We start from the raw sequence: 72,089 nt of genomic DNA on the forward strand, positions 1-72,089 counted from the left end.
TAAAAGAAAATTATTCTTAAAGGTTCCTCCACGTTGTTTAAAAGTTTCTTCAGAAGTTTTAAAAGTTTCTCCAGGAGTTTTAAAAAAGGTTTCCCAAATTATTTAAAATTTTCTCCAGAGTTTTTAAAAGTTTCCCCAAGTTGTTTAAAAGTTTCTCTTGAAGTTTTAAAAGTTTTCCCAAGTTGATTAAAAGTTTAAAATGAAAGTCAGTAGTAACCTACCTGCCTTCGTACTGTTCCATGTGTGCTGCCATCCCACTGCAGCTGCACAAAGCCCTGGCTAGACCACACCTGGAGAACTGCGGGGAAGTAGAGGCTCAGTCATCTCTGAAGGGGGCCCGAATGCCTGGACGCCATGTACATTCCCAGGGTCAGAATCCCCATGTACAATCCCAGGGTTAGAATCCCTGTGTACATTCGCAGTGTCAGAATCCGCATGTACAATGCCAGCGTTAGAATCCCCATGTACAGTCCCAGGGTTAGATTCCCCATGTACTCTCCCAGGGTTAGAATGCCCACATACTCACCCAGGGATATAATCCCCATGTACAGTCCCAGGGTTAGAATCCCCATTTACAGTGCCTAGGTTAGAACCCCCATGTATTGTCCCGGGGTTAGAATCCCCATGTACTCTCCCAGTGTTAGAATGCCCAAGTACTCTCCCAGGGTTAGAATCCCCATGTGCAGTCCCAGGATTGGAATCCCAATGTACAGTCTCAGGTTTTGAGATTGAGGCCTTGAAGCTGAGTTGGGGAAAAATCATAGAAACATGATTCAATTTCTATCCTAAACTATTTGAAATCAAATCAAATGAATTGTTGCAATTAACACATTACTTTCATGCCAAATAGGAAACAAGTGATGTGTGGGCTGTGCAGGAGTGTTTGCGCCCGGTTACACAGCATGTCCTGGCTCTCCACTCTAAATGCACTTTTTTAGGTTCACAGTCTCATTGACACATCCAAGTGACGTGATGGACCTCGCCCTTTAAACCCCATCAGAGAAATATCAGCATTTGATGTTTAATTTGCTAAACCTTTATAAAACACTGGTTAAGCCTCAGCTGGAGAATTGTGTTCAAGTTTGGGCTCCAAACTTTCGTAATGATGGCAAGCTTTTAGAGAAGGTGCAGAAGGAATGGTGCCAGGGAGATGAGACTTCCGTGATGTGGAGAGCATGGTGAAGTTTTCTCCAGAGAGCAGGAAATGGTAAAAGGAGATTTGATGGAGATGTACAAAATTATGAACGATTTAGATAGAGTAAATATGGAGAAGGTGTTTCCAGTGGCATTAGGGTAGGTAACCAAAGGAGTCAGACTTCCGACGATTGGCAAAATAACGAGAGGTGAGATGTGGGATCATTTGTTACTCAGCGAATTGTTATGATCCAGATTGCACTGTCTGAAATGGTGGTGGAAGCAGATTGAATTGTAACTTTTAAAAGGGAATTGTATAAATACTTGCTGGGAAAAATATATCTAGCAATGGGTAAAGAGCAGAGGAGTGAGACTCATTGAACAGCCCAAAAAGAGCCGGTACAACAGGATGGGCTGCATGGCCTCCTGTGCCGTCCTCTCGGGGACAATGGCGGATGATCTTACCCAGAGTGCTCCGCCCGTCTGAATACGCCCTATCTCCATCAGCAGGGGGGCAACTTGGGTAGAGCTGGTCCCTGGAGAGGACGCCCCTGTGCGGAGAGGCTCCCGGGAACTGATTGGAGCGAGCACGGCATTAGCATCACCAAGTGTGGCTCTTAGGCGGCAGGCAACACCGAGTGTGACTCTCAGTCCCGGGCAGCACCGAGTGTGGCTCCCAGGCCCCATGCACCAGGCCCCATGCATCACTGAGTGCGGCTCTCAGGCCCCGGTCAACACCGAGAGTGGCTCTCAGGCCCCGGGCAACACCGAGTGCGGATCTCAGGCCCCGGGCAACACCGAGTGTGGCTCTCAGGTCCCGGGCAACACCGAATGCGGCTCTCAGCCTGCGTGTCAAAGCCTCCGAGCCTGGCACCAGCAAACCCCGGGAGCAGTGCCTCCCCCACACCACGAAAACAAATACTTGCGTTTATACAGCATGTCCAGCAATTCCCAGCTGCTCCGTATCAGGGTGGGCACTGAATGCGGAAGTCACTTCCTGGCCTCCTGTACAGTATAGAATTAGCCAGTCCCTTAAATCGATGATGACCCACTTCCACACCAAAACGGATGAGTTCACAGATGTTTCACGATGAGACCTGATATTCCCGGTCCCGAACTACATATTAAAGTGTGGAAGAAGCTTGTGTGTGGATTCTTTTAACGTGGGTAACCGTTGCACACCAGCCACCACACGGGCTGAACAGAGTGAGGTCTTGGTCCAGTGGCAAAGGTTAACCAAGATGACTGGAGACCAAGCTCAGCTGCACAGACGTGGTGCACATATTTGCAATGCCCATAGATCGCAGTGCGGTCTGGCCCATGCTGTCCCTGGACCCTTGCCGATTCTGGGCCCCGAACTCACACCTCTTGTGTCCCCAATCTCTCCGCCCCAAAACTCTCATCTCTCGTGGGGCCCAATCTCTCCGCCCCGAACTCTCGCCTTTCGTGGGCCCCAATCTCTCAGCCCGAAGTCTCGCCTCTCATGGGGCCCAATGTCGCCACCCAGAACTCTCGCCGCTTGTGGGCCCCAATCTCTATGCCCTGAACTCTAGCCTCTCCTTGGCCCCAATCTCTCCTCCCCAAACTGTCGCCTCTGCTTGGCTCCAATCACTCCTCCCCAAATTCTCGCCTCTCCTTGGCCCCAATCTCTCCATTCTGAACTCTTGCCTCTCCTTGGCCCCAAACTCTCAGCCCTGAACTCTCGCCTCTTGTAGGCCGCAATCTCTCAGGCCCGATCTCCCGGCGCTACTCCACCCCGACTTCACCACTCCTCTGCTGCTTGCCGCATCGCCTGCTGTACCTGGGCCGTTCCGATGGTCCTGCGCATGCTCCAATCGCTGACCTGGATTCCAGTACAAAGCAAAATCATTGAGGACGAAATAAGCGGGATATCTAGACAGGAATAGTGCAATCAAGCAGACGCAGCATGGATTCATGAAGGGGAAATCATGTTTAACTAATTTATTAGAATTCTTTGAGGATATAACGAGCATGGTGGATAGAGGTGTACCGATGGATGTGGTGTATTTAGATTTCCAAATGGCATTCGATAAGGTGCCACACAAAAGGTTACTGCACAAGATAGAGGTACGTGACATCAAAGGAAATGTATTAGCATGAATAGAGAATTGGCTGGCGAACAGAACGCAGAGAGTCGGGATAAATGGGTCCTTTTCGGGTTGGAAATCGGTGGTTAGTGGTGTGCCACAGGGATCGGTGCTGGGACCACAACTGTTTACAATATACATAGATGACCTGGAAGAGGGAACAGAGTGTAGTGCAACAAAATTTGCAGATGACACTAAGATTAGTGGGAAAGCGGGTTGTGTAGAGGACTCAGAGAAGCTGCAAAGAAATTTGGATAGGTTAAGCAAATGGGCTAAGGTTTGACAGATGGAATACAATGTCGGAAAGTGTGAGGTCATCCACCTTGGGAAAAAAAACAGCAAAGGGGAATATTATTTAAATGGGGAGAAATTACAACATGCTAAGGTGCAGAGGGTCCTGGGGGTCCTTGTGCATGAATCCCAAAAAGTTAGTTTGCAGGTGCAGCAGGTAATCAGGAAGGCGAATGGAATGTTGGCCTTCATTGCGAGATGGATGGAGTACAAAAGCAGGGAGGTCCTGCTGCAACTGTATAGGGTATTGGTAAGGCTGCACCTGGAGTACTGCGTGCAGTTTTGGTCACCTTACTTAAGGAAGGATATACTGGCTTTGAAGGGGGTACAGAGACGATTCACTCGGCTGATTCCGGAGAAGAGGAGGTTACCTTATGATGATAGATTGAGTAGACTGGGTCTTTACTCGTTGGAGTTCAGAATGATGAGGGGTGATCTTATAGAAACATTTAAAATCAAGGAAGGGATAGACAAGATAGAGGCAGAGGGGTTGTTTCCACTGGTAGGGGAGACTAGAACTCGGGGGCAAAGCCTCAAAATACGGGGGAGACAATTTAAAACTGAGTTGAGAAGGAATTTCTTCTCCCAGAGGGTTGTGAATCTATGGAATTCTCTGCCCAAGGAAGCAGTTGAGGCTAGCTCATTGAATGTATTCAAGTCACAGATAGATAGATTTTTAACCAATAAGGGAATTAAGGGATACGGTGAGAGGGTGGGTAAGTGTAGATGAGTCCACGGCCGGATCAGCCATGATCTTATTGAATGGCGGAGCAGGCTCGAGGGGCTAGATGGCCTACTCCTGTTCCTAATTCTTATGTTCTTATGTTCTTATGTAAAATCTAGAATCTGAAGTCTACAAATCTCGGACAAATTAGAATAACTCGCCTCTCAACTATGCTGCAAATGTTAGAAAGACGCTTTGGATACCTGGCCTCCAGTGTGGGTCTGTTTGTTGCATCTGTTTGAGCTGGAGTGGAGATGGAGGAGAAGCTGCTGGGTTTCACCCCCAGTATTTCTGGGCCCAGTGGGACCAACAATTCCCCATGTGGGGCTGTCAATGGAGGTGGTTTCCATTTCCTGAAGGACATTGATAAACCAGTTGGGTTTTACCACAAACTGGCAGTTTTCATGGTTACTATTTCGAGTGCTGGCCCCACAAATTACCAAGTTCATTAAGCTGAATTTCTCAAAGTGCCTTTGTGTTTTTGTGGATTCTCTCTCATCCACCCTTTTTCTTGACTGAAATTCACTTTTCAGGGTATTAAAATGGGAGGATTTATCCACCGGAGGCTCAAACCAAACATCAGATTAACATCTGACGAAATCACTCGATTCATCGGGAATGGATTATCATCCAGCAACTATGGATACTAAAAGCACTGTTCACAGCGGGGAGAAAGTGCACACGTGCTCTGTGTGTGGACAAGGTTTCAGCCGATCATCCAACCTGGAGAGACACAAGCGCAGTCACACTGGGGAGAAACTGTGTAAATGTGGGGACTGTGGGAAACGTTTCAACTACCCGTCCCAGCTGGAAACACACCAGCGAGTTCACAGTGGGGAGAGGCCGTTCACCCGCTCCGAGTGTCAGGAGGGATTCACTCAGTCATCCAACCCACTGATACATCAGCGAATTCACACTGGGGATAGGCCGTTCACCTATTCCGTGTGTGGGAAGCGATTCACTCAGTCATCCACCCTGCTGACACACCAGCGAATTCACACCGGGGAGAGGCCGTTCACCTGCTCTGATTGCGGGAAGTGATTCATTCAGCCATCCCACCTGTTGAGGCACGAGCGAGCTCACACTGGGGAGAGGCCATTCACCTGCTCTGAGTGTGGGAAGGGATTCACTCGGTCATCCCATCTGTTGAGGCACCAGCGAATTCACACTTTGCAGAGGCCGTTCACCTGCTCTGAGTGTGGGATAGGATTCACTCAGTCATCCCACCTGTTGAGGCACCAGCGAGTTCACAAATGATTGTCGGGGTTGGATTATGCTGTTATTGCTGCTGTTAATCACAACCCGACTGAACCATGTTCATTCTGACAGTTGCGGTTTGTTTCCGCTGATGAAAACTCCTGTAACTGGACTGGAGTTTAATATTTGGGATGGAGACAAATAAATTCGTGTTGCTTTCAACACATTGCTGTAGATTTTTCTCTTTCCTACCCGAGTGTTTAGCATCACCTGGCTGGAGCTCAGAGAGGACAAGCTGGGGGGAGGATCATATGGGGGAAGAACTTCAGCATGGACACAGCTCTTCAGGGTCATACTGAGAGGGGCAAATGGCACTTTGATCTTTCTCATCTCTCTTCACTGACAGCAACCCGTGCGGGTTAATCTTGACAGTGTAAGGTGTGGATGATATCCACGCAAGGGTGCTAAAAGAGATGGGATGGGTGCTCTGCCAGCCACTTGCCCATATCGCCAACAGCTCAGTAGATTCATGGGTTGTTCCCTGAGATTGGAAGGTAGCCAATGTAGATCCCATTTTTCAATTGTGCACAAGTCAGAGCTCGGGTACTGAAGGCCCATCAACGTGACCTCCATCACTGGGAAGGTGCTTGAAGGGATCCTGAGAGATGCTGTTTTCCATCATGGGGAAAGTGAAGGGGCCATTAGAGATACTGAACATGGATTCCAGAAAATAAGGTCATGTCTTACAAACTAGCTTGAGTTTGTAAAGAAGTTGTCAGGATGTGGATGGGGGAATCCGGTTGACATTGTCTACCTCAGGATGTCAAACCCATTTTCTCGGGTGGGCCTGATCCAATATCCTGGCACTTGGCATGGGACACATTCAGCAGAAGCCATTAAAATAGGAATAAATGAAGATAAACTACATCGGAATTTGCATTTAGATTTTATTTACTGCCGCTGCTCCCAATGCCTGGCACCTCTTAGCTTGAGCATTCATGAACTAACCCTGCTCACACCATAAGCACAAAGATATCGGTGCATGGTTCTGCCTCTGACCACAAGGCTGTGTCACTGCCACACACAGATACCGTTTCCTTGTTTCACATCTCAATACAAAGATCATCTGTTCACACATCCCCTTTCTGCACAATTGCAGCAGACATGAGCAAGGACGTGAGGCTGATTAAAAGACACATTTCATTACAGCAATGGTTACACTGGGAGAAATGTTCAGTTATTTTCCATTTGTGACAGAAGGAAAGCTGGTCACAGCAAACAAACAGTTTACCGGCCTGTCCAGGGCCCACTCTGAGCCCCACCTTCTCTCTCTCACTATTGATGGACACTGCTGCAGTAATTGCTCCTCTGACCTTTCCTCTCTTGTCCCTCCCACACACCTAATACACAGCCCGACACAATCTCTCTCGCCCTGCATCCTCACTGTGCTGGAATCCACACCAGTCTCCCCATCTGCTCCTTGTTCTCTCCCTGGATCCTGAAACTACAGAACTCGCTGATCCCTCCTGAAGTCTACAGGCTCTAAAACTGAAGCTTGGTGGCCCTCAGTCTCCACTCCTTGATTTACGTCCCCTTTTCTCCTCCTCTTTCCCCCTTGGTTGTGTTCCACACTCTGGGCCTTGGGCCTTCCCCGGGGATTCTCAGTATGAACAGGGGGATGTGTGTTGAGACAGGATATCCCAGCTCTCCTCCTCTTTCCCCCTTGGTTGTGTTCCACACTATGGGCCTTGGGCCTTTCCCGGGGATTCTCAGTATGAACAGAGGGATGTGTGTTGAGACAGGATGTCCCAGTTCTCCTCCTTTAAAGGAACATGGAGAGGACTAGCTGGGCTGATGGCCCTGCTTTATGACATCACTAAAGTGCCTAACATCCAACCTCCCTGAGCCCTGATCATTTTGGTCTGTGTTGAGCTCAGTGTTGTTACAGGAAGGGAAGCAGGAGCAGTATTTGACCCGTGTGAAGCTCAGGATTAATGGGGAGAGGTACAGGATCAATTTATACCTTATTGAGTGCGAAATGTCATTGTCCCAGACACTCCCTGTCCCTCAGTATCTGTGTCGGGGTGCGACCGATGGGTTCACTCTGTATCTAACCCGCGCTGTGCCCGACTGGAGAGTGTTTGATGCTAGCACGAGGTGCTCAGCTCAATGATCACAATATTTAATCCAAAGATGATCAGATAAACCCATCAGCTTCACCCCTGGACACAGGTCCTGAAGGACAGGGAGTGTCTCTAATAATTTGGCTGGTATCCTTGATCAAATTTAAACACCTCACATCTCTTTTTAAAAATTCGTTCATGGGATGTGGGCCTCGCCTCTCATCTCTCATTCTTCTGTACGAGAGCGAATATAGGCCTAGTCTACTCAATCTCGCATAGGACAATCCCCTCATCCCAGAAATCAGTCTGGCGAACCTTCATTGCACTCCCTCTATAGCAATTTTATCTTTCCTTACGTAAGGAGACCAAAACTGCACACAATACTCCAGGTGTGGTCTCACCAGAGCCCTTTATAATTGCAGTAAGATGTCTTTACTCTTACACTCAAATCTTTTTGTAATAAAGGCCATTTGCTTTCTTAATTGCTTGCATATAATCTTTTAGCGATTTGTATACAAGAACACCCAGGTCCCTCTGAACACCAACATTTCCCAATCACTCACCATTTAAAATAATTACTCTGCCTTTCTATTTTTACTGTCAGTATCTAACTTAACATTTCTTCACATTATATTCCATTTACCATGTTCTTGCCCACTCACTGAGCCTGTTTCTATCCCTTTGAAACCTCTTTTCATCCTCCTCACACTTACATTCCCAACTAGCTTTATATCCTCAGCAAACTTCGATATATTACATTTGGTCCCCTCATCCAAATTATTGATATAGATTGTGAATAGCTGGGGCCCAAGCACCAATCCTTGCAGCACCCCACCAGTTACAGCCTGCCAACCCGAAAATCACCCGTTTATTCCTATTCTGTTTTCTGACTGTGAACCAATCCTTGTTCATATATTACCCCGAATCTCACGAGCGATAATTTTGTTTAATAATCCCTTTTGTGGCACCTCATTGATAGCCTTTTGTAAATCTAAATAAACCACATCAAGTGGTTCGCCCTTTTCTATCCTGCGAGTGGCAAACTCAAGAAATGCTAACAGATTTGTCAAGTACAATTTCCCTCTCATAAATCCGTGTTCATTCTGCCCAATCGTGTTATTACTTACTACGTGCTTAATAATAGATTTTAGCATTTTCACTACTACTGATATCAGAACTACCAGTATTGCACGGGTTAGATACAGAGTAAATCTCACTCCATCCTGTCCCAAACACTATCAGGGTTGATACAGAGTAAATCTCAGACTACAATATCCCAAATACTCCCAAGGCACGTACAACATGGTTTAGATACAGCGTAAAGCTCCCTCTACACTTTGCCATTAACCAGTCCCAGGGCAGGTGCAGTATAGGTTAGACATGGAGTATATCTTCCTCAACCCTGCCACAAAACATTCTCAGGGCAGGTACAGCACGGGTTAGATACAGAGTCAAGCTCCCTCTGCCCTGTCCCATCAAATACTCCCAGGGCAGGTACAGCACGTGGTTAGATGCAGAGTAAAGCTCCCTCAACACTGTCCCATCAAACACTCCCAGTGCAGGTACAGCATGTATTTAGATACAGAGTAAAGCTCCCTCTACACTGTTCCATCAAACACTCGCAGGGCAGGTACAGCAGCGTCAGATACGGAGTAGAACTCACTCTACACTGCCCCATCAAACACTCCCAGGACAGGTACAGCACAGGTTACACGGAGTACATCTCCTTCTACCCTGACCCAGCCATTCCGTTGCAGATACAGCATTTGTTACATATAAAGTAAATCTCCCTCTACACTGTTCGATCAAACACTCCCAGAGCAGGTACTGCATTGGTTATACACTAAGTAAAGCTCCCTCTACACTGTCGAAATAAACACTCCAAGGACAGCTACAGCACAATGTAGATACAGTGTAATTCTCTCTCTAATCTCTCTAGAATTGTGCACAGTTTTGGTCGCCTTATCTGAGGAAGGATATATTTGCCTTGCTTAGAAACAGAGTAAAGCTCCCTCAACACTCTCCCACCAGACATTGCAAGGGCAGGTACAAAGCAGGTAAGATACAGAGTATATCTTCCTCAACCCTGCCCCAAGCATTCCAGAGCAGATACTGCATTGGTTAGATACAGATTGGAGCTTCTTCTACACTGTCCCATCAAACACTCCCAGGGCAGGTACAGCATGGGTTAGATACAGAGTAAAGCTCCCTCGATAATGTCGCGTCAAATACTCCCACAGCAAGTACAGCACGGGTTAGATATGGAGTAAAGCCCCCCCTAGACTGTCCCGTCCAATGTTATTGAATAGGGAGCAGGCTCCGGGGGCCGGGTGGCCCCCTGCTGCTCTTATTTCTCATGGTCTTATGTACCCAGCATGCCCCGTGGGGGAGAATGTGCCGCACGCAGAGTCCAGGAGCTCAGTGCGCCGGTGCTGGTCATGGCTTTGTTTGGAGTATGCGCGGTTCGTGTAATAGTGGAGGAGACACATTTCGGGCAGGCTCCACAGAAGTATCCTTTTCAGTGGGACGAAGGGGAATAATGGATCACCAGGGAGTAAGGGAGGCTTCATCAACAACCGGTACCCGCCACAAGCCCGGAATAGTAACCAGAATATCGGCGATTGCAGCTTCGGGTCTTTTTCCCAATCACAGGCCCAGGCTAACAGCGGGCATCTTGGTGCAGGAAGGCAGGTTCAGCGCTCCGCCATCTTGATTCAGTTAGTCGCACAGTGCAATGTGCGGCCATCTTGGTGCAGGTACAAAGTGAATGATATCAGTGTCTGGAACTGAACCCAGCTCGAGTAAGCAACTTCAGGGGAGGGGAACCAGTGATTGTAGAACTGAACCCAGCCACATTCAACACATTCAGGGGAGGGGAACCAGTGAGTGTAGAACTGAACCCAGCCAGAGTCAGCACCTTTAGGAGAAGGAAGTGTACCTGTGAGTGTAGAACTGAACCCAGCCAGTGTCAGCACATTCTGGAAAGGAGAAGTAGGGGAACCAGTGAGTGTAAACCTGAACCCAACCAAAATTGGTAGTGAAAACTGGGAGCGGAGGATAAACTGTCTCGAAATTTGTGTTGATTTGGATTTCAGCACAGCAGGTGGGCCAACGTGTGGGAGAGGGATTTATAGCTTTGGAAGGACAAGGGAGATAAGCATGTTCCATGGAAACTAGATGAGTATATCCTGAATTTCTGTCCTGTACTGACAGCGATGAGTTTTGTTATCCCATTTTACAGCGTATTAGAAGGGGAGATTTTGAGACAGGAAACACAAACCAAACATCATGTCAAGATCTGACAGAGTCACTCGATGCATCAGGACCTGAATATCATCGGCCTTTGAAAGTGAAAGGAGAAATGTTTGTCTCTCTTGCCTGTGGGAAAAGATTTCAAACATCAGTTTGACTGGAAAGGCACCGAGACACACACTCCCGAGTGAGTGTTCCAGTGCACGGACTGTGGAAAGAGCTTTAACCAGTTACACAGCCTGAAGAAAACATCGCAGCATACAAAGCACCGAGAAACTGTAAACGTTTTGTGCACATGGGTTAGGCTTCAACTGATCGACCAACCGTGGAGATTCACAAGGACACCCACACCACGGAGAAACCGTGGAAATGTGGTGACTGTGGGAATGGACTCAGATCGCCGTCAGAACTGGAAATTCATCGACGTAGTCACATTGGGGAGAGGCCATTCACTTGCTCTCAGTGTGGAAAGGGATTCACTGCATCATCCCACCAGCTGAAATACCAGCGAGTTCACACATGGGAGAACAAGTTCACCTGCTCTGAGTGTGGGAAGCGATTCACTCGGTCATCCCACCTGCTGACACACCAGTGAGTTCACACTGGGGAGAGGTTGTTCACCTGCTCTGAGTGTGGGAAGGGATTCACTCAGTCATCCGACTTGCTGCCACACCAGCGAGTTCACAAGTAACACAAGGGGTTAGAATCTGCTATTATTGCTGCTGTTAATCACATCCCGACTGAACCATGTTCATTCTCACAGATGGGGTTTGTTTCTGCTGATAATAACCCTGAAACTGGGCTGGACCTTAATATTCTGGATATATTGCTGATTGTGTTCTCGGGGCTGCAGTGTCCATTTAAAAACTCTGTGTGTTATCTTTCCCCTTAATTCAGCAACTCTCAAAAATAAAATTATGAACTTTTACTTTAATCCTACCTTGACCTTTGGTACACAATCTACAATAATGTAAACGTTTGTACTGAATATAATCTCCAATTAGATAGAGCTGGCTGACAATTCTTACTGACTTGCACATTACACACAGCGGCCCCTCCATTATCCACCAGAAAGAAGGGGAATGGGAATTGGTGGGGAATCAGTATCCCCAAATGGTGTCCGCCATCTGGTGTAGCAAAACCCCTGGCACGGCAATGGAGTCAAGTCCAAACCAAAACAGTGTGCAGTGTGGTCTTACCAACGCCCTGTACATTTATAGCAGGACTTCCCTACTTTTATACTCCATCTCCCTTGCAATAAAGGCCAGCATACCATTTGCTTTCCTGATTATTGCTGTACCTGCATGCTAAATATTTGCATTTCATGTACAAGAACCGCCAGATCCCTCCGTGCTGCAGCATTTTGTAATCGTCCCCATTTAAAGAATAATTTGCTTTTTTATTTGTACTACCAAAGGGGATAAGCTAACATTTTAACACATTACAGTCCATCTGCCAGATTTTGCCCACTCACTGAGCCTGGCTATATCCTTTCGTAGATTATTTGCGTCCTCCTCACAGCTTGTTTTCCCAACTATCTTTGTATCATCAGCAAATTTGATTATGTTACACTCGGTCCCTTCATCCAAGTCATTAATATAAATGGTAAATAGTTGAGGCCCCAGCACTGATCCCTGTGGCACTCCACTAGTTACAGTTTGCCAACCTGAAAATGATCCATTTATCCCGACTCTCTGTTTTCTGTTAGTTTGCCAATCCTCCATCCACGGTGATACATTAACCCCAACCCCATGAGCTCTTAGCTTTTGCATTAGCCTTTTGTGTAGCACCATATGGAATGCTTTATGGAAATCCAAATACACAGCATCAACTGGATCTCCTGTATCCACTTCGCTCGTTACATCCTCGAACAACTCCAGGAAATTTGTCAACATGATTTCTCTTTCATAAAATCATGCTGACTCTGCTTGACTGCAATATGATTTTCTAAATGTCTTGCTACTTTTCCTTAATGATGGACTCCAGTATTTTCCCACTGACAGATGGTAGGCTAACTGGTCTATAGGTTCCTGCTCTCTGTCTCACTCCTTTTTTAATTAGGGGTGTTACATTTGCGGTATTCCTGTCCACTGGGACCTCGCCAGAATTTAGGGAATTTTGTTAGATTACAACCGATGCACCCTCTATCTCTGCAGCCACTTTTTTCAGAACCTAGAATGCATGTAATCAAGTCCAGGGGACTTGTCCGTCTTTAGTCCCATTAGTTTGATTAGTACTTGATCTCTACTGATAGTGATTGCTCCCCCGCTCCCCCGCCCCCCGCAATAGCTCCTTGGTTATCAACTATTAGGAAGTTTTTAGGTGCCCTCTACCATGAAGACCGATTCAAAATTATTTTTTAAAGTCTCTGCCATTTCCGTGTTTCCCATTATTAATTCTCCAGTTTCATCTTCTAAGGGACCTCAGCTGCTCGTTTCCGTTTTATATCCCTGTAGAAGCTCTTATTTTCTGTTTCCATATTCCTTGCTAATTTGCTTTCATCTGCTATCTTCACTGTCTTTATCATTTTTTCGTCGTCCTTTGCTGGTTTCTAAAAATTTCCCAATCCTCAGGCATTCCACTGTCGTTCGCAACATTATATGCCTTTTTTCAATTTGATACCATCCTTTACTTCCTTAGTTAGGCAGGGATGGTTCATCCTTCTCTGAGCATCTTTATTTCTCACTTGAATAAACCTTTGCTGAGAGTTATGAAATATCTCCTTAAATGTTTGCCATTGCATTTCTACAGTCTTATCCTCTAACATATTTTCCCAGTCCACTTGTTGTCAGTGACAAGGGTTGGTTTATATCACATGGGAGGAACTTGGTGTCAGTGACTGAGGCTTTGGTTCAACATTCTTTGACATGACGAAGGCCTTTGACAAGGTCAACCATGAGGCGTTATGGAGTGTACTCTACAATTTCTGCTGTCCATATTCCCAATACAAGCCTCCTAAAGCAAGTGCTCCATTCGGAGTTTCGACACGGCAGGGACATTGGGTGGGCGGGGCTTCAGGGTGTCTGTCAGTTTTATTGGACATCATGTTTGTGCCCAGATCAGTGACCCCTGAAAGGGAACCTTGTTGTTCTGGTGATTGTTGTCTGGTGACTCTGGGCCAAACTGGCTCACCCTATTGGGCCAGCCTGTGATCACCCTATTGGGCTAGCCCAGGCTCACCTGGCCCAGGCCATCCCAAGCTCACCTCATTGGGCCAGCCCGGGCTCACCTATTGGGCCAGCCTGGCCACGCCCTACTAGGCCAGCCCTGCTCACACTATTGGGCCAGCCTGGACTCACCTATTGGGCCAGCCTGGGCTCACCCTATTCGGCCAGCCCTTCTCACCCTATTGGGCCAGCACATAAGACCCATTGTCCAGCGGAGAGAATCGGCAGCTCATTGATTTTATTCTCACTCTGCGCACAGCGGTTGCAGAACTGAACCCAACCTTGTAAGCTGAAAATGCATAGTCACAGTCACACTGGAGAGAGCCCGTGCAGCTGCTCTGAGTGTGGGAATGGATTCACTCAGTCATCCCACCTGCTGACACACCAGCGAATTCACACTGGGGAGAGGCCGTTCCCTGTTCTGAGTGTGGGAAGGGATTCACTCAGTCATCCCACCTGCTGAGACACCAGCGAGTTCACAAGTGACTGCAGGGGTTGGATTCTATTGTTTTTGCTGCTGTTAATCGCATCCTGATTGAATCATGTTTGTTGTATCACTTGGGGTTTGTTTCTGTTGATGTGAATAACCTATAACTGGGCTAGAGCTTAATGTTTTCATATTTCAAATAACACAGTGTGTCGATATTTGATATCTCCAAGACCAGAGGGGACTAACTGATGTCCTTACTGACTGCACCAATTTGGGCCTTTTCTCCTTTCTAATTCTGGATTATTACAGTTCTCATACCATCAGTTACTCTCCGGGACAAGTTCCCAGTCTGGTAATCACTTTCAGATACTGGACTTAGCATGTGCCCCACAGCATCTCTCTCACCTTCGATGTGTGAATGGAGCACCCCGCCTGCAAACCTGGGTTCAATTTAAATTTGAATCCACTCAGCAAATGCATTTTTTAAAATATGTACATGTAAACTGATCACATGAAATAATTGGCAAAGGTTTAGAGTCACCAAGATGAATAAGTGAACACATCACGGACTAATAACCCAGCTCTATATTCACAGGAGAAAGTTTGTTATCTAGCTGCTCGAATGTCAGTTGGTGAGATGAACGACTGAATCTCTTTCCACGCACACCAGCATCCATTCCCGCTGTCCCCACATTTACAGTGTTGAGTCAGGTGGGTGCACGAGTCTCACAGGCTGAACGATTGTTTGGAGGAGCATCCACACACAGAACATGTGTCCTGTTTCTCCCCGCTGTGATTGGTGTTTTTACAAAGGCTGATGATAAGATGATCCTGATCAATCTGGGGAATCTGTCAAATCTTAACGCGATGTCTGGATTGCGTTTCCCAATTGCAGATCCTCCCCTTCTAATACCCTGCAAATAAATGGTGGTTACAAACGTTGTTACTTTAAGTACAGGATATAAATTAACAATAGACAATTCTAGATTCTATGGAACATTCTGTCCCCTCCTGTCCCTCCTAAATTCCTTATTCTAGACATTTACTGTCTAAAATCAACATTCATTTCATCGCCTGAGCTTTATTATCTCCAGAAAGTGCTGAATCTGGCTCGGTGCAATTCCACAGACATAAGTTAACCTCGAGTGCCTCACGGTCAGTCGATTCAGTGAGTGCCAGCAGGATTTCCACTGTGGTAGTCATCACAGCCTCAACTCCTGTCCTCAAATGACATCCACACACTTCCCAGTTGTACAGAGGACAATTATAACCTGTGAACTGCTGCCTTGGCTGAGCTCAACTAACAGCCCAGATCAAGGATCGAACTTGTGACCGTCCCAGTCAGTACTGCAGTGTTCTAAAAATTGGGGGTGGGGGGTGCGCGGGGGAGGGGGGGGGAGGTTGGGGAAAGTGGCAACAGAATATTTTGAAACAAATTTGACTCCACCTGTGAAGGAAAACTTCGTCACAATGCACAATTCTGAATTCTTTCCAAATTAGACAAGCAAGTGAAATGCATCATCAAAAACAGTGAGACATTTTAGAATGGCTCAAGTCACTGAATTAGCTTTTCAATCATTGCACAGCACAGAAGGGAGCGACTGGTAATGGCAGCTCGGTTCGGAAAGTCCCCCAACACAAGATATTGTTCTGGAACTTTTTAATATGCATCTCTTCCAAGAAACAGAAGTAAAATTCGACATCTTGAAACAACTGCCTCCCCATCGGGGAATTGAACCGCGGTCTCCCGCGTGACAGGCGGGTATACTCACCACTATACTAACGAGGAACTGACGGGTCCCAGTTCTGTCAGAGCAGGAATCGAGTCACTGTGAACAGAACTGGACACCAGGAGAAGTCGACAGACACATTGAGAGAGAGAGACAAACTGACAAACAGGGAGAGACAGACAGCGAGATAGAGACAACGAGAGACAGCTTGTGTGAGACTGACAAGGACAGGCAGACTGAGTGCGAAAAAGAATCAAATATATACATATACAGAGATGTGTGTGTGTGATCTATTAAGAGAGAAAGGGAAAGAGTGAGAGAGATAGAGAGAGAGTGATAGAGACTAAAACAGAAAATGATGGAAACGCTTCTCAGCTTACAAGCAGGGACTAAAAGTGACAGGCAAATACATGGACAGACCGAAATGATGGGAAAGAGAGAGCCAGTCAGACAAAGAGTCTGAGAGATTCACATTGGAACAGACGTGGCACCGTGAGAAAGAGACAGATTGAGTGACAGAGACAAACAGAGAAACAGGGACAGACAGAGTGAGTCAGACTGAGAGAGACAAAGACTCAAACATACAAAACTCTCTGAAGAGAGAGAGAGAGGCAGAAACCGAGCGACACAGATACATTTCACAATTTCATTTCATTATCGGTTCACAGTGTCACATTGTTACAGAAAATTGCTGATTCAACCGATGAAAATCCGGTCTCACTGATCAGAATGGGAGGAAATCCGTGTTAAATTAAAGAGATACCAGGAGTGGGGGACGAACCCACGCGGGACAAACCCATTGAGTTTTAAGGCCAACGCCTCAACCACTCGGCTATTCTGGTCCTGTGAGAACCTGGATTCTGTCTCTGTGAGAATCTGGGCTTTTTCCCAACACCACATACAAACACATGCACATCTACTTTCAGTGAGCATTTACGAACATTTTTAGTAATATTGCCACGGGGGCAACTCTCCTATTCTTTTTCGAGTAATGCACTGGGAACTTTCATATCCACCCGAGGGTGCAGACGGAGCTTCAATTTAACATTTCATCCGAAAGTCAACAGCTTCAACATTGCAAAATTCCCCAAGTGCTGCACTTGAGTGTTAGCCAAGATGATATGTTCAAGTCTCAGGAGTGCGACTTGAACACACAAACTCCCGATTCAGTCGAGAATGCGGCCACTGAACCAAAGCCGATACAAAAGTTCACAACCGTATTATTTTCCCCAAGTCGTTTTTATAAGTTCTAGGACATACCAAATTCATGGTGATGATTTCCACAGACAGTTGCACATACACAGAGACATATAAAGAGATAGACAGACACAGAGACCCACACACACATAACCAAAAATTTGCACGCACCAACGGGCATGCACAGATGCCTCAGACCTCTCGAGGGTTAGACAGGCTGAATCACTGTCGCAACTTTGACTGATGTTTGCAATTTTTGAAACGGATGTATCGTGAATATTGCAGATTAATAAAAATGAGAAAAAAATGTCAAAGTTGAAAGGTGTGGGACGTTATTCCATCCATCTCAGGATCAGTTTGGCACAGAACCAGTTAAATTGTGAAATGGAATGAAAAATGCTGAGAATCGTAGTCGGCAGGATTCGAACCTGCACGGCATTATCCAATGGATTTCTTGTCCATCGCCTTAACCACTCGGCCACGACTGCTGTGTCGCTGCCTTTTTAAACGTTACTCAGAAAAAACTCAGTCATCCATCTATGTGCAGCAGACGGCCAAAGACTCCTGAAAAATTCTCCGTTTGCTAAAAATCTGGACGAGGCAATCTCATCTACCTGTATTTTTACAGTTCTATATTGCTCTGGAACTTTTTAATATGCATCTCTTACAAGAAACAGAAGTAAAATTCGACATCTTGAGACAACTGCCTCCCCGTCGGGGAATTGAACCCCGGTCTCCGGCATGACAGGCAGGGATACTCACCACTATACTAACGAGGAACTGATGGGTACCAGTTCTGTCAGAGCATGAATCGAGTCACTGTGAACAGAACTGGACACCATGAGAAGTCGACAGAGACATTGAGAGACAGAGACAATCCGACAAACAGGGAGAGACAGACAGCGAGATAGAGACAACGAGAGACAGAAAGTGTGAGACTGAGAAGGAGAGGCAGAATGAGTGAGAAAAAGACTCAAATATGTACATATACAGAGATGTGTGTGTTGTGATATATTAAAAGAGAGAGGGAAAGAGTGAGAGAAAGACAATGATAAAGACAGTGACAAGGAGAGAGACAGATTGAGAGAGAGCGACAGAGACTAAAACAGAAAATGATGGAAATACTTCTCAGCTTACAGGCAGGGACTAACAGAGACAGGCAAAGACATGGACAGACCGAAATGATGGGAAAGAGAGAGCCAGTCAGACAAAGAATCTGAGAGAATCCCATTGGAACAGACGTGGCACCGTGAGAAAGAGACAGATAGAAGCAGAGAAACAGGGACAGACAGAGTGAGTCAGACTGAGAGAGACAAAGACTCAAACACATACACAACTCTCTGAAGAGAGAGAGAGAGGCAGAGACCGAGCGACACAGATATATTTCACAATTTCATTTCATTATCGGTTCAGAGTGTCACATTGTTACAGAAAATTGCTGATTCAACCGATGAAAATCCGGCCTTACTGATCAGAATGGGATGAAATCCGTGTTAAATTTAAGAGAGACCATGAATGGGGTACGAACACACGCGGGAAAAAGCCATTGAGTTTTAAGGCCAACGCCTCAACCACTCGGCTATCTTGGTCCTGTGAGAATCTGGAATCTGTCTCTGTGAGAATCTGGACTTCAACCCCAACCCCACATACAAGCACATACACATCGGCTTTCAGTGAGCATTTACGAACATTTTTAGTAATATTGAGACGGGGGTAACTCTCCTATTCTTTTTCGAGTAATGTACTGGAACTTTCATATCCACCCGAGGGTGCAGACAGAGCTTCAATTTAACATTTCATCCGAAAGTCAGCAGCTTCAACATTGCAAAATTCCCCAAGAGCTGCACTTGAGTGTTAGCCAAGATGATAATGCTCAAGTCTCAGAAGTGCGACTTGAACACACAAACTCCCGATTCAGTCGAGAATGCTGCCACTGAACCAAAGCCGATACAAAAGTTCATAATCTTATTATTTCCAGCAAGTCTTTTTTATAAGTTCCAGGACATACCAAATTCATGGTGATGATTTCCACAGACAGTTGCACATACACAGAGACATATATAGAGATAGACAGACACAGAGACACGCAAACACATAAACAAAAATTTACATGCACCAACGGGCATGCACAGATGCCTTCGTCATCTCGAGGGATAGACAGGCTGAATCACTGTCGCAACTTTGACTGATGTTTGCGATTTTTGAAATGGATGTATCGTGAATATTGCAGATTAGTAAAAATGAGGAAAAAATGTCAGTGTTGAAAGGTGTGGGACGTTATTCCATCTATCTCATGATCAGTTTGGCAGAGAACCGGTTAAATTGTGAAATAGAATGAAAAATGCTGAGAATCGTAGTCGGCAGGATTCGAACATGCGCGGCAAAACCCAATGCATTTTTAGTCCATCGCATTAACCACTCGGCCACGACTACTGCGACGCTGCCTTCTTAAACATTACTCAGAAAAAACTCAGTCATCCATCTCTGTGCAGCAGACGGCCAAAGACTCCTGAAAAATTCTCCGTTTGCTAAAAATCTGGATGAGGCAATCTCCTCCACCTGTATTTTTACAGTTCGATATTGCTCTGCAATTTTTTAATATGAATCTTTTCCAAGAAACAGAAGTCAAATTCCACAATTTGAAACAACTGCCTCCCCGTCGGTGAATTGAAACCCGGTCTCCCGCGTGACAAGCAGGGATACTCACCACTATACTAACGAGGAACTGACGTGTGCCAGTTCTGTCAGAGCAGCAATCGAGCCACTGTGAACAGAACTGGACACCAGGAGAAGTCGACAGACACATTGAGAGACAGAGACAAACCGACAAACAGGGAGAGACAGACAGCGAGATAGAGACAACGAGAGACAGAAAGTGTGAGTCTGAGAAGAAGAGGCAGACTGAGTGAGAAAAAGACTCAAACATATACATATACAGAGATGTGTGTGTGTGATCTATTAAGAGAGAGAGGGAAAGAGTGATAGAAAGACAATGATATAGACAGTGACAAGGAGACAGATGGAGAGAGAGCGATAGAGACTAAAACAGAAAATGATGGAAATACTTCTCAGCTTACAGGCAAGGACGAACAGAGACAGGCAAAGACATGGACAGACCGAAATGATGGGAAAGAGAGAGCCAGTCAGACAAAGGGTCTGATAGAATCCAATTGGAACAGACGTGGCACCGTGAGAAAGAGACAGATTGAGAGACAGAGACAAACAGAGAAACAGGGACAGACAGAGTGAGTCAGACTGAGAGAGACAAAGACTCAAACATACAAACACATACACAACTCTCTGAAGAAAGAGAGAGAGGTAGAGACCGAGCGACGCAGATACATTTCACAATTTCATTTCATGATCGGTTCAGAGTGTCACAATTTTCCAGAAAATTGCTGATTCAACCGATGAAAATCCGGTCTCACTGATCAGAATGGGAGGAAATCCGTGTTAAATTAAAGAGATACCAGGAGTGGGGTACGAACCCACGCGGGAAAAAAAACCATTAAAATTTAAGGCCAACGCATCAACCACTCGGCTATCCTGGTCCTGTGAGAACCTGCAGTCTGTCTCTATGAGAATCTGGGCTTCAACCCCAACCGCACATACAAACACATACACATCGGCTTTCAGTGAGCATTTACGAACATTTTTAGTAATATTGAGACGGGGGCAACTCTCCTATTCTTTTTCGAGTAATGAACTGGAACTTTCATATCCACCCGAGGGTGCAGACGGAGCTTCAATTTAACATTTCATCCGAAAGCCAACAGCTTCAACATTGCAAAATTCCCCAAGAGCTGCACTTGAGTGTTAGCCAAGATGATAATGCTCAATTTTCATAAGTGCGACTTGAACACACAAACTCCCGATTCAGTCGAGAATGCTGCCACTGAACCAAAGCCGATACAAAAGTTCACAACCTTATTATTTCCCCCAAATCTTTTTTATAAGTTCCAGGACATACCAAATTCATGGTGATGATTTCCACAGACAGTTGCACATACACAGAGACATATATAGAGATAGACAGACACAGAGACACGCACACACATAACCAAAAATTTGCACGCACCAACGGGAATGCACAGATGCCTTCGTCATCTCGAGCGATAGACAGGCTGAATCACTGTCGCAACTTTGACTGATGTTTGCGATTTTTGAAACGGATGTATCGTGAATATTGCAGATTAGTAAAAATGAGAAAAAAATGTCAGTGTTGAAAGGTGTGGGACGTTATTCCATCCATCTCAGGATCAGTTTGGCAGAGAACCGGTTCAATTCTGAAATGGAATGAAAAATGCTGAGAATCGTAGTCGATAGAATTCGAACATGCGCGGGATAACCCAATGGATTTCTAGTCCATCGCCTTAACCACTCGGCCACGACTACTGTGTCGCTGCTTTTTTAAACGTTACTCAGAAGAAACTCAGTCAGCCATCTCTGTGCAGCAGACGGCCAAAGACTCCTGAAAAATTCTCCGTTTGCTAAAAATCGTGACGAGGCAATCTCCTCTACCTGTATTTTTACAGTTCGATATTGCTCTGCAATTTTTTAATATGAATCTCTCCCAAGAAACAGAAGTTAAATTCTACAATTTGAAACAACTGCCTCCCCGTCGGGGAATTGAACCCCGGTCTCCCGCGTGACAGGCGGGGATACTTCCCACTATACTAACGAGGAACTGACGTGCACCAGTTCTGTCAGAGCAGGAATCGAGCCACTGTGAACAGAACTGGACACCATGAGAAGTCGACAGACACATTGAGAGACAGAGACAAACCGACAAACAGGGAGAGACAGACAGCGAGATAGAGACAACGAGAGACAGAAAGTGTGAGTCTGAGAAGGAGAGGCAGACTGAGTGAGAAAAAGACTCAAACATATACATATACACAGATGTGTGTGTGTGATCTATTAAGAGAGAGAGGGAAAGAGTGATAGAAAGACAATGATAAAGACAGTGACAAGGAGACAGATGGAGAGAGAGCGATAGAGACTAAAACAGAAAATGATGGAAATACTTCTCAGCTTACAGGCAGGGACTAACAGAGACAGGCAAAGACATGGACAGACCGAAATGATGGGAAAGAGAGAGCCAGTCAGACAAAGAGTCTGAGAGAATCCAATTGGAACAGACGTGGCACCGTGAGAAAGAGGCAGATTGAGAGACAGAGACAAACAGAGAAACAGGGACAGACAGAGTGAGTCAGACTGAGAGAGACAAAGACTCAAACATACAAACACATACACAACACTCTGAAGAGAGAGAGAGAGGTAGAGACCGAGCGACGCAGATACATTTCACAATTTCATTTCATTATCGGTTCAGAGTGTCACATTGTTACAGAAAATTGCTGATTCAACCGATGAAAATCCGGTCTCACTGATCACAATGGGAGGAAATCCGTGTTAAATTAAAGAGATAGCAGGATTGGGGTACAAACCCACGCGGGAAAAAACCATTAAAATTTAAGGCCAACGCCTCAACCACTCGGCTATCCTGGTCCTGTGAGAACCTGCATTCTGTCTCTGTGAGAATCTGTGCTTCAACCCCAACCCCACATACAAACACATGCACATCGGCTTTCATGAGCATTTACGAGCATTTACGAACATTTTAATAATATTGAGACGGGGGCAACTCTCCTATTCTTTTTCGAGTAATGTACTGGAACTTTCATATCCACCCGAGGGTGCAGACAGAGCTTCCATTTAACATTTCATCCGAAAGTCAACAGCTTCAACATTGCAAAATTCCCCAAGAGCTGCACTTGAGTGTTAGCCAAGATGATATGCTCAAGTCTCAGATGTGCGACTTGAACACACAAACTCCCGATTCAGTCGAGAATGCTGCCACTGAACCAAAGCCGATAAAAAAGTTCACAACCTTATTATTTCCCCCAAATCTTTTTTATAAGTTCCGGGACATACCAAATTCATGGTGATGATTTCCACAGACAGTTGCACATACACAGAGACATATATAGTGATAGACAGACACAGAGACACGCACACACATAACCAAAAATTTGCACGCATCAACGGGAATGCACAGATGCCTTCGTCATCTCGAGGGATAGACAGGCTGAATTACTGTCGCAACTTTGACTGATGTTTGCGCATTTTGAAACGGATGTATCGTGAATATTGCAGATCAGTAAAAATGAGAAAAAAATGTCAGTGTTGAAAGCAATGGGACGTTATTCCATCCAACTCAGCTTCAGTTTGGCAGGCAACCGATTAAATTGTGAAATAGAATGAAAAATGCTGAGAATTGTAGTCGGCAGGATTCGAACATGCGCGGCAAAACCCAATGGATTTCTAGTCCATCGCATTAACCACTCGGCCACGACTACTGTGACGCTGCCTTTTTAAACGTTACTCAGAAAAAACTCAGTCATCCATCTCTGTGCAGCAGACGGCCAAAGACTCCTGAAAAATCCTCCGTTTGCTAAAAATCTGGAGAGGCAATCTCCTCTGCCTGTATTTTTACAGTTCGATATTGCTCTGCAATTTTTTGATATGAATCTCTTCCAAGAAACAGAAGTAAAATTCTACAATTTGAAACAACTACCTCCCCGTCGGTGAATTGAACCCCGGTCTCCCGCGTGACAGGCGGGGATACTCACCACTATACTAACGATGAACTGACGTGCACCAGTTCTGTCAGAGCAGGAATCGAGCCACTGTGAACAGAACTGGACACCATGAGAAGTCGACAGACACATTGAGAGACAGAGACAAACCGACAAACAGGGAGAGACAGACAGCTAGATAGAGACAACGAGAGACAGAAAGTGTGAGTCTGAGAAGGAGAGGCAGACTGAGTGAGAAAAAAACTCAAACATATACATATACACAGATGTGTGTGTGTGATCTATTAAGAGAGAGAGGGAAAGAGTGATAGAAAGACAATGATAAAGACAGTGACAAGGAGACAGATGGAGAGAGAGCGATAGAGACTAAAACAGAAAATGATGGAAATACTTCTCAACTTACAGGCAGGGACTAACAGAGACAGGCAAAGACATGGACAGACCGAAATGATGGGAAAGAGAGAGCCAGTCAGACAAAGAGTCTGAGAGAATCCAATTGGAACAGACGTGGCACCGTTAGAAAGAGACAGATTGAGAGACAGAGACAAACAGAGAAACAGGGACAGACAGAGTGAGTCAGACTGAGAGAGACAAAGACTCAAACATACAAACACATACACAACTCTCTGAAGAGAGAGAGGGAGGTAGAGACCGAGCGACGCAGATACATTTCACAATTTCATTTCATTATCGGTTCAGAGTGTCGCATTGTTACGGAAAATTGCTGATTCAACCGATGAAAATCCGGTCTCACTGATCAGAATGGGAGGAAATCCGTGTTAAATTAAAGAGATACCAGGAGTGGGGTACGAACCCACGTGGGAAAAAAACATTAAAATTTAAGGCCAACGCCTCAACCACTCGGCTATCCTGGTCCTGTGAGAACCTATATTCTATCTCTCTGAGAATCTGGGCTTCAACCCCAACCCCACATACAAACACATGCACATCGGCTTTCATGAGCATTTACGAACATTTTAATAATATCGAGACGGGGGCAACTCTCCTATTCTTTTTCGAGTAACGTACTGGAACTTTCATATCCACCCGAGGGTGCAGACAGAGCTTCAATTTAACATTTCATCCGAAAGTCAACAGCTTCAACATTGCAAAATTCCCCAAGAGCTGCACTTGAGTGTTAACCAAGATGATAATGCTCAAGTCTCAGATGTGCGACTTGAACACACAAAATCCCGATTCAGTCGAGAATGCTGCCACTGAACCAAAGCCGATATAAATGTTCACAACCTTATTATTTCCCCCAAGTCTTTTTTTATAAGTTCCAGGACATACCAAATTCATGGTGATGATTTCCACAGACAGTTGCACATACACAGAGACATATATAGTGATAGACAGACACAGAGACACGCACACACATAACCAAAAATTTGCACGCACCAACGGGAATGCACAGATGGCTTTGTCATCTCGAGGGATGGACAGGCTGAATTACTGTCGCAAATTCGACTGATGTTTGCGATTTTTGAAACGGATGTATCGTGAATATTGCAGATTAGTAAAAATGAGGAAAAAATGTCAGTGTTGAAAGGAATGGGACGTTATTCCATCCATCTCAGGTTCAGTTTGGCAGGCAACCGGTTAAATTGTGAAATAGAATGAAAAATGCTGACAATTGTAGTCGGCAGGATTCGAACATGCGCGGCAAAACCCAATGGATTTCTAGTCCATCGCATTAACCACTCGGCCACGACTACTGTGACGCTGCCTTTTTAAACGTTACTCAGAAAAAACTCAGTCATCCATCTCTGTGCAGCAGACGGCCAAAGACTCCTGAAAAATTCTCCGTTTGCTAAAAATCTGGACGAGGCAATCTCCTCTACCTGTATTTTTACAGTTCGATATTGCTCTGCAATTTTTTAATATGAATCTCTCCCAAGAAACAGAAGTTAAATTCTACAATTTGAAACAACTGCCTCCCCATCGGGGAATTGAACCCCGGTCTCCGGCGTGACAGGCGGGGATACTCACCACTATACTAACGAGGAACTGACGTGCACCAGTTCTGTCAGAGCAGGAATCGAGCCACTGTGAACAGAACTGGACACCATGAGAAGTCGACAGACACATTGAGAGACAGAGACAAACCGACAAACAGGGAGAGACAGACAGCGAGATAGAGACAACGAGAGACAGAAAGAGTGAGTCTGAGAAGGAGAGGCAGACTGAGTGAGAAAAAGACTCAAACATATACATATACACAGATGTGTGTGTGTGATCTATTAAGAGAGAGAGGGAAAGAGTGATAGAAAGACAATGATAAAGCCAGTGACAAGGAGACAGATGGAGAGAGAGCGATGGAGACTAAAACAAAAAATTATGGAAATACTTCTCAGCTTACAGGCAGGGACTAACAGAGACAGGCAAAGACATGGACAGACCGAAATGATGGGAAAGAGAGAGCCATTCAGACAAAGAGTCTGAGAGAATCCAATTGGAACAGACGTGGCACCGTGAGAAAGAGACAGATTGAGAGACAGAGACAAACATAGAAACAGGGACAGACAGAGTGAGTCAGACTGAGAGAGACAAAGACTCAAACATACAAACACATACACAACTCTCTGAAGAGAGGGAGAGGTAGAGACCGAGCGACGCAGATACATTTCACAATTACATTTCATTATCGGTTCAGAGTGTCACATTGTTACAGAAAATTGCTAATTCAACCGATGAAAATCCGGTCTCACTGATCAGAATGGGATGAAATCCGTGTTAATTTAAAGAGATACCAGGAGTGGGGGACAAACCCACGCGGGAAAAAAACCATTAAAATTTAAGGCCAACGCCTCAACCACTCGGCCATCCTGGTCCTGTGAGAACCTGCATTCTGTCTCTGTGAGAATCTGGGCTTCAACCCCAACCCCACATACAAACACATGCACATCGGCTTTCAGTGAGCATTTATGAACATTTTTAGTAATATTGAGACGGGGGCAACTCTCCTATTCTTTTTCGAGTAATGTACTGGAACTTTCATATCCACCCGAGGGTGCAGACGGAGCTTCAATTTAACATTTCATCCGAAAGTCAATAGCATCAACATTGCAAAATTCCCCAAGAGCTGCACTTGAATGTTAGCCAAGATGATAATGCTCAAGTCTGAGAAGTGCGACTTGAACACACAAACTCCCGATTCAGTCGAGAATGCTGCCACTGAACCAAAGCCGATAGAAAAGTTCACAACCTTATTATTTCCCCCAATCTTTTTTATAAGTTCCAGGACCTACCAAATTCATGGTGATGATTTCCACAGACAGTTGCACATACACAGAGACATATATAGAGATAGACAGACACAGAGACACGCACACACATAACCATATATTTGCATGCACCAACGGGAATGCACAGATGCCTTCGTCATCTCGAGGGATAGACAGGCTGAATCAATGTTGCAACTTTGACTGATGTTTGCGATTTTTGAAACGGATGTATCGTGAATATTGCAGATTAGTAAAAATGAGAAAAAAATGTCAGTGTTGAAAGGTGTGGGATGTTATCCCATCCATCTCAGGATCAGTTTGGCAGAGAACCGGTTAAATTGTGAAATAGAATGAAAAATGCTGATAATTTTAGTCGGCAGGATTCGAACATGCGCGGCAAAACCAAATGGATTTCTAATCCATCGCCTTAAACACTCGGCCACGAGTACTGTGTCGCTGCCTTTTTAAACGTTACTCAGAAAAAACTCAGTCATCCATCTCTGTGCAGTAGACGGCCAAAGACTCCTGAAAAATTCTCCGTTTGCTAAACATCTGGACGAGGCAATCTCCTCCACCTGTATTTTTACAGTTCGATATTGCCCTGCAATTTTTTGATATGAATCTCTTCCAAGAAACAGAAGTATAATTCTACAGTTTGAAACAACTGCCTCCGCGTCGGGTAATTGAACCCCGGTCTCCCGCGTGGCAGGCGGGGATACTCACCACTATACTAACGAGGAACTGACGTGCACCAGTTCTGTCAGAGCAGGAATCGAGCCACTGTGAACAGAACTGGACACCATGAGAAGTCGACAGACACATTGAGATACAGAGACAAACCGACAAACAGGGAGAGACAGACAGCGAGATAGAGACAACGAGAGACAGAATGTGTGAGTCTGAGAAGGAGAGGCAGACTGAGTGAGAAAAAGACTCAAACATATACATATACACAGATGTGTGTGTGTGATCTATTAAGAGAAAGAGGGAAAGAGTGATAGAAAGACAATGATACAGACAGTGACAAGGAGACAGATGGAGAGAGAGCGATAGAGACTAAAACAGAAAATGATGGAAATACTTCTCAGCTTACAGGCAGGGACTAACAGAGACAGGCAAAGACATGGACAGACCAAAATGATGGGAAAGAGAGAGCCAGTCAGACAAAGAGTCTGAGATAATCCAATTGGAACAGACGAGGCACCGTGAGAAAGAGGCAGATTGAGAGACAGAGACAATCTGAGAAACAGGGACAGACAGAGTGAGTCAGACTGAGAGAGACAAAGACTCAAACATACAAACACATACACAACTCTCTGAAGAGAGAGAGAGAGGTAGAGACCGAGCGACGCAGATACATTTCACAATTTCATTTCATTATCGGTTCAGAGTGTCGCATTGTTACAGAAAATTGCTGATTCAACCGATGAAAATCCGGTCTCACTGATCAGAATGGGAGGAAATCCGTGTTAAATTAAAGAGATACCAGGAGTGGGGTACGAACCCACGCGGGAAAAAAAACATTAAAATTTAAGGCCAACGCCTCAAACACTCGACTATCCTGGTCCTGTGAGAACCTGCATTCTGTCTCTGTGAGAATCTGGGCTTCAACCCCAATCCCACATACAAACACTTGCACATCGGCTTTCAGTGAGCATTTACGAACATTTTTAGTAATATTGAGACGGGGACAACTCTCCTATTCTTTTTCGAGTAATGTACTGGAACTTTCATATCCACCCGAGGGTGCAGACGGAGCTTCAATTTAACATTTCATCCGAAAGTCAATAGCTTCAACATTGCAAAATTCGCCAAGAGCTGTACTTGAGTGTTAGCCAAGACGATAATGCTCAAGTCTGAGAAGTGCGACTTGAACACACAAACTCCCGATTCAGTCGAGAATGCTGCCACTGAACCAAAGCCGATACAAAAGTTCACAACCTTATTATTTCCCCCAAGTCTTTTTTATAAGTTCCAGGACATACCAAATTCATGGTGATGATTTCCACAGACAGTTGCACATACACAGAGACATATAGAGAGATAGACAGACACAGAGACACGCACACACATAACCAAAAATTTGCACGCACCAACGGGCATGCACAGATGCCTTCGTCATCTCGAGGGATAGACAGGCTGAATCACTGTCGCAACTTTGACTGATGATTGCGATTTTTGAAACGGATGTATCGTGAATATTGCAGATTAGTAAAATTGAGAAAAAAATTTCAGTGTTGAAAGGTGTGGGACGTTATTCCATCCATCTCAGGATCAGTTTGGCTGAGAACCTGTTAAATTGTGAAATGGAATGAAAAATGCTGAGAATCGTAGTCGGCAGGATTCGAACCTGCGCGGGATAACCCAATGGATTTCTATTCCATCCCTTAACCACTCGGCCACGACTACTGTGTCGCTGCTTTCTTTAAACGTTATTCAGAAGAAACTCAGTCATCCATCTCTGTGCAGCAGACGGCCAAAGACTCCTGAAAAATTCTCTGTTTCCTAAAAATCTGGACGAGTCAATCTCCTCTACCTGTATTTTTACAGTTCGATATTGCTCTGCAATTTTTTAATATGAATCTCTTCCAAGAAACAGAAGTAAAATTCTACAATTTCAAACAACTGCCTCCTCGTCGGGGAATTGGAGCGTGACAGGCGGTGATACTCACCACTATACTAACGAGGAACTGACGTGCAGCAGTTCTGTCAGAGCAGGAATCGAGCCACTGTGAACAGAACTGGACACCATGAGAAGTCGACAGACACATTGAGAGACAGAGACAAACCGATAAACAGGGAGAGACAGACAGCGAGATAGAGACAACGAGAGACAGAAAGTGTGAGTCTGAGAAGGAGAGTCAGACTGAGTGAGAAAAAGACTCAAACATATACATATACACAGATGTGTGTGTGTGATCTATTAAGAGAGAGAGGGAAAGAGTGATAGAAAGACAATGATAAAGACAGTGACAAGGAGACAGATGGAGAGAGAGCGATAGAGACTAAAACAGAAAATGATGGAAATACTTCTCAGCTTACAGGCAGGGACTAACAGAGACAGGCAAAGACATGGACAGACCGAAATGATGGGAAAGAGAGAGCCAGTCAGACAAAGAGTCTGAGAGAATCCAATTGGAACAGACGTGGCACCGTGAGAAAGAGACAGATTGAGAGACAGAGACAAACAGAGAAACAGGGACAGACAGAGTGAGTCAGACCGAGAGAGACAAAGACTCAAACATACAAACACATACACAACTCTCTGAAGAGAGAGAGAGAGGTAGAGACCGAGCGACTCAGATACATTTCACAATTTCATTTCATTATCGGTTCAGAGTGTCACATTGTTACAGAAAATTGCTGATTCAACCGATGAAAATCCGGTCTCACTGATCAGAATGGGAGGAAATCCGTGTTAAATTAAAGAGATACCAGGAGTGGGGGACAAACCCACGCGGGAAAAAACCATTAAAATTTAAGGCCAACGCCTCAACCACTCGGCCATCCTGGTCCTGTGAGAACCTGCATTCTGTCTCTGTGAGAATCTGGGCTTCAACCCCAACCCCACATACAAACACATGCACATCGGCTTTCAGTGAGCATTTATGAACATTTTTAGTAATATTGAGACGGGGGCAACTCTCCTATTCTTTTTCGAGTAATGTACTGGAACTTTCATATCCACCCGAGGGTGCAGACGGAGCTTCAATTTAACATTTCATCCGAAAGTCAATAGCATCAACATTGCAAAATTCCCCAAGAGCTGCACTTGAATGTTAGCCAAGATGATAATGCTCAAGTCTGAGAAGTGCGACTTGAACACACAAACTCCCGATTCAGTCGAGAATGCTGCCACTGAACCAAAGCCGATAGAAAAGTTCACAACCTTATTATTTCCCCCAATCTTTTTTATAAGTTCCAGGACCTACCAAATTCATGGTGATGATTTCCACAGACAGTTGCACATACACAGAGACATATATAGAGATAGACAGACACAGAGACACGCACACACATAACCATATATTTGCATGCACCAACGGGAATGCACAGATGCCTTCGTCATCTCGAGGGATAGACAGGCTGAATCAATGTTGCAACTTTGACTGATGTTTGCGATTTTTGAAACGGATGTATCGTGAATATTGCAGATTAGTAAAAATGAGAAAAAAATGTCAGTGTTGAAAGGTGTGGGATGTTATCCCATCCATCTCAGGATCAGTTTGGCAGAGAACCGGTTAAATTGTGAAATAGAATGAAAAATGCTGATAATTTTAGTCGGCAGGATTCGAACATGCGCGGCAAAACCAAATGGATTTCTAATCCATCGCCTTAAACACTCGGCCACGAGTACTGTGTCGCTGCCTTTTTAAACGTTACTCAGAAAAAACTCAGTCATCCATCTCTGTGCAGTAGACGGCCAAAGACTCCTGAAAAATTCTCCGTTTGCTAAACATCTGGACGAGGCAATCTCCTCCACCTGTATTTTTACAGTTCGATATTGCCCTGCAATTTTTTGATATGAATCTCTTCCAAGAAACAGAAGTATAATTCTACAGTTTGAAACAACTGCCTCCGCGTCGGGTAATTGAACCCCGGTCTCCCGCGTGGCAGGCGGGGATACTCACCACTATACTAACGAGGAACTGACGTGCACCAGTTCTGTCAGAGCAGGAATCGAGCCACTGTGAACAGAACTGGACACCATGAGAAGTCGACAGACACATTGAGATACAGAGACAAACCGACAAACAGGGAGAGACAGACAGCGAGATAGAGACAACGAGAGACAGAATGTGTGAGTCTGAGAAGGAGAGGCAGACTGAGTGAGAAAAAGACTCAAACATATACATATACACAGATGTGTGTGTGTGATCTATTAAGAGAAAGAGGGAAAGAGTGATAGAAAGACAATGATACAGACAGTGACAAGGAGACAGATGGAGAGAGAGCGATAGAGACTAAAACAGAAAATGATGGAAATACTTCTCAGCTTACAGGCAGGGACTAACAGAGACAGGCAAAGACATGGACAGACCAAAATGATGGGAAAGAGAGAGCCAGTCAGACAAAGAGTCTGAGATAATCCAATTGGAACAGACGAGGCACCGTGAGAAAGAGGCAGATTGAGAGACAGAGACAATCTGAGAAACAGGGACAGACAGAGTGAGTCAGACTGAGAGAGACAAAGACTCAAACATACAAACACATACACAACTCTCTGAAGAGAGAGAGAGAGGTAGAGACCGAGCGACGCAGATACATTTCACAATTTCATTTCATTATCGGTTCAGAGTGTCGCATTGTTACAGAAAATTGCTGATTCAACCGATGAAAATCCGGTCTCACTGATCAGAATGGGAGGAAATCCGTGTTAAATTAAAGAGATACCAGGAGTGGGGTACGAACCCACGCGGGAAAAAAAACATTAAAATTTAAGGCCAACGCCTCAAACACTCGACTATCCTGGTCCTGTGAGAACCTGCATTCTGTCTCTGTGAGAATCTGGGCTTCAACCCCAATCCCACATACAAACACTTGCACATCGGCTTTCAGTGAGCATTTACGAACATTTTTAGTAATATTGAGACGGGGACAACTCTCCTATTCTTTTTCGAGTAATGTACTGGAACTTTCATATCCACCCGAGGGTGCAGACGGAGCTTCAATTTAACATTTCATCCGAAAGTCAATAGCTTCAACATTGCAAAATTCGCCAAGAGCTGTACTTGAGTGTTAGCCAAGACGATAATGCTCAAGTCTGAGAAGTGCGACTTGAACACACAAACTCCCGATTCAGTCGAGAATGCTGCCACTGAACCAAAGCCGATACAAAAGTTCACAACCTTATTATTTCCCCCAAGTCTTTTTTATAAGTTCCAGGACATACCAAATTCATGGTGATGATTTCCACAGACAGTTGCACATACACAGAGACATATAGAGAGATAGACAGACACAGAGACACGCACACACATAACCAAAAATTTGCACGCACCAACGGGCATGCACAGATGCCTTCGTCATCTCGAGGGATAGACAGGCTGAATCACTGTCGCAACTTTGACTGATGATTGCGATTTTTGAAACGGATGTATCGTGAATATTGCAGATTAGTAAAATTGAGAAAAAAATTTCAGTGTTGAAAGGTGTGGGACGTTATTCCATCCATCTCAGGATCAGTTTGGCTGAGAACCTGTTAAATTGTGAAATGGAATGAAAAATGCTGAGAATCGTAGTCGGCAGGATTCGAACCTGCGCGGGATAACCCAATGGATTTCTATTCCATCCCTTAACCACTCGGCCACGACTACTGTGTCGCTGCTTTCTTTAAACGTTATTCAGAAGAAACTCAGTCATCCATCTCTGTGCAGCAGACGGCCAAAGACTCCTGAAAAATTCTCTGTTTCCTAAAAATCTGGACGAGTCAATCTCCTCTACCTGTATTTTTACAGTTCGATATTGCTCTGCAATTTTTTAATATGAATCTCTTCCAAGAAACAGAAGTAAAATTCTACAATTTCAAACAACTGCCTCCTCGTCGGGGAATTGGAGCGTGACAGGCGGTGATACTCACCACTATACTAACGAGGAACTGACGTGCAGCAGTTCTGTCAGAGCAGGAATCGAGCCACTGTGAACAGAACTGGACACCATGAGAAGTCGACAGACACATTGAGAGACAGAGACAAACCGATAAACAGGGAGAGACAGACAGCGAGATAGAGACAACGAGAGACAGAAAGTGTGAGTCTGAGAAGGAGAGTCAGACTGAGTGAGAAAAAGACTCAAACATATACATATACACAGATGTGTGTGTGTGATCTATTAAGAGAGAGAGGGAAAGAGTGATAGAAAGACAATGATAAAGACAGTGACAAGGAGACAGATGGAGAGAGAGCGATAGAGACTAAAACAGAAAATGATGGAAATACTTCTCAGCTTACAGGCAGGGACTAACAGAGACAGGCAAAGACATGGACAGACCGAAATGATGGGAAAGAGAGAGCCAGTCAGACAAAGAGTCTGAGAGAATCCAATTGGAACAGACGTGGCACCGTGAGAAAGAGACAGATTGAGAGACAGAGACAAACAGAGAAACAGGGACAGACAGAGTGAGTCAGACCGAGAGAGACAAAGACTCAAACATACAAACACATACACAACTCTCTGAAGAGAGAGAGAGAGGTAGAGACCGAGCGACTCAGATACATTTCACAATTTCATTTCATTATCGGTTCAGAGTGTCACATTGTTACAGAAAATTGCTGATTCAACCGATGAAAATCCGGTCTCACTGATCAGAATGGGAGGAAATCCGTGTTAAATTAAAGAGATACCAGGAGTGGGGGACAAACCCACGCGGGAAAAAACCATTAAAATTTAAGGCCAACGCCTCAACCACTCGGCTATCCTGGTCCTGTGAGAACCTGCATTCTGTCTCTGTGAGAATCTGGGCTTCAACCCCAACCCCACATACAAACACATGCACATCGGCTTTCAGTGAGCATTTACGAACATTTTTATAATATTGAGACGGGGGCAACTCTCCTATTCTTTTTCGAGTAATGTACTGGAACTTTCATATCCACCCGAGGGTGCAGACGGAGCTTCAATTTAACATTTCATCCGAAAGTCAATAGCTTCAACATTGCAAAATTCGCCAAGAGCTGTACTTGAGTGTTAGCCAAGATGATAATGCTCAAGTCTGAGAAGTGCGACTTGAACACACAAACTCCCGATTCAGTCGAGAATGCTGCCACTGAACCAAAGCCGATACAAAAGTTCACAACCTTATTATTTCCCCCAAATCTTTTTTATAAGTTCCAGGACATACCAAATTCATGGTGATGATTTCCACAGACAGTTGCACATACACAGAGACATATAGAGAGATAGACAGACACAGAGACACGCACACACATAACCAAAAATTTTCACGCACCAACGGGCATGCACAGATGCCTTCGTCATCTCGAGGGATAGACAGGCTGAATCACTGTCGCAACTTTGACTGATGATTGCGATTTTTGAAACGGATGTATCGTGAATATTGCAGATTAGTAAAATTGAGAAAAAAATGTCAGTGTTGAAAGGTGTGGGACGTTATTCCATCCATCTCAGGATCAGTTTGGCTGAGAACCTGTTAAATTGTGAAATGGAATGAAAAATGCTGAGAATACGTAGTCGGCAGGATTCAAACCTGCGCGGGATAACCCAATAGATTTCTAGTCCATCGCCTTAACCACTCGGCCACGACTACTGTGTCGCTGCTTCCTTTAAACGTTACTCAGAAGAAACTCAGTCATCCATCTCTGTGCAGCAGACGGCCAAAGACTCCTGAAAAATTCTCCGTTTGCTAAAAATCTGGACGAGTCAATCTCCTCTACCTGTATTTTTACAGTTCGATATTGCTCTGGAACTTGTTAATATGAATCTCTTCCAAGAAACAGAAGTAAAATTCTACAATTTGAAACAACTGCCTCCTCGTCGGGGAATTGAACCACGGTCTCCCGCGTGACAGGCGGGGATACTCACCACTATACTAACGAGGAACTGACGTGCATCAGTTCTGTCAGAGCAGGAATCGAGCCACTGTGAACAGAACTGGACACCATGAGAAGTCGACAGACACATTGAGAGACAGAGACAAACCGACAAACAGGGAGAGACAGACAGCGAGATAGAGACAACGAGAGACAGAAAGTGTGAGTCTGAGAAGGAGAGGCAGACTGAGTGAGAAAAAGACTCAAACATCTCCATATACAGAGATGTGTGTGTGTGATCTATTAAGAGAGAGAGGGAAAGAGTGATAGAAACACAATGATAAAGACAGTTACAAGGAGAGAGACAGATAGAGAGAGAGCGATAGAGACTAAAACAGAAAATGATGGAAATACTTCTCAGCTTACAGGCAGGGACTAACAGAGACAGGCAAAGACATGGACAGACCGAAATGATGGGAAAGAGAGAGCCAGTCAGACAAAGAGTCTGAGAGAATCCCATTGGAACAGACGTGGCAACGTGAGAAAGAGACAGATTGAGAGACAGAGACAAACAGAGAAACAGGGACAGACAGAGTGAGTCAGACTGAGAGAGACAAAGACTCAAACATACAAACACATACACAACTCTCTGAAGAGAGAGAGAGGTAGAGACCGAGCGACGCAGATACATTTCACAATTTCATTTCATTATCGGTTCAGAGTGTCGCATTGTTACAGAAAATTGCTGATTCAACCGATGAAAATCCGGTCTCACTGATCAGAATGGGAGGAAATCCGTGTTAATTTAAAGAGATACCAGGAGTGGGGGACAAACCCACGCGGGAAAAAACATTAAAATTTAAGGCCAACGCCTCAACCACTCGGCTATCCTGGTCCTGTGAGAACCTGCATTCTGTCTCTGTGAGAATCTGGGCTTCAACCCCAACCCCACATACAAACACATGCACTTCGGCTTTCAGTGAGCATTTACGAACGTTTATAGTAATATTGAGACGGGGGCAACTCTCCTTTTCTTTTTCGAGTGTTGTACTGGAACTTTCATATCCAGCCGAGGGTGCAGACGGAGCTTCAATTTAACATTTCATCCGAAAGTCAATAGCTTCAACATTGCAAAATTCCCCAAGAGCTGTACTTGAGTGTTAGCCAAGATGATAATGCTCAAGTCTGAGAACTGCGACTTGAACACACAAACTCCCGATTCAGTCGAGAATGCTGCCACTGAACCAAAGCCGATACAAAAGTTCACAACCTTATTATTTCCCACAAGTCTTTTTTATAAGTTGCAGGACATACCAATTCATGGTGATGATTTCCACAGACAGTTGCACATACACAGAGACATATATAGAGATAGACAGACACAGAGACACACACACACATAACCAAAAATTTGCACGCACCAACGGGCATGCACAGATGCCTTCGTCATCTCGAGGGATAGACAGGCTGAATCACTGTCGCAACTTTGACTGATGATTGCGATTTTTGAAACGGATGTATCGTGAATATTGCAGATTAGTAAAAATGAGAAAAAAATGTCAGTGTTGAAAGGTGTGGGACGTTATTCCATCCATCTCAGGATCAGTTTGGCAGAGTACCGGTTCAATTGTGAAATGGAATGAAAAATGCTGAGAAACGTAGTCGGCAGGATTCGAACATGCGCGGTATAACCCAATGGATTTCGAGTCCATCGCCTTAAACACTCGGCCACGACTACTGTGTCGCTGCCTTTTTTAAACGTTACTCAGAAGAAACTCAGTCATCCATCTCTGTGCAGCAGATGGCCAAAGACTCCTGAAAAATTCTCCGTTTGCTAAAAATCTGTTCGAGGCAATCTCCTCCACCTGCATTTTTACAGTTCGATATTGCTCTGCAATTTTTTAATATGAATCTCTTCCAAGAAACAGAAGTAAAATTCTACAATTTCAAACAACTGCCTCCTCGTCGGGGAATTGAACCCCGGTCTCCCGCGTGACAGGCGGGGATACTCACCACTATACTAACGAGGAACTAACGTGCACCAGTTCTGTCAGAGCCGGAATCGAGCCACTGTGAACAGAACTGGACACCATGAGAAGTCGACAGACACATTGAGAGACAGAGACAAACCGATAAACAGGGAGAGACAGACAGCGAGATAGAGACAACGAGAGACAGAAAGTGTGAGTCTGAGAAGGAGAGTCAGACTGAGTGAGAAAAATACTCAAACATATACATATACACAGATGTGTGTGTGATCTATTAAGAGAGAGAGGGAAAGAGTGATAGAAAGACAATGATAAAGACAGTGACAAGGAGACAGATGGAGAGAGAGCGATAGAGACTAAAACAGAAAATGATGGAAATACTTATCAGCTTACAGGCAGGGACTAACAGAGACAGGCAAAGACATGGACAGACCGAAATGATGGGAAAGAGAGAGCCAGTCAGACAAAGAGTCTGACAGAATCCAATTGGAACAGACGTGGCACCGTGAGAAAGAGACAGATTGAGAGACAGAGACAAACAGAGAAACAGGGACAGACAGAGTGAGTCAGACCGAGAGAGACAAAGACTCAAACATACAAACACATACACAACTCTCTGAAGAGAGAGAGAGAGATAGAGACCGAGCGACGCAGATACATTTCACAATTTCATTTCATTATCGGTTCAGAGTGTCACATTGTTACAGAAAATTGCTGATTCAACCGATGAAATCCGGTCTCACTGATCAGAATGGGAGGAAATCCGTGTTAAATTAAAGAGATACCAGGAGTGGGGGACAAACACATGCGGGAAAAAACCATTAACATTTAAGGCCAACGCCTCAACCACTCGGCTATCCTGGTCCTGTGAGAACCAGCATTCTGTCTCTGTGAGAATCTGGGCTTCAACCCCAACCCCACATACAAGCACATGCACATCGGCTTTCAGTGAGCATTTACGAACCTTTTTATAATATTGAGACGGGGGCAACTCTCCTATTCTTTTTCGAGTAATGTACTGGAACTTTCATATCCACCCGAGGGTGCAGACGGAGCTTCAATTTAACATTTCATCCGAAAGTCAATAGCTTCAACATTGCAAAATTCCCCAAGTGCTGCACTTGAGTGTTAGCCAAGATGATAGTGCTCAAGTCTGAGAAGTGCGACTTGAACACACAAACTCCCGATTCAGTCGAGAATGCTGCCACTGAACCAAAGCCGATACAAAAGTTCACAACCTTATTATTTCACCCAAGTCTTTTCTATAAGTTCCAGGACATACCAAGTTCATGGTGATGATTTCCACAGACAGTTGCACATACACAGAGACATATATAGAGATAGACAGACACAGAGACACGCACACACATAACCAAAAATTTGCACGCACTAACGGGAATGGACAGATGCCTTCGGCATCTCGAGGGATAGACAGGCTGAATCACTGTCGCAACTTTGACTGATGATTGCGATTTTTGAAACGGATGTATCGTGAATATTGCAGATTAGTAAAAATGAGAAAAAAATGTCAGTGTTGAAAGGTGTGGGACGTTATTCCATCCATCTCAGGATCAGTTTTGCAGAGAACCGGTTAAATTGTGAAATGGAATGAAAAATGCTGAGAATCGTAGTCGGCAGGATTCAAACATGAGCGGGATAACCCAATGGATTTCTAGTCCATCGCCTTAACCACTCGGCCACGACTACTGTGTCGCTGCTTTCTTTAAACGTTACTCAGAAGAAACTCAGTCATCCATCTCTTTGCAGCAGACGGCCAAAGACTCCTGAAAAATTCTGCGTTTGCTAAAAATCTGGACGAGGCAATCTCCTCTACCTGTATTTTTACAGTTCGATATTGCTCTGGAACTTTTTAATATGAATCTCTTCCAAGAAACAGAAGTAAAATTCTACAATTTGAAACAACTGCCTCCTCGTCGGGGAATTGAACCACGGTCCCCCGCGTGACAGGGGGGGATACGCACCACTATACTAACGAGGAACTGACGTGCATCAGTTCTGTCAGAGCAGGAATCGAGCCACTGTGAACAGAACTGGACACCATGAGAAGTCGACAGACACATTGAGAGACAGAGACAAACCGACAAACAGGCAGAGACAGACAGCGAGATAGAGACAACGAGAGACAGAAAGTGTGAGTCTGAGAAGGAGAGGCAGACTGAGTGAGAAAAAGACTCAAACATCTCCATATACAGAGATGTGTGTGTGTGATCTATTAAGAGAGAGAGGGAAAGAGTGATAGAAAGACAATGATAAAGACAGTGACAAGGAGACAGATGGAGAGAGAGCGATAGAGACTAAAACAGAAATGATGGAAATACTTCTCAGCTTACAGGCAGGGACTAACAGAGACAGGCAAAGACATGGACAGACCGAAATAATGGGAAAGAGAGAGCCAGTCAGACAAAGAGTCTGAGAGAATCTCATTGGAACAGACGTGGCACCGTGAAAAAGAGACAGATTGAGAGACAGAGACAATCTGAGAAACAGGGACAGACAGAGTGAGTCAGACTGAGAGAGACAAAGACTCAAACATACAAACACATACACAACTCTCTGAAGAGAGAGAGAGGTAGAGACCGAGCGACGCAGATACATTTCACAATTTCATTTCATTATCGGTTCAGAGTGTCACATTGTTACAGAAAATTGCTGATTCAACCGATGAAAATCCGGTCTCACTGATCAGAATGGGAGGAAATCCGTGTTAAATTAAAGAGATACCACGAGTGGGGTACGAACCCAAGCGGGAAAAAACCATTAATATTTAAGGCCAACGCCTCAACCACTCGGCTATCCTGGTACTGTGAGAACCTGCATTCTGTCTCTGTGAGAATCTGGGCTTCAACTCCAACCCCACATACAAACACATACACATCGGCTTTCATGAGCATTTACGAACATTTTTAGTCATATTGAGACGGGGGCAACTCTCCTATTCTTTTTCGAGTAATGCACTGGGAACTTTCATAACCACCCGAGGATGCAGACGGAGCTTCAATTTAACATTTCATTCGAAAGCCAACAGCTTCAACATTGCAAAATTCCCCAAGTGCTGCATTCATTGTTAGCCAAGATGATAATGCTCAAGTCTCAGAAGTGCGACTTGAACACACAAACTCCCGATTCAGTCGAGAATGCTGCCACTGAACCAAAGTTCACAACCTTATTATTTCCACCAAGTCTGTTTTCTAAGTTCCAGGGCATACCAAATTCATGGTGATGATTTCCACAGACAGTTGCACATACACAGAGACATATATAGAGATAGACAGACACAGAGACACACACACACATAACCAAAGATTTGCACGCACCAACGGGCATGCACAGATGCCTTCGTCATCCCGAGGGATAGACAGGCTAAATCACTGTCGCAACTTTGACTGATGTTTGCGATTTTTAAACGGACGTATCGTGAATATTGCAGATTAATAAAAATGAGAAAAAAATGTCAGTGTTGAAAGGTGTGGGACGTTATTACATCTATTTCAGGATCAGTTTGGCAGAGAACCGGTTAAATTGTGAAATGGAATGAAAAATGCTGAGAATCGTAGTCGGCAGGATTCGAACCTGCGCAGAATAACCCAATGGATTTCAAGTCCATCGCCGTAACCACTCGGCCACGACTACTGTGTCGCTGCCTTTTTAAACGTTACTCACAAAAAACTCAGTCATCCATCTCTGTGCAGCAGACGGCCAAATACTCCTGAAAAATTCTCCGTTTGCGAAAAATCTGGACGAGGCAATCTCCTCTACCTGTATTTTTACAGTTCGATATTGCTCTGGAACTTCTTAATATGAATCTCTTCCAAGAAACAGAAGTCAAATTCTACAATTTGAAACAACTGCCTCCCCGTCAGGGAATGGAACCCCGGTCTCCCGCGTGACAGGTAAGGATATTCACCACTATACTAACGAGGAACTGACGTGCACCAGTTCTGTCAGAGCAGGAATCGAGCCACTGTGAACAGAACTGGACACCATGAGAAGTCGACAGACACATTGAGAGACAGAGACAAACCGACAAACAGGGAGAGACAGAAAGTGAGATAGAGACAACGAGAGACAGAGAGTGTGAGACTGAGAAGGAGAGGCAGACTGAGTGAGAAAAAGACTCAAACATCTCCATATACAGAGATGTGTGTGTGTGATCTATTAAGAGAGAGAGGGAAAGAGTGATAGAAAGACAATGATAAAGACAGTGACAAGGAGAGAGACAGATGGAGAGAGAGCGATAGAGACTAAAACAGAAAATGATGGAAATACTTCTCAGCTTACAGGCAGGGACTAACAGAGACAGGCAAAGACATGGACAGACCGAAATGATGGGAAAGAGAGAGCCAGTCAGACAAAGAGTCTGAGAGAATCCCATTGGAACAGACGTGGCACCTTGAGAAAGAGACAGATTGAGAGACAGAGACAAACAGAGAAACAGGGACAGACAGAGTGAGTCAGACTGAGGGAGACAAAGACTCAAACATACAAACACATACACAACTCTCTGAAGAGAGAGAGAGAGGCAGAGACCGAGCGACGCAGATACATTTCACAATTTCATTTCATTATCAGTTCAGTGTGTCACATTGTTACAGAAAATTGCTGATTCAACCGATGAAAATCCGGTCTCACTGATCAGAATGGGAGGAAATCGTGTTAAATTAAAGAGATACCAGGAGTGGGGTACGAACCCACGCGGGAAAAAAAACATTAAAATTTAAGGCCATCGCCTCAAACACTCGGCTATCATGGTCCTGTGAGAGCCTGGATTCTGTCTCTCTGAGAATCTGGGCTTCAACCCCAACCCCACATACAAACACAGACACATCGGCTTTCAGTGAGCATTTACGAACATTTTTAGTAATATTGACACGGGGGCAACTCTCCTATTCTATTTCGAGTAATGCACTGGGAACTTTCATATCCACCCGAGGGTGCAGATGGAGCGTCAATTTAACATTTCATCCGAAAGTCAACAGCTTCAACTTTGCAAAATTCCACCAATGCTGCACTTGAGTGTTAGCCAAGATGATATGCTCAAGTATCAGGAGTGCGACTTGAACACACAGACTCCCGATTCAGTCGAGAATGCTGCCACTGAACCAAAGCCGATACAAAAGTTCACATCCGTATTATTTTCCCCAAGTCTTTTTTATAAGTTCCAGGACATACCAAATTCATGGTGATGATTTCCACAGACAGTTGCACACACACAGAGACATATATCGAGATAGACAGACACAGAGACACACACTCACATAACCAAAAATTTGCACGCACCAACGGGCATGCACAGATACCTTCGTCATCTCGAGGGATAGACAGGCTGAATCACTGTCGCAAATTTGACTGATGTTTGCGATTTTTGAAACGGATGTATCGTGAATATTGCAGTTAATAAAAAAGAGAAAAAAATGTCAGTGTTGAAAGGTGTGGGACGTTATTCAATCTATCTCAGGATCAGTTTGGCAGAGAACCGTTTAAATTGTGAAATGGAATGAAAAATGCTGAGAATCGTAGTCGGCAGGATTCGAACCTGCGCGGGATAACCCAATGGATTTCGAGTCCATCGCCTCAACCACTCGGCCACGACTACTCCGTCGCTGCCTGTTTAAACGTTACTCAGAAAAAACTTAGTCATCCATCTCTGTGCAGCAGACGGCCAAAGACTCTTGAAAATGTCTCCGTTTGCTAAAAATCTGGACGAGGCAATCTCCTCTACCTGTATTTTTACAGTGCTATATTGCTCTGGAACTTTTTAATATGAATCTCTTCCAAGAAACAGAAGTAAAATTCTACAATTTGAATTGAACACCGGTCTCCCGCGTGACAGGTGGGGATACTCACCACTATATTAACGAGGCACTAACGAGTTCTGCCAGAGCAGGAATCGAGCCACTGTGAAAAGAACTGGACACCATGAGAAGTCGACAGACACATTGAGAAACAGAGGCAAACCCACAAACAGGGAGAGACAGACATCGAGATGGAGACAACGAGAGACAGAAAGTGTGAGACTGAGAAAGAGAGGCAGACTGAGTGAGAAAAAGACTCAAACATATACATATACAGAGATGTGTGTGTGTGATCTATTAAGAGAGAGAGGGAAAGAGAGAGAGAAAGACAATGATAAAGACAGTGACAAGGAGAGAGACAGATAGAGAGAGAGAGATAGAGAATAAAACAGAAAATGATGGAAATACTTCTTAGCTTACAAGCAGGGATTAACAGAGACAGGCAAAGACATGGACAGACCGAAATGATGGGAAAGAGAGAGCCAGTCAGACAAAGAGTCTGAGAGAATCCCTTTGGCATTGACGTGGTACCGTGAGAAAGAGACAGATTGAGAGACAGAGACAAATAGAGAAACAGGGACAGACGGAGTGTGTCAGACTGAGAGAGACAAAGACTCAAACATACAAACACATACACAACTCTCTGAAGAGAGAGAGAGAGGCAGACACCGAGCGACACAGATACATTTCACAATTTCATTTCATTATCGATTCAGAGTGTCACATTGTTACAGAAAATTGCTGATTCACCGATGAAAATCCGGTCTCACTGATCAGAATGGGAGGAAATCCGTGTTAAATTAAAGAGATACCAGGAGTGGGGTAGGAACCCACGCGGGAAAAACGCATTGAATTTTAAGGCCAACGCCTCAACCACTCGGCTATCCTGGTCCTGTGAGAGCCTGGATTCTGTCTCTCTGAGAATCTGGGCTTCAACCCCAACCCCACATACAAACACAGACACATCGGCTTTCAGTGAGCATTTACGAACATTTTTAGTAATATTGACACGGGGGCAACTCTCCTGTTCTTTTTCGAGTAATGCACTGGGAACTTTCATATCCACCCGACGGTGCAGATGGAGCGTCAATTTAACATTTCATCCGAAAGTCAACAGCTTCAACTTTGCAAAATTCCACCAATGCTGCACTTGAGTGTTAGCCAAGATGATATGCTCAAGTATCAGGAGTGCGACTTGAACACACAGACTCCCGATTCAGTCGAGATTGCTGCCACTGAACCAAAGCCGATACAAAAGTTCACAACCGTATTATTTTCCCCAAGTCTTTTTTATAAGTTCCAGGACATACCAAATTCATGGTGATGATTTCCACAGACAGTTGCACACACACAGAGACATATATAGAGATAGACAGACACAGAGACACACACTCACATCACCAAAAATTTACACGCACCAACGGGCATGCACAGATGCCTTCGTCATCTCGGGGGATAGACAGGCTGAATCACTGTCGCAACTTTGACTGATGTTTGCGATTTTTGAAACGGATGCATCGTGAATATTGCAGTTAATAAAAAAGAGAAAAAAATGTCAGTGTTGAAAGGTGTGGGACGTTATTCCATCTATCTCAGGATCAGTTTGGCAGAGAACTGGTTAACTTGTGAAATGGAATGAAACATGCTGAGAATCGTAGTCGGCAGGATTTGAACCTGCACGGGATAACCCAATGGATTTCTGGTCCATCGCCTTAACCACTCGGCCACGATTACTGTGTCTTTCCGGGACAGACAGAGTGAGTCAGACTGAGAGAGACAAAGACTCAAACATCTGAACAATGCACTTTTCTCTGAAGAGAGAGAGAGAGGCAGAGACCGAGCGACACGGATACATTTCATTATCGGTTCAGATTGTCACATTGTTATAGAAAATTGCTGATTCAAACGATGAAAATCCGGTTTTACTGATCAGAATGGGAGGAAATCCGTGTCAAATGAAAGAGATACCAGGAGTAGGGTACGAACCCACGCGGGAAAAAAACATTGAATTTTAAGGCCAACGCCATTGCCACTCGGCTATTCTGGCTCTGTGAAAACCTCGTGAGTACTTGGTAGAGATTAACTCAGAAAAAACTCAGTCATCAATCTCTGTGCAGCAGACGGCCAAAGAATCGTGAAAAAGTCTCCGTTTCCTAAAAATCTGGAAGAGGCTCTATCCTCTACGTGTATTTTTACAGTTCTTTATTGCTATGGAAATTTTTAATATGAATCTCTACCAAGAAACAGAAATAAAATTCTACATTTTAAAACAACAATCTCCCCGTCGGGGAATTGAACCCCGGTTTTCCGCGAGACAGGCGAGGATACTCACCACTCTATTAACGAGGAAATGACAGGTAACATAGCTGTCAGAGCAGGAATCGAGCTGAACAGAACTGGACACCATGAGAAGTCGACAGACACAATGAGGGACAGAGCCAAACCGACAAACAGGGATAGACAGACAGCGAGATCGAGGCAACGAGAGACAGAAAGTCGAGACTGAGAAGAAGAGGCAGACTGAGTGAGAAAAAGACTCAAACACTTACATATACAGAGATATGTGTGTGTGTGTGATCTCTAAAGAGAGAGAGGGAAAGAGTGAGAGAAAGACCTTGATAAAGACAGTGACAAGGAGAGAGACAGATAGAGAGAGAGCGACAGAGCGAGAGAGAGACAAAGATATAAACAGAAAATGATGGCAATTCCCAACAGATTAGATACAGGAACAACCAGCGACAGGCAAAGAGAGACAGACAGGCAGAGACATAGACAGACAGAGATGATGGGACAGTCAGAAGAGAGACTGAGAGAATCCCATTGGAACAGAACTGATCACCATGAGAATGAGACAGACACATTGAGAAACAGAGACAAACAGTGAAACAGGGAGAGACAGACATCGAGATAGAGACAGAGAGAGACAGAAAGCTTGAGACTGAGAGGGAGGGTCAGACTGAGTGAGACAAAGACTCAAATGCATACATACACAGAGATATGTTTGCGTGCTCCATAAAGAGAGTGAGGCAAATAATGATGGAATGACAAGAAAAAGACAGGAACAAAAAGAGAGACAAAGAGGGAGACAGATAGAGAGAAAGTCAGATAGAGAGAGAGACATAGAAATGATGGGAAAGAGAGAGCCAGTCAGACAAAGAGTCTGAGAGAATCCTATTGGAACAGAACTGGACACCGTGAGAGAGACAGATTGAGAGACAGAGACAAACGGAGAGACAGGGACAGACAGAGTGAATCAGAGAGAGGCAGACTGAGAGAGACAAAAACTCAAACACATAAACACATACACAGCTCGCTAAAGAGAGAGAGCGGGAGAGACTGTGCGACACAGATACATTTCACAATTTCAGTTCATTGTCTGCTCAGAGTGTCACAGAGTTACAGAAAAATGCAAATGCAACAGATGAAAATCGGATATCACTGAGCAGGATGGGAAAAATCTCTGTTTAATTAACATATTCCAGCAGTGGGGTTCGAGCTCACACCGGTATAAACCCATTGGATTTTATGCCCAACACCTTAACCGCCCGGCCATCCTAGTCCTGGCAATGCTGGGACCCTGTCTCGATGAGAAGCTGGCCTTTAACTCCATCCGCACAGATGCACACAGACACATCAAATTTCAGGGAGCATTTTCCAACATTTTTCGTCATATTGACTCGGGCGCAACTCTCCTATTCTTTTTCGATAAGGCTCTGGGACCTTTCACATCCACCCGAAGGTGCAGACGAAGCTTCCATTTAACATTTCATCCGAAAGTCAACAGCGTCAACAATGCAAAGTTCCCCAAGTACTGCATTTGAGTGTCAGCCAAGATTACATGCTCAAATCTCAGGAGTGGGACTGACACACACAACCTCCTGATTCAATCGAGAATGGAGCCAATGAACCATAGCCAATATCAAAGATCACAACCGTATTATTTTCCCCAAGTTTTTAAAAAAGTTCCAGGACATATCAAATTCAATGTGATGATTTCCATAGACAGTTGCACATACACAGAGACATACATACAGATAGATATACACAGACACGCACACACACACTTATCAAAAATATACACGCATCAACATAGAAACATATAAATTAGTTGCAGGAGTTGGTCATTCGGCCCTTCGAGCTTGCACCACCATTCAATAAGATCATGGCTCATCATTCAACCTCAGTACCCCTTTCCTGCTTTCTCACCATACCCCTTGATCTCTTTAGCCGTAAGGGCCATATCTAACTCCCTTTTGAATATATCTAACGAAATGGCCTCAACAACTTTCTGCGGTAGAGAATTCCACAGGTTAACCACTCTCTGAGTGAAGAAGTTTCTCCTCATCTCGGTCTTAAATGGCTTACCCCTTATTCTTGGACTGAGACCTTGGTTCTTGAACTCCACAGCAACGGGAACATTCTTTCTGCCTCTAACCTGTCCAATCTCGTCAGAATTTTATATATTTCTATGAGATCGCCTCTCATTCTTCTAAACTCCAGTGGATACCAGCCCAATTGATCCAGTCTCTCCTCATATGTCAGACCTGCCATCCCGGGATTCAAGCTGGTGAACCTTTGCTGTACTCCCTCAAGAGCAAGGACGTCCTTACTCAGATTTGGAGACCAAAACTGAACACAATATTCCAGGTGTGGCCTCACCAAGTCCCTGTGTAATTGCAGTAAGACCTCCCTGCTCCTATACTCAAATCACCTCGCTATGAAGGCGAGTATGCCATTTGCCTTTTTACCGCCTGCTGCCAACTTTCAATGACTCATGTACTATGACACCAGATCAAGATATACACAGAGTGCGTTAGACAAATAGAGGGATAGACAGGCAGGGTCACTCTCGCTACTTTGGCTGCCTTTTGTTTTTTTCTATCCGTATGTATCGTGAATATTGCAGATTAATGAAAGAAAGAAAAAAATGGCAGCGTTGAAAGGTGTGGTAATTTATTCCACCAACCACAGGATCAGCTTTGCGGAGACCTCGCTAAATTGTGAAATGGAAAGAATTGCAGTCGGCAGGATTCGAACCTGGCGGGGAAAACCCAATGCATTTCTAGTGCATCGCCTTAATCACTGGGCCACTACTAGTTTGCTGCATTTTTAAATGTAACTCAGATAAAACTCAGTCATCCATCTCTGTGCAGCAGACGGCCACAGAATCCTGAAAAAGTTTCTGTTTGCTAAAAATCTGGAAGAGGCAATCTCCTCTTTCTGTATTTTTACTCTTCTATATTGCTCTCGAATTTTTAACATGAATCTATACCAAGAAATAAAAGTAAAATTCTACATTTTGAAAAAGCCTTCCCTCCGTCTGGGAATTCAACTCTGGTCTGCTGCGTAACAGGCGGTGATAATCACCACTACACTAACGAGGTACTGACGGGTATGGATTCTCTAAGAGCTGAAATCGAGCTGAGAACAGAACTGGACACCATGAGAAGTCGACATGCACATTGAGACACAGAGATAAACAGAGAAACAGGGAGAGACAGACAGCGAGATAGAGACAAAGAGACAGATAAAGTGTGAGACTGAGAGGGAGAGAAAGACTCAGTGAGGAGAAAGACTCAGTGAGAAAAAAAACTCAAGCACATACATACAAAGATGTGTGTGTGCTCTATAAAGAGAGAAAGGGAAAGAGTGATAGAAATACAGAGATGAAGACAGGGACAAAGACAGTCACAGAGATAGACAGATAGAGAGAGAGAGACAGATAGAGTGAGAGAGACAGAGATAAAAAAATAAAATGATAGAAATACTCAGCAGGTTAGAGACAGGGCAAAGAAAGACAGGCAGGCAGAGACATAGACAGATAGAGTGAGACGATGGGAAAGAGAGAGACAGTCAGACAGAGAGGGATGATGGGAAAGAGAGACTCAAATAGAGAGGGAGACTGAGAGAATCCCATTGAAGCAGACTTTTGACACCGTGAGAAAGTAAGAGACAGGTTGAGAGACAGGGACAAACAGAGAAACATAGAAAATAGGTGCAGGAGTAGGCCATTCGGGCTTTCGAATCTGCACCATCATTCAATAAGATCATGGCTGATCATTCAGCTCAGTACCCCTTTCCTGCTTTCTCTCCAAACCTCTTGATGCCTTTAGCCATAATGGCCATATCTAACTCCCTCTTGAATATAGCCAATGAATTGGCATCAACAACTCTCTGCGATAGGGAATTCCACAGGTTAACAACTCTCTGAGTGAAGAAGTTTTTCCTCATCTCGGTCCTAAATGACCTACCCCTTATCATTAGACTGTGTCCACTAATTCTGGACTTCCCCAACATCGGGAATGTTCTTGCTGCATCTAACCTGTTAAGTCCCGTCAGAATTTTTCATGTTTCTATGAGATCCCCTCTCATGCTTCTAAACTCCAGTGACTACAAGCCACTGTCGATCGAGTCTCTCCTCATATGTCAGTCCTGTCATCCCGGGAATCAGTCTGGTGAACCTTCGCTGCACTCCCTCAATAGCAAGAAAGTCCATCCTCAGATTACGAGACCAAAACTGAACACAATATTCCAGGTGAGGTCTCACAAAGGCCCTGTACAACTGCAGTAAGACCTCCGTACTCCTATACCCAAAACCCCTAGCTATAAAGGCCAAAATACCATTTGCCTTCTTCACCGCCTGCTGTAACTGCATGCCAACTTTCAATGACTGATGTACCACGACACGCAGCTCCCATTACACCTCCCCTTTTCCTAATCTGCCGCCATACAGATAATATTCTGCCTTCGTGTTTTTGCCACCAAAGTGGATAACCTCACATTTATTCACATTATACTGCATCTGCCATGCATTTGCCCACTCACCTAACCTGTCCAAGTCACCCTGCAGCCTCTTAGCGTCCTCCACACAGCTCGCACCGCCACCCTGTTAGTATCATCTGCAAACATGAAGATATTACACTCAATTCCTTCATCTCAATCATTAATGTATATTGTGAATAGCTGGGGTCCCAGCACTGAGCCCTGTGGCACCCCACTAGTCACTGCCTGCTTTTCTGAAAAGGACCCGTTTATCCCGACTCTCTGCTTCCTGTCTGCCAACCAGTTCTCTATCCACGTCAGTACATTACCGCCAATACCATGTGCTTTAATTTTGCACACCAATACGTGTGTGGGACCTTGTTGAAAGTCTTTTGAAAGTCCAAATACACCACATCCACTGGTTCCCCTTGTCCACTATACTAGTTACATCCTCAATAAATTCCAGAAGATTTGTCAAGCTTGATTTACCTTTCATAAATTCATGCAGCTTGGACCGATCCTGTCACTGCTTTACAAATGCACTGCTATTTCATCTTTAATAATTGATTCCTACAATTTCCCCACTATTGATGTCAGGCTAACCGGTCTATAATTATCCATTTTCTATCTCCCTCCTTTTTTAAAATGTGGTGTTACATTAGTTACTCTCCAGTCCATACGAACTGATCTGGAGTCCATGGACTGTTGGAAAATGATCACCAATGAATCCGCTATTTCTAGGGCCACTTCCTTAAGTACTTTCCAATGCAGACTATCAGGCCCCGGGGATTTATCGGTCTTCAATTCCATCAATTTCCCTAACACAATTACCTGACTGATAAGGATTTCCTTCAGTTCCTCCTTCTCGCTAGATCCTTGGTGCCCTAGTATTTTGGAAGGTTATGCGTGTCTTCCTTCGTGAAGACAGAAACAAAGTAATTGTTCAACTGGTCTACCATTTCTTTGTTCCCCATTATAAATTCACCTGAATCTGACTGTAAGTGACCTACGTTTGTCTTCTCTAATCTTTTTGTCTTCACATATCTATAGAACTTTATTATGTTTCCAACAAGCTTCCTCTCATAATCTATTTTCCCCTTCCTAATTAAACCCTTTGTCCTCCTCTGCTGAATTCTAAATTTCTCCCAGTCCTCAGTTTGCGGCTTTTTCTGGCCAATGTATATGCCTCTTCCTTGCATTTAACACTATTCTTAATTTCCCTTGTTAGCTACGGTTGAACCACCTTCCCCGTTTTATTTTTACTCCAGACAGGGGAATACAATTGTTGAAGTTCATCCATGTGATCTTTAAATGTTTGCCATGGCCTATCCACCGTCAACCCTTTAAGTATCACTTGCCAGTCTATTCTAGCCATTTCACGTCTCGTACCATCGAAGTTACCTTTCCTTAAGTTCAGGATCCTAGTCTCTTAATTAACTGTGTCACTTGCCACCTTAATAAAGAATTCTACCTTATTATGGTCACTCTTCCCCAAGCGGCCTCGCACAACAAGATTGCTAATTAGTCCTTTCTCATTACACATCACCCAGTCTAGGATGGCCAGCCCTCTAGATGGTCCCTCTGTGGATATCTGAACGGAATATATGGAATTAAGGCAGTAAGGTAAACGGGATATATGAAAATGTATAAGCCATGGAGGAATAGCTGGGAGAATGTCAGATTGCAAATAGTGCAACATCAGCATAGCTAACAGTCTGTCTCAAGGTTTCAAGTCACTACTCCTGCCAATAACATCTAATTGTAACATGAATAGTCACACCACTAGATTGGAACATTTAGAGGCAATGCTTGTGCTTTCAAGAAAAACATCTCATATTGATTGACTAGTGGCTGAGTTAGACTGTTAATCCATTTGTATTTTGTTATCTGATTTCAAAACTGTACAACTGTTAACGCTTTACGATGCAACTTCACCTATCCGTAGGGAGTGTGTACGCTCTATCCAGAGAGTATATCTTCTGTCTGATAGGTCTTACTGGCCGGTAATAAAGACTGCTTTGTTCAAAGCACAAGAGGTATTCGACTCAGTAATTTTACTGAACCAGATTGAGGTAAAAGAATCCAGGAATTTACATTTGGTATCAGAAGTGGGATCTCAATGGACGACTGCCGAAAACTTGCGAATTAAGAGCCAGACTAGCCTTGGACGAGACGAGGGGAAAATGGCCACTGGAGTGAGTATATTTCAATACTGCTCCAATTTCCCCCGGTTTCAAAAGTCTGAGAAAGTTTAGCCACTCGCTGGTTCTCAGGTCGTGTCTGAACAAGATCCAGGACAATCTGGTGAATACCTTTCAAACTTAGAATAGGGATAGAGATAGGGAAATTGCGCGATGACGCAAACCAAGCGGCGACTTGGAAAGATAGGTTATAGTTAGAGCTAGATAGGGATGATCAATCATCGATCCAAAAATTAATAGGAAAGAAAAGGGACTCTTGTGAATGTCTGTTTAAATGAGAAATGCTTCTGTGATTTTTACTGTAGAAAAAAAGCCGGGGAGTTGTGGTTTGTTTTATCTCAAACAGAATGAAAGTTTGTTTTAACCCTTCGTAGTGTTGTCCTGTATGTGGGAAGTTTAAGAGTGTGAACCTTATTGAATTATGTATATTCGGATGATAAGTTATGGAGCCAGGAAATGCCCAAAGGATAGGTTTGTTGAAAAAAAAAAGAAAAAATTACATGGTCCCGGTGGTTTAAAAAAAAAGAAAAACTTGTTGAAAGAAAACATTCAGAGAAGGCACAGCAAAACAACTGAGATGGATTCAAATGGATTTAAAAAAAAAATTATATTAAATAACACGACCTTGAGACTGGAACAATTGAGATAACGAAAAGCAGTCCACAGCCTACGGGCCCGACTTCTCTCTAGTTATAAAAAAAAGTAACGTACTAAATAAGTGCTGAAAGAAAAAAATTTTCTGAGATTTTAAATTATGAAAAAAATAAATCACTCCTGTCCAGTTGGCAGAAAAACTCCAATAAATTAGGGCTTTCATTGACTGATTGAATTTAAACTGCGCAGTAACGCGAAAGGATAGAGAAATTTGGAGACTAAAAGAAATTAATTGAGGCTCATAAGAAATCAAATTTAGATCTTAGGCTCACAGGGAATAAAATGGGGATTTAAATAGAAGATAGGTGTTCAACTCAGGTACGACGTCGACCTTGTATATCACTTGGCCCGTCTAGGCTCTGATTGAATTTAAAAAAAAAACAAACCCCGCAGCAACTCGGAAGGTAGGGCCGACGCGAACGCGCAGCGGCGCAGACGCACAAACAACGCGAGACGCGCAGTGGCGCGAGCGTGCGGCCGAGAGGAGAAGGGCCGAAGCGAACGCGCAGGGAAGCGAATGCGCACTGAAGCGAACGCGCAGTGATGTAAATGCGCAATGACGTAGACGCGCCGTGACGTAAACGCGCAGTGACGCCGACGCGTAGTGACGCAGAGGCGCAGCAACGCGAAACGCGAAAGTCAGTGCTAATGGCAGTAAGTCTTTGTAAGTCTTAAGTGTTTAGAGTTTTAAGTAAAGTTTTAAGTATTGAAATCGCGCGGCGACGCGAACCGCGTGGCGAGGCGGGTAAGTGTCAGAAGTCTTTGTCTATTTTGTATTGAAATCGCGCGGCGACGCGAACCGCGCAGCGACACAGTTAAGTGTTGGAAGTCCTTGTTTATCTTTTAAAGTTTTAAGTATCTTAACTCGCGCGGCGACGCGAGCCACGGGTCGACGCGGATTGCGCGGCGACGTGAACTGCGAGGCAATGCGGATTGCGCGGCGAAGTGAACTGCGAGGCGATGTGGTAGTTTTAGTATTGAAATCGCGCGGTGACGCGAACCGCGCGGCGACGCAGGTAAGTGTTAGCATTAGTAAAGTTTGGTTATTTGGAGTTAGTTAAAGTCAGTGTTAGTTTCTGTAAAGTCTGTGTCTATTTTTAAGTTTGTTTAATTTGCATGACGACACGAACGCGTAGCGACACAGTAATACGAGGGGCAGTGTGAAAATGGGTAATCAGTTAGATAAAACCACGGATGCGGATAGTCCGCTACAGAAGCTATGTGAGGAATTCCCTGAAAGAGCTGAAGACTTTAGAAAATTATCAGGAGCCCTGAATAAATTATTAGGGGATGACCAGTGGCCTCTAGGTGGCACTAGAAGCGTAGAGTTAGCAAAAAAAGCACAGGGATTAATTTGGAGAAGGGGAAGAGGAAAAGGGGATAAAAATTTAATTGCAACCTGGCGACATTATTGTCAGAAATTAAAAGATGCATCACTTCTGTCAAGTTGGCAAACACATGCTATTAAATTAGGACTTGCATTGACAGAGGGAACACATGTTAAAACTGTAGACGTCTTTAAAAAAAAAAGAGAATGTGCGCACGAGAAACTTAATAAGAGATCCTCTGGGACCTCTGAGAAAGGTATTGACCAATTACGAGTTAAAATGGCTGGCATTGTGTTAACCGAGGCTGATGATGAAATTGATGAGTGATCACTGACTCAGCGCCCAACGGCGCCTCACGCACCCCTTGGCCTCTTGTTCCAAATCTCTTCCCAACACCCTCCACCTAACACTCTGGCAAAAAGAGTTAGGAACAACCCCCATATCACCAAAGCAACTAACCCAAACTGACTCCTCATCCTCTGATAGTGATTCGGATCCCCAGTTCACAGGCAATATAGCCAAAAGGACCAGATCTCACAGTCGAAAGGGCAGAACTATATCTCAAACACCCCCGCCGATCGAGACGCAGAACTGTCAAGCAGTCAGACAGCTCCGAAACATCCTCCGACCTAGAAATGATTTCCAAGATCCCAAAGTCCCAACACCAATTCCCTGTCAGACCAATGCCAAACCCTGATGCACAACAAGCTGCAGACCACCTCTCTATAGATGTCTGTGATCTTCAAACAATTATTTGATTGCTCACGCTATCCGGACAGATGGAGAGGACAGTTAGATATTATTGGCAGGAAAAGAAAAGAGAGGGGGGAGGTGCGCCCCCAACCCGGGTCAAGACTGAATACATGACTAGAAAGGAAGAGCCATCTCGGGAGGAAGGATCAATAGAACCGTAGTTTTGCATACAGGATTGGATGGATAAGGAAGGATACGGTTATACTAAACAACCAAACGGGCCGAGCCCTGCTATTAAACCTCCCTATTGTCCCCGGCATGGTATGGGAAGAGGCCGGGACTGGGTAAGAGGAATTGACTGTTTGAATTGTGGGCAGGAAGGACATTGGAATAAAAATTGCCCTTACCGTCAGCATGGAAGAGGAAGAGGAGTGGGGGGCAAGGGGGGAGAGGAGGATTTTACACTAACTTCTCCCAGAACAACCCCTTTGGTCACTTGTCCCCCAATTGACTACACAGCTTGATTATGCAGGGATCCTCCCCGGACGACGAACCCATTCTGAATGAGTGGCAACCCTTTTTGATAGATACGGGAGCCTTCATGTCTTCTGTACAATCAAAGCTTAAACTTCCTGCCTCTACTGAAACACAGGAACTTTCAGGATTCCTGGGACAAATCTAGACATTCCCAGTGTCAGAACCGGTTAAAATGGGTTACCAGGAAGAATCGGTGGAACATCGAGTTGTTATAACAACCAATCTGGACTGTAACTCGATGGCTAGAGACCTCCTTTGCAAATTCCAGTTGCATTTGGAGTGTGGAGATAATGGGATTATTGTAAAACGGGAAACCCTTAAGCGGCAGTATTATACCACTAGAACCCCTCAGTGGTGGTCTCTGGACCTGCCGCAGACTCCCTATCACGTGACCCTAGCATATGATCCCAGTGGAAAGAATCAGGACCTGCAGAACTCTTATCAGGATCACGAAGGGGAAGTGAAGGGAATTCTATTAAGGGCTAGAGTGACTGAACTGGAACGAGAGGCAGATTTTGTGGAAGTGGATAAGAATCTGTGGAAACAGCCCCTAACAATAGCACCGCATATTGCTCGTGAAGTTTTAGCCCCTCACCATGCTAAAGATTTGGGAGTTATGGTACGCAAGGCCATAGATGAGGCTGACCCTACCAGCCGGGATGTGCAAATCGTAAAACATGGCCGAACAGTCCAATTTCATGGGGACCCCGAGAAGGTCTTAATGACTCTACAGCATCATACTGGCTCGGACATACCTGACTATGTGGATCCTCATGTGTGGGCAGAGGACCCCTCCCAAGTGGGTTATACTCCCATTGATCCGATTGAGATCCCAGTGCAGGGCAATCACAGGCAATCCTAAACTGACCTTTCGGCACTGTACTGCAATTAATCCGGCCTGTATTCTTACTGATCCAGCCCAAGATGAGGAAGAACCCAGTCATGATTGTTTATGTATGTTGACGGAAGTACTTCTATTAATCCAGAAGATACACGAATCTCAGGATACGCCATAGTAAACCAGGAGAATCAGGTCTTGGAATCTGCTGCTTTGAAACCGCCTATTCTGCCCAACAAGCTGAAATATTCGCCCTTACCAGAGCCTGTATCCTGGCTAAAGACCTTAAGGTTAATATCTATACCGACTTTGGGTATGCCTTTGGGGTGGTCCATGATTTCGGACAATTATGGAAAAATAGAGGATTCCTAACCTCACAGGGGAATGAGATATCTCATAAACAGTTAGTATCTGATTTGTTGCAAGCCCTCATGTTCCCCAAACGCATTGCCATTGTCAAATGTACCGCCCATACTACCGGAAATACTCTGGTTGATATAGGGAATCGTTGTCCTGACCAAGAGGCCAAAGAGGCCTCTCGTGACCAACAGATGGTAGTGCCCAAAATTATGAGTCAGACTAAAAATCCTGCGAAGGATAAGTTAGCCTCGGAAAAACCAATGCCAACCATCCAAGATGTTATAAAAGCACAGGGGGACGCTCCTGAAAATGATAAACTGTTGTGGAAATATTATGCATGTACTTATGACAATGTTTCTAAACTCTGGACCACTCCCGCGGAACAGACTTGCATGTCTGACGAGTTGGCCTCATGGGTTATAGAATGTCTGCATTTTGCTACTCATTGTGGAGCAAGGGCAACAAGTGATACGCTTTTGGCTACTTGGTGGCACCCTAGACTCCAGGCGCTCACCCAGAACATCAGTAGTCGTTGCCTGGTTGGCCAGCAACATAATCCAGGGAAGGGAGTCCCCTGTGATTGGGGTAAAACGCCCCTACCCGAAGGTCTCTTTGAGACATTTCAGTTGGACTACATTGAGTTGCAAAAATTTCAGTGTCACAAATATGTGTTAGTAATAGTAGATGTGTTTAGCAGATGGATTGAAGCCTACCCTAACCTGGACAATAAGACTCAGACTGTTGCTAAGGTGTTAATGAGGGAAATTGTTCCTAGATATGAGATCTCAGCTAGACTGATGACCACCTATGTTCTTTCTCTGACTCAGGCTCTGCGACTAGTTCACAACCAGGTTCAAGATACTCACCTCGACCTCCCAGTTTTACCCAAATTGTCCCTCGTAGCACCAGGGAAGTATGGATTCGGAAGGGATTAGAGCCACAATGGGAGGGGCCTTTTAGGTGTCACTCACTACCCCCACTGCAGCCAAGGTTGAGGGGAAAAGTGCCTGGGTTCACCTGCACCACTGCAAGCTCATCACCATTTAAACAAATTTTGCTGGTTAGTCTAACTCCTATTTCTGTTCCAGATCTCCTCTTCCCCATAGCTGAACAAAGCAGTTGAAGGAGGATCAGTTTGAACTTTTACCCGTAAGACAGCCAAATACACTGACGGAGACCTGAAGAAGGGAAACGGGAAAACAGAACTCTTTTTATCAGCTAAATAATTGGACTATTTATAAGATGAGACTGTGTCTGTATGCCACTGTCTGCATAATAGTGTTGATATATGACAGTTTTGGCGCACGGGAAGGAAGACAAAGGCGAGAACTCCATGTAAACACCTTTTTGTATATATCTTACGTTTATGCAGAAAAAGGGCGCTTCACTAGATGCTGGGTGTGTTCGCATATCCCTATACATTCCAAAGGGGGAATTCCTTTGCGCACCGTTCCCCTGACCCTAACTGAGACTGTTAGATGGATTCAAAGAAACGATATTGGAACAGGTAGCTAACCGCACTGCTGAGGCTCTGGAGGGCATTTTAGCTGAAATGGTAGCGATAAGGACCGTAGCATTACAGAACCGAATGGCCCTCGATTACCTGTTAGCTGAGAAGGGAGGAACGTGAGCCCTGATAGGATCTGAATGTTGTACTTACATTCCTGATAGTTCAGAAAACATAACCCACCTTGCCGATCACATAAGGAGGGAGGTGAAAAAGTTATCCACACCAGCAAAAGAACTTAGCAGGTTTGATTGTTTTCTGGTTGGATCTTGGAGATCCTATCTAATACATAGGGCAATTGTTCTCATCGTAATTACCTGCTGTTTGATTGTTGGTTGCCTTAACCTCGGCTGTAAAGTAATGACAAGGTTAGCAGACCCTCTTGTGGTCAAGCGTTCCCGGGTTATGATCCAACAAACTAGAGAACTACTCAACAATGCAATACTCATAGAATGATCCTAAATGTTATCATAGAATGATAAAAGGGGGGATGTGGATATCTGAACGGAATATATGGAATTAAGGCAGTAAGGTAAACGGGATATATGAAAATGTATAAGCCATGGCAGAATAGCTGGGAGAATGTCAGATTGCAAATAGTGCAACATCAGCATAGCGTACAGGCTGTCTCAAGGTTTCAAGTCACTCCTCCTGCCAAAAACATCTAATTGTAACATGAATAGTCACACCACTAGATTGGAACATTTAGAGGCAATGCTTGAGCTTTCAAGAAAAACATCTCATATAGATTGACTAATGAGTGGCTGAGTTAGACTGTTAATCCATTTGTATTTTGTTATCTGATTTCAAAACTGTATAACTGTTAACGCTTTACGATGTAACTTCACCTATCCGTAGGGAGTGTGTACGCTCTATCCAGAGAGTATATCTTCTGTCTGATAGGTCTTACTGGCCGGTAATAAAGGCTGCTTTGTTCAAAGCACAAGAGGTATTCGACTCAGTAATTTTACTGAACCAGATTGAGGTAAAAGAATCCAGGAATTTACACCTCGACATCCTCCTCCACCGTATTGCTTCCTGTTTGGTTCGCCCAATCTACATGTAGAGTAAGGTCTTGATAACTGCTGTATCTTTATGGCACACATCCCTAATTTCTTGTTGGATGCTGTTCCCAACTTCACTTCTACTGTTTACTGATCTCTACAAAACTCCTCTAGCGTTTTCTTCCCTTTGGTATTCCGCAGCTCCACCCATACATGTTCCACATCATCCAAGCTAATGTCGTTCCTTACTATTGCATTAATTTCCTCTTTAACCAGCAACGCTACCCCACCACCTTTTCATTTCTGTCTGTGCTTCCTGAATGTTGAATTCCCAGCCTTGGTCACCCTGGAGCTATGTCTCCATCATGCCAATTATACCATATTCAGTAATTGCTGCTGGGCAGTTAATTCTTCCACTTTATTACGAATACTCCTCCCAATGAGGCACAGAGCCTTCAGGCTTGTTATTTTAGTACATTTTGACCCTGTATAATTTTCCTGTAAATTGGCTCGATTTGATTTCTGCCCTCCACCTTTACTTTTATTTTTTCGCTTCTGCGCCCCTTCTACATCCTTCTGTCTCCCGTCGCCCTGCCATATTACTTTAAACATGCCCCAACACTAGCAAACACTCCCCCTTGGACATTGTTTCTGGTCCTGCCCAGGTGCAGACCTTCCGGTTTAGTGCTGGTCCCACATCCCCCCCAGAACCGGTTCCAAAGTCCCAGGAATTGAATCCCTCCCATCTGCACCACATTTCAAGCCACGTATTCACGTGAACTATCCTGCGATTACTGCTCCGACTAGCAGGTGGCACTGGTAGTAATCCTGAGTTTGCGACCTTTGAGGTCCTACTTTTTAATTTAACTCCGAGCTCCCTGAATTCAGCTTGTCGGTCCTCAGACAGAGTGAGTCAGAGAGTGACAGAGACCCAAACAAATAAAGATATACAGGACTCTATAAAGATAGAGAGTGAGAGGCACAGATATATTTCACGATTCCATTTCTTTGTCAGTTGAGAGTGTGACAGAGTTACAAATTCAACAGAAGCCATTCGGGTAACACTGAGCAGGATGGGAGAAAATCGGTGCTAAATTCAAGCGTTACCAGGAGTAGGGTTCGACACCACGCGGGTATAAACCCCATTAGATCTTAAATGCAACGACTTATACTCTCGGCCATTCTGGACTTGTGAACCTTCACATTCTGTCTCTGTGAGAATCTGGGCTTGAGCTCCACCCTCACAGACACACGCATGCACAGAGGTTTTCAGTGAGCATTTCAGAATATTTATACAAAGTGACACGGGGCAACACACTACTCTTTATCGAATAATGCTGTTGGAACTTTAACATTCACCCGAGAGAGCAGACAGAGCTTCAATTTAACATTTCATCCAAAAGTCAACAGCTTCGACAATGCAAAATTCTGCAAGTACTGCACTTGAGTGTCAGCCAAGATTATATGCTCAAGTCTCAGGAGTGGGACTTGAAGTCGAAAATACTGCCGCTGAACCAAAGCCGATATCAAATGTCACAACCGTATTATTTTCCCCAAGTCTTTTTAACAAGTTCCAGTACATACCAAATTCATGGTGATGATATCCAGACAGTTGCACATACACAGTGACATACATACAGATAGGCACACATAGAGACACACACACACTACCAAAAATATACATGCACCAACGGACATACACAGAGTGCCTTCGACATATAGATGGATCGACAGGCTGAATCACTGTCGCTAATTTGGCTGATTTTTGCGTTTTTCTATCCGTATGTATCGTGAATATTGCAGATTAATGAAAATTAGAAAAAATGTCAGTGTTGAAAGGTGTGGGACATTATTCTACCTAAGTCTGGATCCGTTTTTCAGAGATCTGGTTAAATTGTGAAGTGGAATGAAAAATGTTGAAATCAGTAGTCGGCAGGTTCGAACCTGCGCAGGAAAACCCCAATACGTTTCTCAGTTCATTGCCTTCACCAACCAGGCACGATACTGGGTTCCTGCTTCTTTAAATGTTATTCAGATAAAACTCAATCATCTATCTCTCTGCATCAGAACGCCACATTGTCCTGAAAAAGTCTCCGTTTCCGAAAAATTTGGGAGAGCCAACTCCTCTTGCTGTATTTTTACTCTTCTATGTTGCTCTGGAACTTTTAATATGAATCTATACCGAATAACAGAAGTACAATTCTACATTTCGAAAATGCTTCCTCCCACATGACAGGCGGGGATACTCACGACTATACTAACGAGGTGCTGACGGGTGTAGATTTTGAGACAGCAGGAATCGCGCTGTGAAAAGAACTGGCCACCATGAGAAAGAGACAGACATATTGAGAGACAGACACAAAAAGAGAAACAGGGAGAGACAGACAGCGAGCTAGAGAAATAGAGAGAGAGAGCAAGTGTGAGACTGAGAGGGATAGGCAGACTGAGTGAGACAAAGACTCAAACACACACATACACAGAGATGTGTGTGTGTGTGCTCCATAAAGAGAGGGAGGCAAATAGTAATGGAAAGCCAGAGACAAAGACAAAGACATGGACAAAGAGAACAACAAAGAGAGAGAGAGATAGTGAGAGAGAAGATAGAGAGAGAGAGACAGAGATAAACACAGAAAATGATGGAAATACTCAACAGGTTAGAGACAGGGTCGAACAGAGACAGGCAAAGAGAGACAGACAGGCAGAGACATAGTCAGACAGTGATGATGGGAAAGAGAGAGACAGTCAGACAGAGAGACTGAGAGAATCCCTTTGGAACAGTACTGGACACTGTGAGAAAGACACGGGCAGATTGAGAGACCGAGACAAACAGAGAAACAGTGAGAGACAGAGTGAGTCAGAGCGAGGCAGAGTGAGGGAGACAAAGACTCAAAGACGCAAACACATGCACAGATCTCTAAAGAGACAGAGGTAGAGAGTGAGGCAGAGACTGAGAGACAGAGATACATTTCACGATTCCATTTCTTTATCGGTTCAGAATGTCATAGAGTTACAGTAAAATGCAGATTCAACAGATTCTTACTTCAGTTGTACAGGGCCTTGGTGAGGCCTCACCTGGAATATTGTGTTCTGTTTTGATCTCCTAATGTGAGGAAGAACGTTCTTGCTATTGAGGGAGTGCAGCGAAGGTTCACCAGACTGATTCCCGGGATGGCTGGACTGTCATGTGAGGAGAGACTGGATCAACTGGTTTTTTATACATTGGAGCTTAGAAGGATGAGAGGGGATTTCATAGAAACATAAAGATTCTGGCGGGATGGGACAGGTTAGATGCGGGTAGCTTGTTCCCGATGTTGGGGAAGTCCAGAAACAGGGGATACAGCCTTAGGGCAGCCATGTCAACGTGGTGCCAATGATATCATATTCATTAATTGCTGCCTGTGCAGTTAATTCTTCCACCTTATTACGAATACTCCTCGCATTGAGGCACAGAGCCTTCAGGCTTGTCTTTTTAACAACTTTGTCCATTTAGACTTTTGCTGTAATGTGGCCCTTTTTGAAAGGAATGACAAGGGTGTATGCGGTTACAGGAGGATGTGAGGGGAAACAAACATAATACGAGGGGAAGAGTACATCCTCGATGGACCAGTACGAGATCAAAATGAATGGAAATATAAGGGGAATATCGTTATCCGTGTGCCGGAGGGAAAGAAGCCTAACTATAGGTCCTCGCCTAGTGGGATACGGGAGCAAGGATAGCTGCGGGTATGACAATACTACGGAAGGATGTGTCAGTGGAATAAACCCTGCCCGAACCGAACCCACACATTACAACTATCAAGCGCGAGGAGAATATTGTGCGGTAACTAGCCTGGGAACTTACTTTACTCCAAGACTGTCGGTGGCAGTGGGAAGAGCACGCATGACATGCCAGGAAGACATTGACATGAAATATAAGCGCTGAGATTAAGCAAGATATTGATGTTTAAATGTAAGAGCAAGCACAATCAATTCCCCTGTTACTTGAAGATTTAACTAGCTCAAGAAATAACATTAAAAGATATCAAGAGCTGAAGGATTAAGCAAAAGAACTGGACAGTGAAATAAAGGATAACCTGAAAAACCTGCCTTAGTACTTGAGATTATACATCCCTGGATAACGATCCTTTCACATAACCTAGTGGCAGTACAGATTGTTATAGCCTTGAGTTGGTTGGTGATGTTATGTAACAAGTGCAAAGATAGGCGAGGCTTACCCGAGCAAAGTTGCAAGATAGGGATTAGAATTATATCCAAAGTATTAGTCCTAGTGCAGCTGATAGTGGTGTTGATGCTCCTGGGAGACTGTGGAGGCAGATACAAGAGATGCAGAAAGAAGAGGTTGGCCAAGGCCCGTAACCAAGAATGCAGAACGCCTTTGCTAGATCCAAAGAAGATTAATCAAACAAAAAGACGGCATGAACACCTGATCTGAGTCGTGAGTGTCCCAATCCTATCGCCTGATCAACGAAACCGATACAGGAGACACACGAATCAAGACAGAATAAGGCAGGGAAAGGAAAATTGTTGTTCATGGTGCGATATTTTTAAGGGCTGGTCACCTGAAGCCTACGCAGTCCTCAAATTGATGTAGCATTCAATTGAGGTAATAATGGTAGTGGAAGGGATATGTATCGTGATCCAACTATATCTGATGTGTCAGATCAGAGAGATATACAACCACGTGGTTCTAGCCGAACAGCAAACAGCCTTGTTAATTATGTAATGTGGGCATGATAGGGAGGCGAATGATTTTGTAATGCATTAGGGAAAAAACCAAGAACCCGAGCTTATGCACTGTCTGTACAAAAAGAAATATAAGTGGCGTGCCAATATCCCAGGGAAATGGTCAAGGGTAGTATGTAAAGACTCCGCAAAAGAAGGAACTATGAGCGATCCCAGGGATATGAACTTGATATCACCATTTCCAGCAGATGGCTCAGAACATATATGTGCTCAGCTGATTATTTAGAAATAATCAGGGACCAACAGGGGGGACTGAAAGGGCAGATTACAAATTGTAATTACAATTAATAATAATAATTGCGATGTTTTAAAATGGAGTTAACAGGTTTTTAAAATGGAACCCACAGCCTGTTTTTCAGACTGTGGGAAGCATGTGTGGGATGCCTTCCACAGAGGATCAGATGTTCCAATTCATAGACCAAAGGGAGCTGGGCACGGACACAGATAACAGAGAATTTGAATTGTATAGCAAGATAAGAGTTAAATAAAAAGAATAATAACAACATGTGTTTGGATTTCCCAATTAAGGCATATAGAAGCCAGATTGAAGGAATCGCTGTACCAATAATTCATGTATTAATCAGCATTTATTAATTGTAACTTGCGTAATTACGTAATGCTATAATTTGAAACTGTATAATGTAAGTTGTCTCTGGCAGTATCTTCGAGCATTCTTTCAAGGATAGCTTCCCTGCCGGCTTGTATTAATAAAACCTGCATTAAGTTTAAGGCTAACAGAATCCGAGTGGTGGTTTGAAGTTAACCCTAACAAGGTTAGAGAGATAGGGAGAGGTGTAGGGGCCCGTGGAGGTTAGAGAGAAAGGGAGGGGTGTAGGGCTGGAGGAGGTTACAGAGATAGGGAGGGGTGTCGGGGCTGGAGGAGGTTAGAGATAGGGAGGGGCGGGGCCATCGAGGGATTTGAACACGAGGCTGAGAATTTTAAAAGCAGCGCCTCGCTGGGGCCGAGGAGTTTGGAGAAGTGCAGGAACGCAACCCCCTCACTACCTACCCTGCACTAACCCCCATCATCTGTTAAATCACCTGGTGTTCCTGCGACACTCCTCCCTCTCTCTCTTGGTATTTATCTACTCACTGCCTCACTCAAAGCTTATCTCCCATTGACAGTCCGTGTGAGTGCCCTCACCGTCCCAGAATTGCTCCCCTTGGACACCGACTGACCTTCCCCGTGCCTCCGCCGCCCCTCTCCTGTTCCATGACGGCCGACAAATTCAGGTTGTGTTCCAGTTAGCAAGCAAAAGATCCGGGCAGCGCGGGGAGAGGGCTCGTATAAATTAAAACACATGGCGGGTCGGTTAGGGCATGGGGGGGTGCCCACAGGCCTTACGTTTGACACCCCTGATCTACCCTGTCAAGCCCAATAAGAATTTTGTTTGTTTTAAAAAGAGATCACCTCTCATTCTTCTAAACTGTAGAGAATATAGGCCTAGTCTACTCAATCTCTCCTCACAGGACAATCCCCCCATCCCAGGAATCAGTCAGGTGAACCTTCGTTGACATCCTCAATGGCAAGTACATCCATCCTTAGGTAAGCAATCAAAACTGTACACAATACTCCAGGTGTAGTCTCACCAGGGTCCTATATAATTGCAGTAAAACGTCCAAGAGCAAGTTATTATTTAAATGGAGAAAGATTGCAAAGTGCTGCAGTACAGCAGGACCTGGGGTTACTTGTGCATGGAACACAAAAGGATGGTATGCAGGTACAGCAAGTGATCAGGAAGGCCAATGGTATCTTGATCTTTATTGCAAAGGGGATGGAGTATAAAAGTGGGAAAGTTTTGCTGCAGTTATAAAAGGTTTTGGTGAGGCCACACCTGGAAAACTGCGTACAGTTTTGGTTTCCATATTTACAAAAGGATATAATTGCTTTGGAGGCAGTTCAGAGAAGGTTCACTAGGTTGATATTAGGGATGAGCAGGTTGACTTATGAGGAAAGGTTGAGTAGTTTGGGCCTCTACTCATTGGAATTCAGAAGAATGAGAGGTGATCTATCGAAACGTTTAAGATTATGAGGGGTCTTGACAAGGTGAATGCAGAGCTGAGGTTTCCACTGATGGGGGTGACTCGAACTAGAGGTCATGATCTTAGAAGAAGGGGCCGCCCGTTTAAAACAGATGAGGAGGAATTACTTCTCTCAGAGGGTTGTAAATCGGCGGAACTTGCTGCCTCATAGAGCTGTGGAAGCTGGGACATTAAATAAATTTAGGACAGAAATAGTTTCTTCAATGATAAGCAGATAAGGGGTTATGGGGAGCGGGCGGGTAAGTGGAGCTGAGTCTATGATCAGATCAGCCATCATCTTATTGAATTGCGGAGCAGGCTCTATGGGCCGTCTGGCCTACTCCAGTTCCTATTTCTTATGTTCTTATGTTTACTATTATCCTCAAATCCTCTTGTAATAAACAACATACCATTTGGTTTCTTAATTGCTTGCAGTACCTGCATATTATCTTTCAGTGATTCGTGTCCAAGGACACCAAGATCCCTCTGAACACCAACATTTCCCAATCTCTCACCATTTCAAGTAGCTGTTTCCAGTCCACTTTGGCTAAACCACATCTCAGCTTAGTAAAATTGGCTTTTCCCCAATTGAGAACTTTTATTCCTGGTCTATCTTTGTCTTTTTCCAGAACTACCCTAAATCTAACTGAATTACGATCACTAGCACCAATGCTCACCCACTGCTACCCCTTCCACCTGCCCAGCTTCAGTCCCTAATACTAAGCCCAGAACTTCCCCCTCTCTTGCTGGCCTTGCTACGTACTGGCTAAAAGATTCAGCTGGTTGCTGACCCCTCTGTGAAGGGAAATAGGTCCTTCCTATCCACTCTATCTAGGCCCCTCATAATTTTATACAACTCATTAACGTCTGCCCTCAGCCTCCTCTGTTCCAAAGAAAACAAACCATTAAGTGGGTTGATGGGCTTGAGGAGATTACAGAGATAGGGAAGGGTGAGACCCTGGAGAGATTTGAACACGAGAATGCGTATTTTAAAGGTTGATGCCACCAGCCATCACGCCCAGCACAGAATGTGACTCACTACCAACAGGAAGGATGTTACGTTAACTACTACAAATGCATAATTTGAGGAAATCAATCTCTGTCCCTTTAACTAACAGCTACATGGAAAGAGGGAAATGAATGACCTTTAAATACCTCGTCCACTTGGCACTGAAGTGTCTGAAACTCATAATAGGAACTCATAAATGGAAATAAAATACTGACAGATGTTAAACTGTTTTGTTGACAAAAGAAATCTCGATTTAACTTTTAAAAGATAAATAGTTTAACAGGGGTTGACACATACTCACCCGATAGGCCTACTCAGGATCCACCCCTCAAGAACCACGATTGGTTGCAGAACACGCTGCTCCCTTGGCCCTCCGGCCTCTGATCTCTCTTCCTGTTGGTTCCCAGGGCAATCAATCACCATTCGCCAACATCCCACTGCCAGATTAAGTTGAGGGGCTCGGAGGAAGAAATAAAATGAGGCCGTGAATCTGAGTTAAGAAATAAAATTAGAAAAAACATGATTAAATGAACGAGGAGAGACAATATAAACTAAAGGGTACAATCCTAAAGGGGATGCATGAACAGTGAGACCTGCGGGTATATGTGGACAAATCGCTGAAGGTGGCAGGACAGGTTGGGAAAGCAGTTAAAAAAGCTTGCAGGATCCTGGGCATCACAGAGTACAAAAGCAAGGAGGTTATGATGAACCTTCGTAAAACACTGGTTCGGCCTCAAGTGGAGCATTGTGTCCAATTCTGGGCACCGCCCATTGGGATGGGATACCCTTTGAGAGGGTGCAGAAGAGATTGACAAGAATGATTCACGAGATGAGGGACTTCAGTTTTGTGACTTGACTGGAGAAGCTGGGGTTGTTCTCCTTGGAGCAGAGAACGTTGAGAGGATAATTGATAGAGATGTTCTTTTGAGGGGTCCGGACAGAGTAGATCGTGAGATACTATTCCCATTGGCGGAAGGGTGAAGAACCAGAGGAGACGGATTTAAGGTAGATGAGCAGAAGAACCAAAGGCGATGTGAGAAAAATCTATTTCATGCTACGAATCGTCAGGATCTGGAATGCACGGCCTCAAAGGATGGTGGAGGCAGACTCAATCACAGCTTTCAAAAGGGAATTGGATAATATCTGAAAGAAAACATTTGCAGGGCCGTGGGGAAAAGGCGGGGCAGTGGGACTAGCTGAGAGCCGGCAAGGGCTCGACGGGCCGGATGGCCTTCCGTGCTGTAACCATTCTCTCATTGTGTGAGCAGAACCACTCTGTTCCCTGACTCAATCTAAAGCCTTCCTGTTTGTGAGCACCTCTGTTAAACCTCTTTATCTCCGCCTTAAATATATTCAATGATCCAGCCTCCACAGCTCTCTGGCAGAGAATTCCACAGATTTGCAAGAAGAAATTCCTCCTCATCTCATTTTTAAATGGTCTGAGGAGAAAGGCTGCATTTGTAAATAGAACAGGATTTACTGGGATTGCTTTGGGCACTGAACCATGTTCATTCTGGCAGCTCTTGTTTTTTTCTGATTATCTTAATAACCCCTATATATGGGCTGGAGATTAATATCTTGTATAAATGTTGAACAAATTATCTTCGTTTCAAACACAGTGTGTCGAATATTTGATTCCTCCACGATCAGAGGAGACTAATTGATGTTCTGTTACCGACTGTTCCCTTTTAGGGCTTTTTCTTAATCTAACTTATATCACTTCTCACCTAGTTCACCTTCTATTATATCAAACCCCAAACTTGTCCCGTTTGAGTACATGAGTTGCAATTGTAGTAGACTTAACTGCAGTGTCTTACTTTAAACTCAGCTGAAATCCTTTGAACCACCCCTTTATTGAACTGCCTTGCAAAAGATTTGAAATCCGTTACTTTCTGTAAACTGGTTTTGGAACCGATTGAATTTTAAAATGCATCCACACATTTTGCACGTGATAGCCTGTGAAATATTCTGATATTTGTAATTGTCATTGCCACAAACTCAGCTCTCTAGCCACCGACTCAATCCATCTCCCCAAATTGTGTCTGTGCCTGAACCGGACTGTTTGCAACCTTGGTGCCATATTTAACCCAGAGAGTGGCGAACCTGTGGAATTCACTACCACAGAAAGTTGTTGAGGCCAATTCACTAAATATATTCAAAAAGGAGTTAGATTAGGTCCTTACTACTCGGGGGATCAAGGGGTATGGCGAGAAAGCAGGAATGGGGTACTGAAGTTGAATGTTCCGCCATGAACTCATTGAATGGCGGTGCAGGCTAGAAGGGCCGAATGGCCTACTCCTGCACCTATTTTCTATGTTTCTATGTTTCTATGTTTTTGACCACATATCCACAGCATAATTGAGAATGCATATTTCCACCTCTGTAACATCGCCCTTGCCTCACCCTATCCGCTGCTGACCCCTCATCCCTGCCTTTCTTACTTCTGGATTTGACTATTACAACACACTCCTGCCACATGCTCACCTGCAAAAACTAGAGTTGATCCAAAATTCGGTTGCCCGTGCCCTAACACTCACCAAGTCCAGCTCACCCATCAGCCCTGTGCTCGTTGAACGACATTGGCTTGTGGTTCAGCAACGCCTTGATTTCAAAATTCTAATAATTATTTTCAAAACTGTCCATGGCCTCACCCCTCCCGAGCTCTGTAAACTCCTCCAGCTCCAACCAGCACCACACCCCCACCTCCGCCCCTCCCCCCCACCCCCCGCCGCCCACCCATGAGATATCTATCTTCCTGAGCATCCCTGATTATAATTGGTGGCTGTGCCTTCTGTTGTCCAGGCCCCAAGTTCTTGAAAACCCAGCCTAAATCTTTCTGTCTAACCTGTGCAGTACCTGCCCTGGCAGTTCTTGATGGGATACTGCAGAGCAAGCTTTTCTCTCTTATCTAATCCATGCTGCATCTTTCCACGGAGTGTTTGATAGGAGAGTGTAGGTTGAACTTTACTCAGTATCTAACCCGCGATGTTCCTCCTCTGGGTGTGTTTGATGGGATGGTGTAGAGGGAGATTTACTCTGTATCTAACCCGTGCTTTACCTGTCCTGGAAGTGTTTGATGGACAGTGTCGGGGGAGCTTTACAGTGTATGTAACCTTTGCTGTACCTGCGCTGGGAGTGTTTGATGGGACAATGTCGCAGGAGTTGTACTCTATATCTAACCCATGCCGTAACTGCGATGGGAGTGTTTGATGGATCAGTCTATGGGAGCTTTACACTCTGACTAACCCATGTGCCTATTGTGCGAATGTTTGATGGGACAGTGTAGAGGGAGATTAACTCTCGATCTAACCAATGCTGTACCTACCCTGGGACTGCTTGGGACAGGCTAGAGAGTGATTTAACCTTCAATATCCAAGGCTGTATCTACCTGAGAATGTCTGGTGAGACATTGTAGAGGGAGCTTTACTCTGTATCTAACCTGTGTTGTCATCATCATCATCATCATCATAGGTAGTCCCCCGAAATCGAGGAAGACTTGCTTCCACACCTGAAGTGAGTTATTTGCTGGCTGAACAGTCTAATAAAAGAGCCACAGACTCTGTCACAGGTGGAACAGATAGTCGTTGAAGGAAGGGGTGGTTGGGTGCAGCACGCTCTTTCCACTACCTGCACTTGTTTTCTGCATGCCCTTGGCGATGAGACTCCCGGATGCACTTCCTCCACTTAGGGTGGTCTTTGGCCAGGGACTCCCAGATGTCAGTGGGTATCTCGCACTTTATCAGGGAGGCTTTGAGGGTGCCCTTGTAACGTTTCCGTTGCCCACCTTTGGCTCATTTTCCGTGAAGAAGCTCTGCATAGAGCACGTGCTTAGGGAGTCTCGTGTCTGGCATGCGAACTATGTGGTTTGCGTAGCGGAGCTAATCGAGTGTGGTCAGTGCTTCAATGCTGGGGACGTTAGCCGGTACGAGGACGCTGATGTTGGTGTGCCTGTACTGCCAGGTGATTTGTAGGATTTTGCGGAGACATCGTTGGTGATATATCTCCAGCGAGGAAAAGTGTCTACTGTACATTGTCCATGCCTCTGAGCCACACAGGAGGGCGGGTATTACTACAGCCCCGTAGACGATGAGCTTGGTTGTACCTGCCCAGGGAATGGTTAATGAGACAGTGTAGAGGAAACTTTACTCTGTCTCTAGCCCGTGTTGTGTCTGTCCTGGGAGTGTTTGATGGGACAGTGTAGAGGGAGCTTTACTCTGTATCTCACCCGTCCTGCACCTGCCCCGCGAATATCTGCTGGAATAGTATAGAGAGAGATTTTCTCTATATCTAACAGGTGCTGTATCTGCCCTGGAATGGCTGGGACAAGTTAGAGGGAGATGTAGTCTGTGTCTAACCTGTGCTTTACTTGCACTGGAAACGTTTGGTGGGACAGTATAGAGGGAGCTTTATTCTATATTTAACCTGTTAAGTCCAGAAAAAGTAATGTGATTGAGTACCATAGACGTGAGTAAGTGTAACCTGTCTCTTTATTCTAACTTCAGAGTGCACGTACAACATGGAAGGTCTGCTTATATACAGTGCTCCCAAGGGACGCTGCGATCCCTTGGGACTCCAACAGATACGCTCTGTGGTGGTGGTAGAATTCTGGTTACATAGAGTTATATACATCACATCACTCCCTCCTAAAGTAAAAGTACACTTATTTGCAAATTGAGACGATCTGGGGCTTTTCACTCCCGAGTCGATCGTCTCGGTACAAATACAGGTGCAGGTGAGTTGGTTGGTTCTTCGCTGTGGCTGCTGTGCAGCTGACCTTGCTGGGCTGCTGGGGATGATGAGTTCAATTTCGTGGTCAACCGTGATGTTGGTTGCCACTTGTGTGTGTGTCGGAGGGTCGAAGTTGGTTGCTTGTGGCTGTCTGTGAATCGAAGTTTCTTAATTGTTTGCAGTACCTGCATATTATCTTTCAGTGATTCGTGTCCAAGGACACCAAGATCC

At 44.5% G+C, this 72,089-nt stretch overlaps 12 non-coding genes across 12 annotated transcripts; all 12 read right to left on the bottom strand.

The window, feature by feature from the left end:
• Positions 1-16,143: 16,143 nt before the first annotated feature.
• On the bottom strand, positions 16,144-16,215 carry trnad-guc (transfer RNA aspartic acid (anticodon GUC)). Its single transcript has one exon. It is a non-coding gene; the product is annotated as a tRNA-Asp (tRNA).
• A 1,845-nt stretch (positions 16,216-18,060) lies between these two features.
• On the bottom strand, positions 18,061-18,132 carry trnad-guc (transfer RNA aspartic acid (anticodon GUC)). The gene has a single exon. It is a non-coding gene; the product is annotated as a tRNA-Asp (tRNA).
• Positions 18,133-19,705: 1,573 nt separating this feature from the next.
• Positions 19,706-19,786, bottom strand: trnaf-aaa (transfer RNA phenylalanine (anticodon AAA)). Its single transcript has one exon. It is a non-coding gene; the product is annotated as a tRNA-Phe (tRNA).
• A 2,181-nt stretch (positions 19,787-21,967) lies between these two features.
• On the bottom strand, positions 21,968-22,039 carry trnad-guc (transfer RNA aspartic acid (anticodon GUC)). Its single transcript has one exon. It is a non-coding gene; the product is annotated as a tRNA-Asp (tRNA).
• A 3,853-nt stretch (positions 22,040-25,892) lies between these two features.
• Positions 25,893-25,964, bottom strand: trnad-guc (transfer RNA aspartic acid (anticodon GUC)). Its single transcript has one exon. It is a non-coding gene; the product is annotated as a tRNA-Asp (tRNA).
• A 9,403-nt stretch (positions 25,965-35,367) lies between these two features.
• trnas-aga (transfer RNA serine (anticodon AGA)) lies at positions 35,368-35,448 on the bottom strand. Its single transcript has one exon. It is a non-coding gene; the product is annotated as a tRNA-Ser (tRNA).
• Positions 35,449-35,668: 220 nt separating this feature from the next.
• Positions 35,669-35,740, bottom strand: trnad-guc (transfer RNA aspartic acid (anticodon GUC)). The gene has a single exon. It is a non-coding gene; the product is annotated as a tRNA-Asp (tRNA).
• A 1,588-nt stretch (positions 35,741-37,328) lies between these two features.
• Positions 37,329-37,409, bottom strand: trnas-cga (transfer RNA serine (anticodon CGA)). The gene has a single exon. It is a non-coding gene; the product is annotated as a tRNA-Ser (tRNA).
• Positions 37,410-37,629: 220 nt separating this feature from the next.
• Positions 37,630-37,701, bottom strand: trnad-guc (transfer RNA aspartic acid (anticodon GUC)). The gene has a single exon. It is a non-coding gene; the product is annotated as a tRNA-Asp (tRNA).
• A 3,528-nt stretch (positions 37,702-41,229) lies between these two features.
• Positions 41,230-41,310, bottom strand: trnas-uga (transfer RNA serine (anticodon UGA)). Its single transcript has one exon. It is a non-coding gene; the product is annotated as a tRNA-Ser (tRNA).
• A 1,882-nt stretch (positions 41,311-43,192) lies between these two features.
• Positions 43,193-43,273, bottom strand: trnas-cga (transfer RNA serine (anticodon CGA)). Its single transcript has one exon. It is a non-coding gene; the product is annotated as a tRNA-Ser (tRNA).
• Positions 43,274-45,125: 1,852 nt separating this feature from the next.
• Positions 45,126-45,206, bottom strand: trnas-aga (transfer RNA serine (anticodon AGA)). Its single transcript has one exon. It is a non-coding gene; the product is annotated as a tRNA-Ser (tRNA).
• Positions 45,207-72,089: the final 26,883 nt, after the last annotated feature.

Source organism: Pristiophorus japonicus, chromosome 23 (assembly GCF_044704955.1).
Source record: "Pristiophorus japonicus isolate sPriJap1 chromosome 23, sPriJap1.hap1, whole genome shotgun sequence".
NCBI lineage: Eukaryota > Metazoa > Chordata > Chondrichthyes > Pristiophoridae > Pristiophorus > Pristiophorus japonicus.